Source organism: Amphiura filiformis, chromosome 13, assembly GCF_039555335.1.
Source record: "Amphiura filiformis chromosome 13, Afil_fr2py, whole genome shotgun sequence".
NCBI lineage: Eukaryota > Metazoa > Echinodermata > Ophiuroidea > Amphilepidida > Amphiuridae > Amphiura > Amphiura filiformis.
In genome coordinates, this window is record NC_092640.1 from 59,134,688 (window position 1) to 59,206,776 (window position 72,089).

Consider the following 72,089-nt stretch of genomic DNA (forward strand, 5'->3'; position numbering starts at 1 on the left):
CAATGATTGCAGACATACACAGGTGATGAGTGCAACCTGCTTGTAATGCAGGGCGATATATTCAAAATTGTACTCATCTACTGCTATGGCAATTGATTCTGTTACATCATCACTTCTACGGCGAATAGCGTCACCCTACTTAATGAGTATCATATTTTCCTTATTCTTTTGTACTTTTCAAACATATTCTTAAACATTTCAGACATAAATCTTGAATTAACCTGAACATCATGAATATTCCAATAGTGATCAATAGGGCGGAGATGGATACGCAGCTGAGAATATTAGTCAACATGTCAAGAATTTTGTAATCGTTGTGTGATATCTGAAAAAAAGACACAAAAAAATCCATAAAGTATAAAGTAGAAAGAAAGTACACTAAGCCAAAAAAGACACTTGTAATTTTTCACAAGGGCATATCTTAAAATCCTGTCTATCAAAATTAACCAAAATTACACACAGGATTGCCTTAATACTCTACTCTAAACACATGTCACTAACTATGCAGTTGTCCAACTGACACAACAACAAAATGCACTGACGTGCACCACCTTCCTCGACCACATTCACAGCGCAACAGATTTCTTTGGCTGGGATCCAATTATTCGCCTGTGAATGTGACCCCGGAAGCTGTTCTGTGTCAGTAACCAAGCAGTTGTCCAACTGACACAACAGTAAAATGCACTGACACAGAACAGCTTCCGGGGTCACATTCACAGGCGAATAATTGGAACCCAGCCAAAGAAATCTGTTGCGCTGTGAATGTGGTCCAGGAGGGTGTTGCATGTCAGTGCATTTTGCTGTTATGTCAGTTGGACAACTGTTTGGTTACTGACCAGTGTTTAGAGTAGAGTATTGAAGTAATCCTGTGTGCAATTTTTGTTCATTTTTATGGAGAGGATTTTAAGATATGACCTTGTGACAAATTATAAGTTTCTTTTTTGGCTTAGTGTATGTAACAACCATCAGAACTTGCCCTTGAGATGGGAAGTACAGTTTTTTATCTATAATACTTTCAAATGTAATTCTATGAGCATAGCTGTGAGAATAAGGAATTGTGCCCCAGCAGAATAAGATATTTAAAATCAAGAACATAGTTGAAATAATCTTCCAGCTTACCTGTGTCGGGAGCTCGGTTACTTGTAGAAGGATAGCAAAACTTGTTGTGTGTTCTGAATGGCATGAGATGGAGCTATCATCCTCCTTCACCTTTGATAAACCACTTGTGGAAAATGTTCTAAGAAGAGATCAAACATTACAATGCTAACTAAATTGAATTTGTATGTTTAATGGGGTTTTTTCAGTTGGATCAAAAACCAAGACTTGTTACCTGTCATGTTACCTAAAACACTTATGCGCTGATGCCATAATGAGACTAAGCGTGAGGATTATTGCCATTAATGGAATAGATTTCATTTCACTGTTTTTGTTCAGCCAAAGCGATTAAACTGATTTAGTCTAACAATGCTTGTAACATATCATATGCAGTGTCAGTGAGACTGTCAATATTTGACATTAGACACTATCTGCACGAACTTTATCGCATACAAGTCATTGACCATTCATTTGCCCTTGCTATATGAAACGTATCTATGTGATCACTTTAAACTTTAGGGAATAAATGGGTTTTCAGATGGCGTTTGAAGATTTGGACGGACGCCGTCTCTCTGATGCCAACAGGAAGCTGGTTCCAAAGATATGGGCCAACCACGTGAATGCTTTGTCACCAACCGTACGCCTCGAGCGTAGAACAACAAGCCTGGTAAAATCAGAGGAAGAACGGAGTCGACGCCTATAGCCATCTGATCTGAAACATTGTACTAAACAAGATCATTGGTAAGATAGCTAGGAGCTAGATCATGAAGACATTTATAGATATATAACAGAATCTTGTACTTAATTCTGTCCGTAACCGGAAGCCAATGAAGAGTACACAGAAGCTGTGACGAACTTTGGTCCTGTCCACAAGCAAATACCAACCGCGCAGCCTTATTCTGCAGGCGCTGAATACGCTTAAGGTCGACTTCCTTGGCGCTGAAAAGTAACGAATAGGCATAGTCTATTCGACAGGACCAAAGATCGTACAGCGTGATGACAGGCTTCTTGTGTAATAAACCTTCCTATTATCCATAAATTACGAATATGAAAATTAACGCTCCTACACACCACTGATCTGGTCAGACTTTACTGACTCGAGGAAGGTATGTGGACTATAACACGTGCATACTTACGATGTTTTCTCATCCCAGAAAGAGCAATATGTTTCTTTCATCACAGTCGATGACATTGAAGTGTTCGATTTCTACAAGAAATATATTGACAATAATACTATCATTAAATTACAAAATACTATAAAGAATAGGATGACTAAATTTAATAACGAACACTTTAATGAAGGCAATCAAAGTTTGCAGTCTGATGTCTTGGACAAAAGTGAATTACACTTGCTAAAAAGAAAATATTTAACAAAACGTTCAAGTACTCTCAAATACCTTAGTTTTCAGTTGAAAGTCAAGCGGAACAGGGTAAGTCGATTCGTTGACCTTTATCCGAATGCTGATAATTCCACTTATTATTTCGGTAAGCACTTTAGCATCTGAACCATATTCCCTTCAACACAAAAATCCACATAAAGTTAGGTAAACTTTACATACACTGAACACATTGCTGGTGCTAAACATAAAGAAATCAGAAACAAATCTCAAATGGATCCAAAATACTGCTAACGACGTAAAAAACAGGCATGTAGGTCATAAAAAGTTCAATTCTAAGTAGGAGCCAAACGACCTTGAGTTAATACCGTTGATTGTGTGTTGGTCATCACTGGAGGAAATGTAACGTTTACATACCTGAATTCAATGACAACTTCGGTTTTATCCCAGTTACTAAAGTAGGTGACAGTTAATGTTTTACGGCCTGTATAAAATATAACAATGAAAAGGCTTTTAACCACTTATATAATCTATGCTTATATTAAGCAGGGCGTGATCTGGACAGTCTGTTGAGCTGTATTACGTTATAAACCTCTAACATAAAATGTGAAACATTGCGTTGATAAGCCTATTACAGAAAATGCGACAATTTAGTCACTGTTGCCAAATGGACATAAAGGACATCATGCAGTTATTGTTAACTACATGTATGCACACAACACAGGGGCACTCACAATAGGCAATTAAACCCTACTGGTAGCGCTGTATCGTAGCTATTGGCGGATGAACTAGTTAGTATCATATATCAAAAAGTATAAAAGCTATGATTTTAGTACTTTCTCTCTGTTTCAATTACTTATTCTTTTCCAAATATCTGAATCTTCAACCCGGTACAAGCTTTAATAACGGGGAACATACATTTTATTAAAAAGAAATCCTATCATCTATCCAAACTCGCCGTGTTATTCCAATGCACATTTTACTTCACCGGGCAGCCATTTTTTTGATCGTATTTTGAAGATTGGCGTCATAAAACCGTCATAGGTACAAATTTAGTACTTTCTGTCAATCAATTATGGCTTATTCTCTACATGTCAATCTTTAAATAATTGGCATAGTCCTTATAATAACGGTACTCCGCCTTGATGAGTAAATGACAGCAAACAGCTGCAAACCAGTGAAAAATATCCCAAAACTCGGTCAGTGGGGCTGCGTTCGTACATGTCAATAGAGTCATTATCGATTGGATTACTCGTCCGTAGCGGACAATTCGGTCGCTCATTGGATCAATATTATCAGGTGGTAATAAATTTGCATTGGACAATAGATTACTATATAATGGTTTAGTACTGCATATATCGGTTTAATCTTCAATAAGCGTGTATATGGCTGGAAAGGTCACGGTGAATTCGCCGTGGACGTAAGTGCACTATGATTATACTACGATTAAAGAATAATGCCCTGTTTAAGGTCCAAACCAAACAATAACAATAACCCTAAACCTAAAGAAAAAGACGGTCGTAGAACTTCGGAATCCCGGAGCGCCACTTTCTGTGGGGAAGGGGTACACAGTCTTTATATCTGATCACATCTTGCTGGGCTTTTCCTGTTCTATTTACACACAAAAGAAAACGTAATATAACAAGGGTTTTCGTAAGTGGGTCTGTATAAACGACCAATACATCCGTTAAATAAAAATCATTGGTTTTACTGTATGTTAGTTACCTGCTGGCAATCCGCGTAATGCATTTGGCGAGATAGCTACAGAAGCTTTCAATGCTCTGGTTTTGTCCATATCCTCATTTGAAGACTCCAAATCACTTCGTTATTGAGTGTGTCGTCGCTAATACTTATGGCAGCAATATCTGTATAAACAAAAAAGTAACAATAATAAAGAGGAGAACACGTGTATTTACTGTCTCCCAAGGTCATATCAATATCCCAAAACAAATAATCCTATACTAGCCTATGCTGTGGACTAGTCTACCGTTTACAGAATAATATGAAAATGTTATTACTTTCTGTTAATTTACGTCTTTGGCTCAAATGTAAGCATTTGTGGTCAATATTAGTAAAGGATTATTTTGATAAACTATAACCAGCTACCTTCCACTATATTTATAAATACGCAAGTGACACATGGGCACGACATATCACGACCAGCAAGCGTGGCCGAATCCTCATGCCATTGATCATGTTGATAACATAATTATTACAAATTCGGAATTTCTCTATGTGTGATAATTTTGCTTTTCAATAATACTTAAATTTGATGGTATAAAAGAGTTCCTATACTTTTCTGTATAGTGGTTAATTGGTCACGCTTGCTGGTCTTGGTATGTAGTGCCCATGGGTCATGTGCGTATTTATGAATACATATTTATAAATTATAGTCGAATGTTGCTGCTGAAAACACAACGTTTGTTGCAGCGAATAAAACGTCGGACTATCTACTAGCCATAAATAATAAGATTATTATATCATAGATCGCAGAATTAATAAATACACACTTTAAATGTGTAACAAACTTATCAAACAATAATTAGATTTACATTATCGTGTGCCGTACCGAAGTTCGTTTGTGATATATTTATCTTCTCTCCTTCAGGTAACAAACTTGCCAAAGCGTCGCCAATGTTTGAAGCGTCTTCTACTATGTTAATTGTCGTCTGCAAATATAGTCAGGTGTATTATGGGTACAATGAATATTGAGGGTAAATCAGCAAGAGAGCAGCAACAATAATAATAACAAGGATATTAATAATATTAATATTTTATAATTTTGCTAATAACATTACCATTTTGTGGGTTAACATTTTTAAACGATTATAAAATTGAAAATTAATTTCTGAATTTTAACTAGATATTTGAAGAGCTTTGTTTCAAAACCCCTTACATCCACTTTTGACTTTTTGAGAAAAACAGCTTTTTTTAATTGTGCAAGTATTACTTGTTCGATTTGATTCAATTTGGGTTCGGATAAAGTGTTGATGAATAGAAATTAAACTAGAAGGCTATATATTTGTACACAAATACGGCTATACCCGCATGTTGTCGGTGTACACAAACTTACAGTCCTTATTTGCTGAGGACTTAGGTTGCTGTTGTCAGTCTCTCTAATTCACAGTGAAGCTATGCAATTTGATGGATTGAAATTCACAATACTCAATTTGATTAGGGGAAAGCTATTCCAGAGAGAGTATGTTAATTAATTGGAACAGCCATTTCAGAGGGAGTATGTAAATTAAATGGAATAGCTATTTTGGGACCATTTCAGAGAGAGTATGTAAATTAAATGGACCAGCCAAAGGTATGTAATTTAAATGGAAGTCTTAACGCTTCACACATAGTATTTCCAATCATCATCTATACGCTATTGAAATGCACAATATGCAATTTGATTAGGGGAAAGCTATTCCAGAGGGAGTATGTAAATTAAATGGAACAGCCATTTCAGAGGGAGTATGTAAATTAAATGGAACAGCCTATTTTGTGGCCATTCCAGAGGGAGTATGTAAATTAAATAGAACAGCCAATGGGTATGTAATTTAACTGGAACAGCCTTAACGTTAATGTTATCTATATTATAATTACGCTATTGTCTGTGAATCTGTTTAATCCTACGTGTATGGGGTGGGATGGGATGGGTGTTATTAACAATATAATTCTCAGGTGTAATCTGTGTACAAACTCTGAGCCTTGAAGCTGCTTTATTTGATGATAAACGGACGGTCCTTTTTTTTAACATTTGGGGCCCTGGGGCCCATAATTTTGACTTATGAGGCTCATGTACATATGTTGAAGTATAATTCTAAAGTGCTATCAGTAGACTCAAGCTGGGCACTGTAGCTGCTTTATTTACTGAGTAACGGCTGGCCCTATGTTTTAGCATTTTGGGCCGTGGGGCCAATGGTGTGACATATGGGGCTCATATGTCCATGTAACAATATAATTCTCAGGTGCAATCTGTGTCGAGACTCTGAGCTCTAAAGTTGCTTTATTTGATGAAAAACGGCCGGGCCTTTGCTTTAACATTTGGGGCCCCGGGGCCCATAATATTTGACTTATGGGGCTCATGTGCATATGTTGAAATATAATTCTCAAGTGCTATCAGCAGACTCAAGCTGGATACTGTAGCTGCTTTCTTTACGGAGTAACGGCCGGCCCTATGTTTTAGCGTTTGGGGCCCATATTATGTGACACATGGGGTTCATATAATACATATAACAATATAATGCTGAAGACCTATAAGTGTACCAAATCTAAACCCTGTAGCTCCTTTATTTGCTGAGAAACGACCGGCCCTTTGTTTTAACATTTGGGCCTCTGGGGCCTCTAGCCTTAAACATCTGGGGCCAAAATGGGCAAAAGGCAATTTACAACTCAGGGCCCATACATGTGCCACATATGAGCTCTAGTGCCCTTGTAGTTTTATAGCTAGCCTTGTCAATCTGTTGCCCTTATTTTAACATTTGGGGCCCTGGGGCCCATAATATATGACATGTGGGGCTCATGTATACTTGTATATATAGAGTACCCCTGGATCTATCAGTGTACCAACTCAGGGCCCTGAGGCTGCTTCATTTAATGAGAAACAGCATGCTTTGTATTTTTACATTTGGGCCCCTGGGGCCCGTGACCTTTTATCTCTGGGGCCAAGATGTGCAAAGGATAAATCTACGGGGTTGGGCCCATAAGTGTATCACATATGGGCCCTGGGGCCCTTGTAGTTTTAGCGCTAACCCTGTCAATCTGTTGCCCCTTATTTTAACATTTGGGGCCCTGGGGCCCATAATATGTGACATATGGGGCTCATGTATACTTGTATATATAGAGTACCCCTAGGGCTATCAGTATACAAACTCAGGGCCTGAGGCTGCTTCATTTGATGAGAAACAGCATGCTTTGTATTTTTACATTTGGGCCCCTGGGGCCCGTGACCTTTGACCTTTGGGGACAAGATGGGCAAAGGATAAATTTACGGGGTAGGGCCCATAAGTGTACCACATATGGGCCCTGTGGCCCTTGTAGTTTTAGCGCTAGCCTTGACAGAATGTTGTGTTTGATGGAGGAGGAAGAGGAGGAGGAGGAGAAGGAGAAGAAACCATAGAATGGCAATATACCCGTTCATGCTTCGCATGCGGGTATAAAGAATAGTTTTGGTACAATTTTCAAGCCTTCCTATTTATTTTATCATTTCTTTAATATCGCGCTTTTTGTGGATGTAAGGGCTTTTGCAACAAAATTAATTTACCCCTTTTCTAGAAACCACCTTTGCAATCAAATTTGAGCCCATTTGTTTGCACTATTTTATGTAACTTGACTAATGCTTTCAAAATCAAAAAGAAAATTGAATTATCTCATTTACTTTTTTAAATATGAATTTTAATTAAATCCGGGAAAATTATGTTTTTGAGCATTTCCGAAGCTACAGCTTTCGTTAATTACAATGATTTTTTTTTCAACATAGTGACCCCAAAATAGTTCCTTTTGGTTTTAATAGTTAAAGAACATTCAAGGCTATTATTATACATCAAGAAATTATTTTCCTAAATTTCTATATTCATTTTATGTTCAGATTTCCGGAATGCCCTAAGATCTCCGGAAGGGGAAGTGGTATGAAGGTCAAACAACCACCAAAATGTGTATTTTCACCCACACTATAATGTCATGCCAATAACTCAATTTCACCCAAAAGTGGATGTAAGGGCTTTTGCAACAGAGCTCGTCATTTGTGGAAAACCAACCTTTCCACCGTCGTATGTGTCATCGTTGGTGCTATTAGGGCGTAGAGGAGCTATGGCATTATTCATGTCAAGAAGAACTTGCTGTAAGTAAAAAGATAACATGGTGAGTAATGGCAGCTTATACTACACTGAAAAGTATTCTGTTGCACTTGTAAGGACATTCAGGTATTATTTCTTTTCAGACCATTTCAAACGTTTTCCAAATACTGCACTGAATTGGAACTTACAAAAGCCAGATCAGGCAATGTGATATCAAAATATGATCATTTCTACTTCCAAGTGAAGCTTAACAGAGGCTAAATCTCATGTATATCGGAGTCGTCATATAGTTGAAATTCAGATTGTCGATATGATTTTCTTTGAGAGAGCGCAGGCGTACAAGACGGTCACCGTTGCGTATATGTAACTGTAAGAGAAAAAATAGACTAATGTTGGCCTAGTGTTGTCTTACACTTACGTGTCCAAGAACCTCAAGAAGTTCAACCTGTTCTTCATTTGTCGAGTTGATTGGAAGTTGGAATGCATTCACTGATGCCAATGCAGAATCAAAAACTTGGTCAACTTCATTAGCATAGAAATCTACCAATTAAAGAGTAAAACATAAAATAAGCAAGAGACGTTTTATGAAACGTTGATGCAGAATAAACGAATAGAGAGAGAGAGAATGTGTTGGTAAGGTTACGCTCCTCTCGAGAACGACGGGTTGTGGTATTGGCTCCGGTATTGGTTTAGGGAAAAATCATACCATACTTCCGCTCTTTTCCTTCGAGTAGAAGTTAAGCCTTCTGTCCCGTGTAAAGAGTGCCATATAATGTACATGAAGCTCGCAGTCAGCCTCGTAAATGTGAGGTGTTAACAATGTGCGTCACCCTACTACGATAATGGCCTAAGTCATTTATTGTAAGTTTGAGAACAAAGTACAAAACATGGTTCAAGCATGCACCAGTTACGTATCACCATAATTATTTCTGATATAATTGGTCTTATTATCATTCGTTCTTGTGCAAAGATTGGTGATTAAGCATGTTAAGGGCAATTATCGTAGTAGGTCACGCATAGCTGTCGCAATCCAATGATTTTGTTACGTGTATGTGTCATGAAGAAACGTTAAATACCCGCTTTTTAGGGGAATGCCAGACTTTAAGAACGTGTTTGGCTACAGTTGATTTTACTTTTGGCTTTAAAGTCAATCAGATGTACTATAAAAATGATCTTGTGTTATACTATGTTAAATACTTCGCCACAAAAACTAATAATATTATTATGAAATGTTACAACTGGTTAATTAGCAATGATCCGCAAGATCATGCTATTTCTATCAAATATTTGCATGTTTATGGAGAAGAGTTGATAGCGCACCCTCGGTGCCTAGGGGCTGTGTATTGTGTTCCAAGTACCTACATTTGCATAATCCTTGTAGAGTTGATGTCATTATTGTCATATAAAATACACCGGTTTGTTTATGTATCTTCAGATAATGCATACTTCGTGGAATTTTAGTCTTGGCTTCAGAGAACATGTATGTCTTAATTATTTGCATTTGAATGGATAAGTCGGGCGTTAGCATTTATTCAATGAACGCACGCGGCTTGGGGATCAAAATAAGCGCAACCAGGTGTTTGCCTGGCTCAGAAACAGGGATGCTGATATTTTTCTTATTCAGGAAACTCATTCAACATCAGACATTGAACAAAAATGGATTGATGATTGGGGTAACAATAATGTTTATTTTTCGCATGGGACATCCAACAGTAGAGGTGTTTGCATTTTATTTAAAAATTCGTGCAATTTCCAAATTAATAAAAATTTTAATGACGATGAGGGCCGTGTCATTATTTTGGATCTTATTTTAAATGATAATAAAGTTACTCTTATTAATGTCTATGGGCCAAATAAGGATGACCCAAGTTTTTTGAGAATATTCATAGAAAATTGTCTGATTTTGACTGTGAATCAATTATCTGGGGAGGAGATTTCAATTGTGTCCTGGATGTTGTGTGGGACAAAAGAGGTGGTCGTGCTCATACCCATTTCAATTCTCAAAACAGAATTCAGGATGTTATGAAAGATTACGATCTAATTGATATCTGGAGAAAGAGGAATCCTAATGTTTTCAGATATACTTGGCACTCCAACTCAAAGCCTCCTGTTCAATGTCGTTTGGACTTTTTTCTTGTTTCCTTCAATTTATTTTCTCAGATTGAAGACTGTCAAATTAACCCTGGGTTTAAAACAGATCACTCCTCCATCAGCCTTAATGTTGTAACAACAAGCGAGGCTAGAGGGCGCGGATTTTGGAAATTTAACACATCCTTGTTGCATGATAATGAATATGTTAATGTTGTGAAACAATGTATTAATGATATTGTTAATGATGATAGTAATAAGGAGTTGAATCCTAATATTTTATGGGATTTTGTGAAATGTCAAATAAGATCGAAGACAATAGAATATTCAGCCAAAATTTCCAGGAAACGCAAGATTCAGGAGGGCAATTTAGTTACAAATCTAAATAATCTTGAAAAAAATATAGTGATGAGCCTTCTGATGGTATTTTGAATGAGATTAAAGAATGTAAATCCCAACTTGATTCTTTTTATAAGATCAAAACAGAAGGCTGTATTGTTAGGTCCAGAGCCAATTGGGTTGAGCATGGTGAACGAAACTCCAAATATTTTATCAATTTGGAAAAAAGAAATCAAAAGCAGAAGGTCATCACTAAATTGGAATCAGATAACGGCCAAATCCACACTAAAGGTGCCGATATTCTTAATGAGGAAAAACAGTTTTATCAAAATTTGTATACCTCTTGTAATGCTCCGAATTTTGAACTCAATGATATTTTGGCAACGGATACTAATTTTTCAAAATTAGATGAGGATTCCCAAAAAGTGTGTGAGGACTGGTCACTGTAAATGAATGTAAGGAAGCTTTAGTGTTAATGCCTAATAATAAGACTCCTGGCACAGACGGTTTCCCTACTGAATTTTATAAGTTTTTTTTCAACGATATTGTTCACTTTCTTATCAACAGTTATAATTATTCTTTTGACAATGGAAGCCTTTCAATTGATCAACGTAGGGGAATAATTAACCTGATCCCGAAAAAAGATAAAGATCCGATCTACCTGAAAAATTGGAGGCCTATTTCATTACTCAATACTGATTATAAAATTATTACAAAATGTATTGCCCTCCGTTTAAAAAAGGTTTTGCCTAATATTATTCATAATGACCAGACAGGTTTCCTGAAAGGACGTTACATTGGTGAAAACATCAGGCTTGCCCTTGATGTTATTAATTATGTAAATGAAAATAATCTTGTTGGTATTATGTTTTTAATTGATTTTGAAAAGGCATTCGACAAACTTGAATGGTCCTTTGTGTTTAAGGCATTAAAATTGTTTAATTTTGGTGATGATTTGATTAATTGGGTGAAAGTTTTCTATACAGATATTACCTCGTGTGTTATGAACAATGGACATGCTTCTGATTTTTTTGAATTGTTTTGTGGACTTCGTCAAGGTTGTCCACTTAGTCCGCTGCTTTATATAATTAGTAGTGAGATTTTGAATTTGGCCATCAGAAATGATAATAGTGTTAAAGGTATCATGGTTGAGAATACTGAAATTATTATTAGTGCTTATGCGGATGATACCACTATTTACTTAAAGGATGTTGGCTCCCTTCACAGAGTTGTTCACATTCTTGAGACTTTCCAAATTTACTCTGGCTTGAAAATTAACTTGGATAAATCTGAGTTACTCCCTTTAGGTTTGTTTAAGGATAATCCTCCTGATTTAAACAATGATGATTTACATTTTACTGCCAATCCTGTTCGTCTTTTGGGTGTAGTTTTTAGTTCTGATCTGAGCAATATTTTTGAATTAAATTTCGTTCCAAAACTTAAAAAACTCAAGGAAATCTTGCGAATTTGGTCGATGAGAGATTTAAGTCCAATTGGTAAAATTACAATTGTTAAATCCTTGGGTCTTTCTCAATTAATTTTTCTGTTTTCTGTTTTACCTAAACCACCTGATAATTTTTTGAAGGAGGTTGACTCGATAATATTTAAATTTATTTGGTCAGGAAAACCAGATAAGCTCAGCAGAAAGTCCATCATTGGCGACTATGAGAAAGGGGGGCCTCAAAATGGTTCATATTCCCTCAGTTATTAATGGACTTAAAGTGGCTTGGGTTAAACGTCTCTTGGATGTGAACAACAATGGTAAATGGAAATGTTTTATATGTTTTATATGAAACAGATTGGTGGTAATCTTTTTGGGAATGTAACACTAAACCAGAGGAGAAATGTATTAAGCTTATTAAGAATGTGTTTATTGGTGAAATTCTCAACGCTTGGTGTACAATTACTTATGATTCTCCTTCAAGTCATTTTAGACATCAAATATTATGGAATAATTCATCTATTGTTATCGCCCAAAACACTGTTTACAAAAAAGTCTGGTATGAGAAAGGTATTAAATTTATTTCTGATATTTTAAATGAAGATGATAGTTTTCTTCCCCTTGATATCTTGAAGACCAAGTATAATTTACAATGTAACTTTTTGGAATATTTTGCTCTAATCTATGCCATTCCAAATGTATGGATCAGAAGTGTCGAGAGGGGGAAGACTTGGGAACTGTTCAGAATGATCATGATGATATGCTTGCTCTTATCTGTTCCTCTAAGAAGGTCTGCAAATTGGTTCACAAAATTTGCGTTGACAAGTTGTTTAAGACGCCCAAAGCCGAGGCCAAATGGGCTGTCTTTTTTTGATGATATGAATTTAAATTGGAACGATATTTACAGGATTCCCCTGTCTTCCTCCCTATCAACCAAACTTAGGTATTTTCAATTCAAAATTCTGCATAGAATTATAGGTATAAATGAAAATCTATTTAAATATGGTTATGTTGATTCAAATCTTTGTACTTTTTGTAATCAGGAGTTAGAAAATATCCCACATTTATTTTGGCAATGTGGTACTTCTGCTCAATTTTGGAAGAAGGTTCAAGATAATATCTTTAAAAAAAGAGTTACTCTTACCATGAAGGATGTTCTAATGGGCATATTAGATGTTGATTATTGTCATTATAATTTTGTTGTTCTTCAGAGGAAAAAGTTTATTTATAATGCAAGATGTAATAAAAATAAGCTGGACATACAAGGTTTTAAAGGTATGCTTAATAATGTCGCCGAGACTGAAAAACACATTGCAAACAATAAAGGTAAAATGTATGAATGGAATAAAAGATGGAACTCTATAAATATGTAATAACAGTTACTTTCATCAATGTAATATTATTGTAATTTTTCTGTATAATTGTGGCTTTTATAACTATGTATAACTGAGATCATGTTTGATAAATAAATACACAGGGCACCTTGTGTGCTCTGTGGAAAGATAAAAAAAAATAATTATTTCTGATATAATTGGTCTTATTATCATTCGTTCTTGTGCAAAGATTGGTGATTAAGCATGTTAAGGGCAATTATCGTAGTAGGTCACGCATAGCTGTCGCAATCCGTCCTGATGCTGATGATATTGTGGCCTAATTATTAGGTTACTCGCCTGTTGGTTTATGAAGTCCCGGGTTCAATTACCGGCTGTGGCAATTGGCAACATATGTAGATTAATTTCAGACATATAGACAATAATAATTATGTTCATATGATGTTACCTCACTCGTGTCTACAGTCCAGTTTCTAACCTAGGTTTACATTGCAGTTTTAAATACCGAGAGATTTAAACTAAAATATTGATGATTAGGGATAATAAAGTACTTTACCTTCTTTGGTCGTGAAATGTATTTCACCAAGCAATAAGTTCTCGTCATTGGCAGTGTTAGCTTCAACTTTTACAGAGTAAGTGGTTCCGGGTAACAGGTCGCTGATTATTAGTTTAGATGCAGAACCGTCAAGATAAACTATTTCATCGTTGTTAGTTTGAAGAAGGTCAGTTACGTCGTACGAAGCCTTTAAATTAGTAAATGATATGAACAGAAATGAAGCTGCTGAACTAAAAAATGACGGATACTATCTAAGTAGGAAGTACAGACAATATCATATACTAGTACTTACCGTATTGTAGCTAGTAGCTGTATCCGGCCCCAAAACAGAATTGCTTATAGTTGTATCTGGACCCGAGACAGAATTGTTCCTGTCTAATGAATGAAAAAGAACAGCACTATCAAGTAGGGTGACTCTAAGTTGGAAATTTAAGACATTGTTTTGTATTGTATCTAATGAAGATAAGTACATAAAAGTATAATTTCAGAAAAGAAATGATGCAAGGAATCCAACATCCAATTTCTGGCAAAACTTTGACCAGTATTTGAGAAAAGCGTCAAATTTGTTTGTTGTGATTCGACTAGTCCAATAAAATATCCACTTACTTGCAGACGTTTCGAAAACTATCAGTTTTCTTTTCGATGCTATTGTTGTAATTCTGTGTACAGCTGATGTGGACTGCTGCTCTTTATTGGACTATTCGTATGAAATCACAACAAACAATTATTCTATGAACAGTCCTGATGAATTTATTCAAGACGCGTCAAATTTTATTTTCCATGCCAATATTTTGTTCGTCCACCATAATAACTTATCCTAAATGTCCAAATCGATAAAAACTGCATTTTTTGGTTTTAAAGACAAAAAACTAGTTTTCTCAAAAATTGTTGAATATTTTATCCTTTTAAACACACGGGTGAAAAAGAATCAACATTTGATTTTTTGTAAAGTTTGACCAAGAGTTTGGATAATTTTAGGTATAAAAATAGAATAGATCCTAATTTAAAAAAATATGTTATAAGGTGGTACATCGTTTTCAGGCCTCTTGGCCTTGTGATGTGCCTGCCTTCATCAATACTTGTTAATGTGCAATAATTTAATTTACCTCTGTTGTTACATTGTATGCTTTATGAGATTGATGAAAATAAAAGATTGATTGATTGATTGATATGAGAAAACGGTTACTAGTTTTGTGTCTTTAGAACTTAAATGTGTAGTTTTCATCGATTTGGAAATTTAAGGTAAGTTGTTACATGGGGAACGAAACATATTGGCATGGAAAATTTGGCGCTTTCCTCAAAGCCCGTGTTCTTTGACAAATATCTGCTGTGCTAGTTAGATTCCTTGCATCATATCCTTACTCATGTATTCTTTTATTTACTTATCATCATTATTTTTAAAGATACAATACAAAACGATGTCAAAAATTCCTTTAACTCAACCATAATACTCGAACATAGTATTTGTATTATATTCGGATATTATCTGTCTACATTTTCCTACCTTTCACAAGTTTGAATCCTAGGTATTGGGTACATGCCTCCAGTCCTGTTGTGTCTACGGGTATGGCTTCGGTGGGATAGTTTAAATCCTTTGGCACCAGGTAGAAACCACTATGCTTTTCCATAATCATTAGTTGTTTCTTATTTATTACCGCAGTCCATGTAGTCGTTGTATCATGCTCATGAAAAACAAATGCATCTAACTGTTTGGTTCCTAAATCAAATCTCGCAACTCGTCCGGCGCCATATCTAGACAGCCCAGATGCAAATATTTTCCTTCCTGTAATTCGTAGTAAACACTTTTAAGTGTTAAAACACTTTTAAGTGTTAAAACACGCTATACTATCTTTTATTATACAGGATGTAACCAAAAAAAATATACAACTTGGAAAATTGTCTTGGGCAAACATGTCACTTATTGATTGTATTGGTGTTTACTTTTTCGTCAAGGTAATTTCTTAATCTAATAAATAGCTTTGTTTCAATAAAATAATATTGGTAATCTACAAATCGTGCAAAGTAGTCCTAAAACAGATTGGGCCACTTTGCCATGCTCGTTTCGTTCTGAGATCTTTGACAATATGAGAGTTAATTTTACAAATTTGATATTATTATAATGTGTGAACATGGCAAAAAGTGGCCCAAATTGGGCGATTAAGTAAATCTGATTAAGTAAATAGCGTTTGAACCTGAACCAGGAAAGAATTAGGTAATGTTTTTATTGTGTTAGCCAAGAAATTTACGCCAGTGTTTTCTGAAAAGCAAATATGCAATTGCATAACCATGAAAGTCAATTTTACGTAGCGCAAACTTGTTATGCGCGAATATGTCAAAAGTGGCCTAACACGTTTTCTGGACAAAAAAAAATGGCCCAAACTAAAGAAACCAAGTAAAGTTTTTCTGTTAGTCAAGATATTACTGATCTGCGTATAACATTGTTGCCATGACCTCTTTAATTTTTTTTCTGCAAAGCATAATTGCAATTGTATAATTTATTTTGTTACATTCTGTATTATACTATAATATATTCGCTCACTCTCTAATCATGCTTATACCTATCAGACTGTTTCACCTACTGCCCTCTTCCTAGCATATTACACCTGCTTCTTCTCGTATTCCTTGCGACATGCTGTTGCACTGTTATAGGTTGTGATGTAATATCTCCTACAATTTTTTTTCTGTCACACTTTTTAATTTTTTAATTTTATTTTTACCAACAAAAATTGAGCATTTTTTGGCCATGTTGAAACAAACATGCGTTCCATCCTTGATCTTCATATCAGGTTTTTGAAAATTGATCAGATTGTTTTTGTGTATATCAAAATCAAATTCTGGTATGTAGCCTCTACTTTTACATACATTTTAGCAGCTAGGAGGCCCAACGTTTCCATAAATGAGTGGTTAACACCAAACGTTAAGGAGGTCTAACTTAAGGGATCTAGAATGAGCGTTTATTGCGTTTCGACAGTATTTTTTGTGGGACATAGAGCACCTCAGACCTATCAATTGCATTCTGAATACGAAGCATGTCTTTCTGATTTCAAATAATTTTAATTTTTTGAAAATCACAATATAATACAAATTTTATGACAAATTATAAAAAAATTGATATTTTTCAAATTTTTGATATATAACAGTCCTTGAAGTAAATTATATAAATCTAATGATATATTCTTAAAGTGTATGTAGCTGGGAGGAAAAGCCCACGGTCAATTGAAAATTTTGATTTATATTCAATATATTCAATACGAAAGGTCAAAATTTTCAATTGATCGTCGGCTTTTCATCCCACCTACATACACTTTAAGTATAAATCATCAGATTTATAAAGTTTACTTCGAGTACTGTTAAATATCAAAAATATCAATTTTAATGATTTGCCATAAATTGTGTATTAAATTGCGAATTTCAAAAATCTAAATTATTTGATATCAGAAGGACATTCTTCGTATTCAGAATGCAATTCGATATGTCTGATGTGCTCTAATGTCCCAAAATAAATACTGTCCAAACGTTCATACCCCTTCCCTTAACACAGAAGGTTGCAAGTTAATTATAAAGAAATTACTTTGAACGTAATCTTCACATCTTGCCTTTGGCTCATAATAAATATTACTTTTTCGGCTTCCTCCTTTCCTGTTCACTTCCTTTCATGGTTAGGTCGTTCTTTTACCTTCCCTTTTCTTTTACTGTTTTTGTTTTTCCTTTGTTTTCTCCCTTTTGATCTTTTTTTGTTTTATTTTTCTTCTCTTGTTGTTTCATTCCTTTCCTTTGTGTCATACCTAAAAAAACATTTTATAAAGAGGTTAACGTTTTAAAATATCTGAAAAACATGCTGGCATAGCCTACCTTCATAGTCAAATGTGACATGTGTAGCCGTTTGAAGTTGTGGTAAAAATATTTCATCGCCATCGGTAACGTCCAAATTGGCACTGTACCAACGGGGTCTTTCATTCCAGTAAAGTCGACTGAAATAGATAAATTGAAATACAGGGTGTAACTGAAAAAACTGTTTGACCTGCTACCACGAAATGAGCGCAAAGTCAAGGGGGTGACTAAATTCACGGTTGTTCTATTAGCAACGCAAATCCTATGAAACATGTCGCTGGTTTACTAGCTAGAAATGAGGCCAGTTATCGATCCGTTATGAATAATTCATATTCGACCCTTGATCATGTTAATTGAGATTGGCAAATAACAACGTTTTTAGTTTTGCGAACTTTGCCTGCTCAATGAGAGCATAGCGCGCCCTCAATCAGACTTGTAGTATTGGGACCCGTCATGAGTACGGGTACGGGTACGGGTCCCAAGCCATGAGTACGGGTACGGGTACGGGTCACAGGCCATGGGTACGGGTACGGGTACGGGTCCCAGGCCATGAGTACGGGTACAGGTCCGAACCCCAAATAGGGTGCGAGTACGGGTACGGGTGCGGGTACGGAGCCATGGGTACGGGTACGGTACGATTGGGACTCGAGTACGGGTACGGGTACGGGTCCCAGTATGGGTACGGTACGGGCCATGGGCAGGGTAGCGCTAGCAGGTTAAACAAGGGGTCATGGATGACCCCTTAACTGACTTAAAATAAAAAACTTAGGGGTCAAATAATTTTTTAAGGGGTCAAGTGAACAATTCTCATGACGTGACTATGCTTATGCTCCCCCAAACCATTGGACCCCCACAAGGTATTTATATTGGGCTTTTTCATATTTTTTTAATTGGTTTTTGATTTTATCTATTTCATTAAAAAATGTATTTGTTTTTGTTCTTTGTTTTACTATTATTTATATTACTTGTGCATTTTCTTATTTTATTAATTTATTTCATTTCATGATTTGGATTTTTCATACTGTTTACTTGGTTTTTGATTTTTCTAGTTAATAAAGTTTAACACAGTGCAACAAGTTAAACTCAATTTACCCTTGCTAAGAAATGGGCCAATCCATGTTATTGTTTACCGGGTCAGATGTCAATCATTGTCATGCAGATAAATTTGTATTGTTTGGCTCGACCCGGGAACCAATGGGATTTGCCGCCTTCGCGGGTTTCGGGCGTGATTAGGTAGTGATTTATTCACTGTTTGGTTTTGTATTGGACACGACAACAACAAAAATCTTTGGCTACCGATTCTTAGAAATCAACAGCAACTTCATAAGACATAAATAACTGACTGATTGATGATAAAAAATCAAGCTTCGGGAAGCTTAAAATGTGCACGTTTACTGCATCAATAACAAGGACACGCTGATTTTTCTACCTTGTTTCTGCTTACTGCACAACAATATAATCATGATTCAGGTTCCGAATTTAATGCTGCGCTATGTATAATTGGTGGCGAGTTCGGCGCTGGCATGCAGTGCTAAAACTTGGATGTTAAAAATATTTATACATGTAGTAATATCAACATTTTGTGCACGTTTTGTGAGCTAGCCGAAGTCAGTATTCTATACAATCGTCGTGGAAAATTACGGTAGACGAATCCCACTGAACAGCACAACATGCACGCAAAGCAGTCATCTTCAAGACTTCATGAAATTTGTGGTTGAGTAATTTCTGATTAGACGGAGAAATATCCGGGTGAGAATAAATTTATTTAATTTATGTATAATGCGGGAGTCGAAATTGTATTTAAATGCATCTAAATAATATTTAATGGTGTTTTCTTGCACACGAAAAGTGCTCCAAAACTTTGCAATTCCTGTGGCTTTACGCATTTAATATTAATGTTTGTTTACCAAGTGTGGTTCTATGAATAATTCATGAGGTGTAATTGTTATGGCCAACACGGGGCAGGGTTTTACAATGCACATGTAGCCATTATCCAAATAAGGCAAGGCGTAATAAAAGGCGCGCTCATTATGACGTCAGGGTCCTTGAGAATTTGACATGGGCGAATCAATCGATATCCCGATTGGCAAACAATGACTTCCCATTGCAAATCAATGGCGATTTTTTCCGGTGTCATCGTATACATTTGAGCCATAGTTTTTACCCGGCGAATTTGGACAAATATTACCAAAGTTACAGCAATTGTCGAATCAGTTTGGCAGCTCGGAATTCGGGATGACAAAATTTAAGCAAATTAAACTATCGTTTTTGATTGCGTCGGTTCATTTAAGTAGGTTTTTTTTTTTTTTAGCATCGGGTATGTTTTTAGGGTAAAGTTGACAGTCGTATTTTAATTTGGTGCCGAATTCGGTTCAAGCAGTGCCAAGAAATATTGTCAGTTTTCTTGAAATTAATGTGGTTATCATTCAAGGGATCCCTTTTATAGTTAAATCTCAAAAAATGTTGGGATCATTTGGCTTACGAATTTACGTATTAAAAGCTGGAAAGTCATAAGTAGAGAATATACAGATGGTCAATTTTATGTTCCTACTTGTAAATAACAAAATGAATAAAAATAGAATAACAAAAGGGAAGATGTAAGACGATGATAATGTCGGTCAACGATTACGTGATTGGGTTGGGAAATCCCTAATAATGATAATAGTTTTAAGTAGCAAAAGATACGGTGTGCAGATGATAATATTTAACGCCACGTGTAGCAAAATAGTTCACAAAGGCAATTTATTTTAGCCATAAAAAATCTGGAAAAATCCGTGTGCAATTTCCCGTCTCCCTCGTTCGTCAAAATGGGGTAAAGACAGCCCGTCACCCCCCTGGCGAATTTAGCGTATTGGGCGTTTGTGGTAAAATTTTAGACAATTTCTAGGTGTGATTTCACCTTTTTATGTTAATGCAAGCATATTTTGGGTGATAGTTGTTAGTATAACATTAGCAGGCCAGGTTTTTGTGGCTTATTGAAAGGAAGGGTATCATGAGTATATTTACCCTTGGATATTTACCTTCATAATGGACGATTATGTCTAAGCTTACTCTGCATAAAACGTATATAATTTACATGACAGAGTCGGTAATGCATTAGTTTTGTTTGTTTGGTTGAATTTGGTTTGATTGTGGCATAATGCCTTATTTATAAGGTACCTAGTTTCATTCATAAAGTGGTCATATAGTGTAGGTCTAATTTTAGTCACGGGTTGTAGACAAAATGTATCGATAAACAAGGATAGCCCCGATATGTCCCTAGACGAGAATGGTTATTGAATACTTGGATTTTGGATTTGGATTGGAAATTTGCTTGGACTGGAATTGTAATGTTCTTTTCTTTGGATTTGGAGTGAAGTTGGATTTAAAAATTGGATGTGAATTGAAAATTGAAAAAAAAAAAAATAATAAATAAATAAATAAAAAAAAAAAAAAAATAAAAAAAAAAAAAAAAAAATATGCAAGGCTCTTGTCTTAGGATTGAATTTGGATTTAAAATTGGTTTTTGGATTTGGATTGGAAATTTGATTGGACTGGAATTGTAATGTTCTTTTCTTTGGATTGGATTGAATTTGGATTTAAAATTGGATGGGGATTGAAAATTGGAAGAAAAAAAAAATAAAAAATAAAAATAAATAAATAAATAACATTGCAATGCTTTTTTGTTTGCATTGAATTTGGATTGAATTTTGGATTGGAAATTTGATTGGACTGGAATTGCAATATTCTTTTCTTTGGATTTGGATTGAATTTGGATTTAAAATTGGATGTGGATTGAAAATGGAGAAAAAATAAATAAATAATTGCAAGGCTCTTTTCTTTGGATTGAATTTGGATTTGGATTGAAAATTGGATGTGGATTGAAAATGGAGAAAAAAAATAAATAAATAAATAAATAATTGCAATGCTCTTTTCTTTGGATTGGATTTGGATTGAAAATTGGATTTGGATTGAAAATGAAAAAAAAAAAAAATAATAATAATGAAAGACCAGGGTTTATCATGTGTGTTTACGGTCTGTGTGAGGGATTTTGATCATAGTTGCATACCTTTTTTAAGTATTGGGAGAAATTGATATGAACGCATCCCTTGTTAGGCTTTGATCACAGGCTCAACGGGAATGTGGACGAGCTCTTCGAGTCTTTATAGAACTTGATGGTATTAGTAATTTGAAGTTCAACGGAAGATTTAGATCATAAAACTTGGTGAAGAAGGATCTTGGATACAAATGTAGTTTAATAATCTTGTGGTAATTCTCAGGTCATCAAATATTTGGATGGTGATTTAAGGAGGAGTAGTTATGAGTGCCGCAAATACATTGGCAATCTCCCTGTTGGCCACAAGGGGTCAATTAAAAGTAAAGTAAAAAATAAATTGGATGGTCATGAAACCAATATAAAGATATCTGATTAGGAAAAATCGTTAAGCAGGGTCAAAGAACTAATTAATGTAGCGAAGGATTTCATGAAAAACGGGGATAAACAATTCCTGAGGTCAAGAAAGTAAAAGCCGGATTGTGTAAAAATTGGGAAAATGTGTTCCCTCATCCCTTGCATTTGTGATACAATGACAAGTGTATATTGTGTCAAAGCATTTTTATTGTGGATTAAGGGTAATTAAGGCAAAGATTGCTTCAGTTTCTGGAATTAGTAATTAGTAAATGTCATATTTTGAAAGGGTTAAATTTGTATGAGAATAGATCGCACAAATAATTTGTCATGCTTATCCACATAACACGATGGTTCATAAAAATGGTCAGGGAAAGAAATTAATACAAATTAAATATTCATCTGTCTCCTGATTACTTGTGTTGGATCACAAACAAAATCTCAAGTTACACAGGGTAATTGGTATAGATGTGCTGGCAGGTTGTTTCCCATTTCTTTTTTCTTTCTTTTATTTATATTACAGGCGATACCAATGACACTTTGATGCTGGTGGTAAGAAACAAGCCTGACCTGTATGTACATGTACACCTGGACACCCATATAATTGCTAGTGACTACTAGACTTTGTGTGAGGCGACAGTAGACTTTGACATGCACAGCGAAGCATATTGAAAATTTTGTGTCATCTGCGAAACTGAACTTACGCACGAGCAATACAAGGGAGAACATGCATCTTTTACACATATTGTACTGTCAGAAGTCTATTGAACCAAATAAGTTCTGAAGTTCGGAGTCCAGCTAACGAAAAAGTTAATACTTTAGGGCTTCTCTGGTGTATATAATAGCATCGTTTGATCAACCACAGTTGAACTTTGCATGGGAAATATTAATTTGAGCATTCCTTCGATGTCGAGTAGTGGAAATTTGGAAGATAGGTTGTGCATGATTTAGCCATGACCGGCGCTTTGGTAAGGCAACTCAGGAACAAAGGTCGCATGAACATCGAGAGTGCTGAAATAGAATAAAATAAAGCAAGACATCAGGCAGAATGCTGTTAGCCACATTGGTCCAATATTTCTGACGCAAAATGGAACTAAACAACCCAATCACTGGGTTCCGTATGTGCGGTTGTGCGTAAGTGTACTGGCCAGTGCAATGGGTGCCCTACTCGGATCACAAGGTCTATTTTCACTACACAACAGAATAACCCGATTTCTGCCCGAGATAGACGAAAAGATTTTTCAATTGGTAACTAAAAGTATGAAAGAAAGTTAACCATTGCGATGTTGAACATCAAAAAGCTCCAATCAACATCTTCATTACCGATTCTTAGAAATCAACAGATTTTCAATTGGTAACTAAAAGTATGAAAGAAAGTTAACCATTGCGATGTTGATCATCAGAAAGCTCAAATCAACATCTTCATATATTTGAAGAAAGAGTCGTAAATTCATCCAACTTCGCATTGGTAGTGGACAACATATACAAAAATTTTATACAATTTTGCAGAGTTGGACGAAAACTTTAGGGGACAACATGGGAATTTTCCATTGGACAAATGAATCTCATGGGACTTGGAATATCACTAATATCTGGATTTCTAAAAATTGAATTGCATTGTAAGTAAAATTGTACAAGAAACAATTTATACAGTGGTGAGCCCTCTGATATTATATTGATGTGCTTTGCGTTACGTAATAGTATGACTATACGAGGGTAGAAGTGGTGAGTACATCACGTCAGGTGCGGTTTATATCTCAACAACACATATCGTCGGCTGTATTCCATAGTGGCGTATAGTGATTTTTGGTCATTTTTTTGAAAATTGGCACATATGTTTTTAATGATGTTCTCTTTCATTTTGTCTAAGTCTCATCAGTCATAATTAGCTAATTAATTAGTAATTAATTAATTAAATGTGGCGTATAGTTACAAAGTGACATTTTTGTATTCCATAGTGGCGTATCGACCATACGCCACTTTTATACACATTGTATAATTATGAAATATCGGCAACAATGAAAAACATCGTATGTCATAGTGGCGTACGCGTATCGGACCTATACGCCACTATGGAATACGACGACGAAAAGTAGCGCCATAGGGATTACACGGCGACCGAGGTGGCGTACGGTTAACGTAAGGTTAGGGTATTGCGTTTTGTTCGTTTTCCATAGTGACGTATAGTTTTATTGTCAGTTTGCCAGCAATAGTATGTATTTATTTCTTTTGAAAAATATATAACAATAAAATCTATTTAGTTTACTACAGAAATTTCACATCATTTACAAAATATAATGAATGTCTGATTTACACAACTCGATTTTAAATTGGCATTTCTTCAAACCCGATTTTCTCGAAAAGTTGTTTATTCGCGGCGCCCCACTATACGCCACTATGGAATACGGACGACGATATATTCTGTTGCACATTTGAAATTAATAACATTTAGTCAATCGTGCTGGTATTTGTTTGATTAAGTCTGTGTTAAAGGGAAGTAGGAATCAACTCCAGGTTGGCATGGGGTAGCTAGACTCTGGGGCCAAGTACTATGCCCTCATTTTTTCTAGTTTTTTTGTGAGGTTGCGCAGCCGGCTAGTTATCGCGTTGATTTCTTTCAATATCCTATTGTGACTATACAATGTATCTCGCAGCATATAGAGCCAGCATAATTAGTAGTGTTATTGTGGAGAATTATATGGATTACAGTCAATATCCAGCAAAGAAATTATAGTGCTGTTTTATGCTAATCAGCAATTAGTGGCACAGAGCCAAACTGTGATTTATATTTCAATGTGCCAACAATAAAATCCTTCATTGAGGTTCCATTTAGTTATCAGTAGCATTATCAACATAGGCAGATATATCACCATGTAGTTTCTGGTTTTCAAACAGACGCTCTCAAATGCGCTAGTCAACTTTTAAATATGTGCCTCATTCCATTGTGTATCATCCAGGAGCGTTAGAGGAGGTTTAGGTAATGATATCCGTGCAGCAAAGTGAACAAACAAGTTTAAGGGGGGAGGGGGGGGGGGGGATTAACCAAGTTCCTTATAAAATAAGTCCCTTGTGTGGGTTTTGAATTATCTTTTCTGTATTTATTTATTATGATATATGTATATGTCATAGAATGCTAACATTAAGACTTGATCCTTTGTAACTTCAGGTAGACCACCTGTTGAAGAGTCTCAGGAATTCCACTTGGGAGCGTGGGATCTGTATGCACCAGTACCGTAATTTATTGTTGAGTTTCCAGCCATGATATTTGATGAATGTTCCACGGGTTCGGGGTCAAACGCTCAGAATTTAGCCTCGGGTGGCGGCCACCCGAGTGCAAGTTTGGATCACATTTGGTTTAGCCATGATATTTGATTTAATGATCCACGGGTTCGGGGTCAAACGCTCAGAATTTAGCCTCGGGTGGCGGCCACCAGAGTGCAAGTTTGGATCACATTTGATTTTGCTAAAACAAGATTTTCTGCGCCTTTGGTCGTTGTTTCGCTAGAGTCTTGGGTTGGGTAATTCGCTCGATTAGAGAATCTCCTATTATATATTTGGCTATAATACGGCTGAGAATTTGTTTGTTTGTTTGTTTGTTTATTTGTTGTAGGTACTGGTGCGGGTCTTAAACAAAAGTCAATAAATGGTTGTCGTGTCTGATTGCCAACATGCATGCAAATTTTGCGTCCGAGTGTTTTTCAATTTCTCTGTCTTAGGGTAATAAAGTTTAACACAGTGCAACAAGTTAAACTCAATTTACCTGCTAAGAAATGGGCCAATCCATGTTATTGTTTACCGGGTCAGATGTCAATCATTGTCATGCAGATAAATTTGTATTGTTTGGCTCGACCCGGGAACCAATGGGATTTGCCGCCTTCGCGGGTTTCGGGCGTGATTAGGTAGTGATTTATTCACTGTTGGTTTTGTATTGGACACGACAACAACAAAAATCTTCCCACCCACCGCGCCCTGTGTGGACATGTGAGAAGGAAGTAAAATATAATTATGTGTGACAGTAATGAGATAATGACCTGTATAAATACAGATATATTTTATCTACTACATGGTAGTGTGTTAAATAATAGCTAATTAAAGCATTTAACTGTCTGTAAGTTTAAAAGAAAAATCAAGAATTATGGTCCCTGTAGATAAGGAGGGAGGAATAAAGAGTTGACGCCGATCATTAAAATTACATGTGACTTGCAATTAATTTCCCTTTCTCAGATCTTCAAAGATACAATGTACACTGTTTAATTAGATCATGTGTTCAATATGTTGCCACATAAAATTTATATAATTGTTCTGTATCAACCTTTTTTAGAATGATATAGTTCAAGAGGGAAAGTAAGTCGTCAAAACTATATATATGTACAGGAATTGACAATCGTATTGTTACATACAGGCACAGGTGTCATCAAAAACAGTAAAGTAGTCTTTTATAAGGTCAAAGACTTCACACAGTAAGCAAAAGAAAATAATGCTGGGTTTTGAATTATCTTTTCTGTATTTATTTATTATGATATATGTATATGTCATAGAATGCTAACATTAAGACTTGATCCTTTGTAACTTCAGGTAGACCACCTGTTGAAGAGTCTCAGGAATTCCACTTGGGAGCGTGGGATCTGTATGCACCAGTACCGTAATTTATTGTTGAGTTTCCAGCCATGATATTTGATGAATGTTCCACGGGTTCGGGGTCAAACGCTCAGAATTTAGCCTCGGGTGGCGGCCACCCGAGTGCAAGTTGGGATCACATTTGGTTTAGCCATGATATTTGATTTAATGATCCACGGGTTCGGGGTCAAACGCTCAGAATTTAGCCTCGGGTGGCGGCCACCAGAGTGCAAGTTTGGATCACATTTGATTTTGCTAAAACAAGATTTTCTGCGCCTTTGGTCGTTGTTTCGCTAGAGTCTTGGGTTGGGTAATTCGCTCGATTAGAGAATCTCCTATTATATATTTGGCTATAATACGGCTGAGAATTTGTTTGTTTGTTTGTTTGTTTATTTGTTGTAGGTACTGGTGCGGGTCTTAAACAAAAGTCAATAAATGGTTGTCGTGTCTGATTGCCAACATGCATGCAAATTTTGTGTCCGAGTGTTTTTCAATTTCTCTGTCTTAGGGTAATTAAAATGTATTTGTTTTATTCTTTGTTTTACTCTTATTTAGTAATTTTGGATTTTCTTATTTTATTTTATTTGGATCTTTCATAATTTCTTTTTTATTTCATTTTTGATTTTATCTATTTCATTAAAATTTATTTGATTTATATGTTTGTTTTACTGTTATTTATATTAATTTTGCATTTTTTAATTTTATTTATTAAATTGGGTTTTTATTTTCATTATTTATCTATTGTCTTTTTAAAGACATTTCTTGTTTTATTTATTTACTACTCCTGGTAGAATTATGAATATTCATTAGCTGTTAGCATTTAATGAACCAATCACTGCCGTTATTGAGCAAGGCATACAGGCTTGATATAGCAAGTACGAAAATTTCTCCACTCAGTCCAATTTTTTCTGTGGGTTCGCTATGTCGATGACACATTCCATGATGCAGTCATGTCTACAGTAGAATTCAACTCGACCTTTGCAGGACTTAAACCCCATTAAAAGCTATTAAACCAAGATAACACTCATTGAAAACAGCTCAACTGATTAAATCATATCTTCTCTGGTTAAATACACACAACATATGTGTCTGCTTTACACGTACAATGGAGCAATGAGCTGGGATTGTACTTTCAGTTGGGTGAACGATTATAAAGCGAGCGCTAGAGAACAATTGTGTGTGGTCTTTGTTTACGAAATGAGACAATACGAGCTTATTGTTAACCAGCGTTCTTGAAAATGAGAAACATGGTGGTTTGCAGACTTAACACGGTTTGGAAATAATTTCTTCATATTTTTGGTGTTATCTGTCGTTTACATATCCTTCCTAAAACACCAAAGTACGCATATTTCCAAACATCTAAATTAGCTAAAAATTTAGGACATGTTACAAAACTATATTGTCTAGAATTTTAGAAGAGTACTTTTAATATTGGCCGGTTATTTTTCACACAGCGACGTTAACTAGGCAATGTACTATTACCTATAACATTAACTAAAACACCAAAGTACGCATATTTCCAAACATCTAAATTAGCTAAAAATTTAGGACATGTTACAAAACTATATTTTCTAGAACTTTAGAAGAGTACTTTTAATATTGATCGGTTATTTTTCACACAGCGACGTTAACTAGGCATATCCCCATACTTTTAACGTAGGCTATTTGTAGAGGTCACGCGTCAATGGGAAAGAGCACTAGAAGTCCTAGAAGCCATTCACATCAGGAAAAAAGGACCGAACTTGAACAGAGACACTGGACTGGACTTAGATCCAGTTTGGGACAACCTACTCATACACAAGACCACCAGGGGGACGAGGACAACACCTTTGACGTCATCTTCTAGTGTGACGTCATCCAAGGTCGTCAACAAGCCATAAATTATCAGAGCCATAACATCCGGCTGAGGACGCAGTTGGTACTGTGAAAGCGCTCCCGGTAAGCGATCAAATTTTAAGTAGTGTTGAAGTCAAAAAATTCTTCTAATTTTATATTATAGCTGATTTTTTCTTCAATCATGCCAGTTATTTAGTTATGTTAATTTGTGGCGATAAAATACCTAAGTTTCGACGATACAGTACTTTCAGAGTTCCTGAGTTCCAGGGCAATTAAGTTGACTTGCCCTTATCGACCGACCCAAAAATCTATCAAAAAACAGGGTCGCCTTTTTTTCTTTTTTCTTTTTTTTAATTGTCCGATTCTGATAATTATTTTGGTAAATAATTTCAAAATATTTGTTTTATTTATGTTTAACTGCGGTATAAACAAACTCCGACTCTATTTCTGCGTTTGTGTTTCATATAAACCCTGTGACTACGTTGAAAACATGCTCTATTTTATTTTTTGAAAAGATATTAGTAATCACAACAAATTGCTGCAAATGATGATCTGAGTATCTAAGGCATTGAATGAAAAATAACACCACCACGACGTTATCATGTTATAAAGAAAGTCTCCTAGTATAGAAAAACGGACAATAAGTTGCAATATTACGCATCATGCATTTTTGCAGAAATTTAAAAAAAAGCTTAAATCGACCGACCGACCCATGTGTTGGGCAAGTCTAAGCCTTATGTTCGTATCTGTGTACGTACGTGTAAAGGCAAAGATGCTTACCCAGCAAACACAAAACGTTTTCGACATCATTCGCAAAAGGTTATAAAAGGTTGTCAGAAAACGTTTAAATGTCGGGTTATATAAAGGGTATATTAAGAGCATAAAACGTTTTCATAACCTTAAAAACATTTTTGATAATCTACTGCTCAGCAAACAAAAATGTTTTACAGAAAACGTTTAAATGTCGGTTATATAAAGGGTATAAAAACGTTTTAATAACATTCCAAAAACATTCTTGAAAACTTGATACAAAACATTCTAAACAGAATTTTATTTTGGGGTTGAAAAAATATTTTGCGAAAAATGTTTGCCCAAAATATTTGCAATAAACGTTCTCAAGACCCTTATATAACCCGACCTTTACATGTTATTAAAAGGTTTTGAAAGAAAAAACATTTTAAGAACATTTCTGTGTTTGCTGGGTTCAAATATTTTAACATACTGTAATTTAAGTATTGACACAATATTTGACAAAAATGTTTGCAAAAATAGTTTACAATAACATTTTTTGAAAACATTAAAAAATATTGTTGTAGTGTGTTTTCATACAAAACGTTTTAAAACGTTATCATGACCTTTATATAACCCGACATTTTCATGTTATTAAAACGTTTTACCTAAACCAAAAGCCAAAATATAACTTATTTAAAACGGCCCAGCAAACAAAAAAACGTTATAAATAAGTTATATTTTGGCTTTTGGTTTAGGTAAAAACATTTTAATAACATTAAAATGTCGGGTTATATAAAGGTCATGATAATGTTTGGAGGGCCATAAATGTATAAAGGGAACCCATACAACTTTTACAGATATGTATCCTGGGGTATTTATTTGTGTAGAATTCAAATCTGCCATCAGCAACTTGTAAGTCATTCACTTAAAAGATATAGGGCCCTCAAAATGCAACTGAATATATGAATACAAAAGCCACCTAAGTCCATACTTCGGCCAAATTGAGTTAAGCATGGGAAATTGTTGCTATACATAGGCCTGTCATATGTATGAAAGAACAACTCAAATTCATTCTCTGTGTCTATTAAGCATGTGAAAAATAGCATGTATGAAAGAATCACCCAATTCCATGATTTGAGTCTTGTAACACATTGATTGAAATCCAGTATGTATAAAAGTCCACTTGTAACACATTCATTGCTAGAGAGTGACTTTTGAACAAAAAATGGGTTTAATAAAGGAAAGTGTGTGTTTATATTACATGGCAGAATGCTTATCAACATTATACTGACCTGTGTGCTTTATTTTGTATTATCTTACTAGTGGTAATCTCATTCTAACATTGTTGTCTTTGTATATGATTCAAAAAACCACCTAAGTCCAAAATTTAAAATGAACCCCACGAAGTCCCTGAAATGCTAATCGTCATACCTAATACAGGTTAATCCACTCATTTGCACGTAAAACTTACCATATTGACCAGGTAAATCTAACTGAAGGAATTAAAATGATACACAGATTTTTCTCTCAAAATCACTTCCTATGGACTTTTGTATTCATGTATAATATGCTCGAAGTGCGCAAAATTGTGCAATTTTGGTCCAAAACATGCTGTTGACGGGCTAAGAAGAACAGGCAATTTTGGGGGCCCTCTGGTCCAATGGTAAATCCGGCCCTACTAAAATGGCCCCGCGCTGTTTCTTGTCCATGGCCCCCGAAGCTCTTGCTACGCCCCTGGGGCTACTATGCCCAATTTTTCGTTTGCCAAAAAGTAGTTGTGTTTTATATAATATTTGATAAATTTTATGATGATACCTTGCCAATACATGCGTGTCATGTGTTTGCAAGTGTCATTACTATTAACATGCGCTGAGCGGGGCTACTTTGCCCAATTTTTCATTTAGTACCAAAATAACTTAGATTTTTGTTGGCCTTTCATGTTAAATTGTATTAACACATTTTTTCTATTGATTTTCATCTTTTACTGCAGATGAGGGTGCTAGCTGTGCAGTTTTACAGAGGTAGTGGTAGGAGTAGGAAGCTAGAGTATAGGATAGGGATGTGACTGAATCCTGTATGTTATAGTCTGGAGTTACGTAAATAAAATATTGTTGAGGATAACTTAAGAGAACTACTACGTGATGAATATTGCTAAATACGCGGAAATGAAATTTAGGGTATGAAATTTGATGTTAGGAATGAAATCCCTGTTTAGGGTGTCGTTTTAGCCAAGGGTTAAATCCTTGTTTAGGGTGCTTTTCAAAAGTTGATTATCGCGGATGGTGTACAGGCCACAATGGGAGTGACCCCAGGCAGTCACGTTCATATCCTTTACCGTTCTTCTTCGTTGATTGCCAATCCGGATGGCTTACGATCCCCCACTACGAAAGTGTCAAGATTCGATCCATCCAGATTAGCTTTAAACACTTCAGTGGAATCCGACTGTAACCAATACATCTTGTCTTCAAATATTTCAATCTGCGAGGCCCCTAAAATAAGCAGAAAATAACAATGTTTGTAAACGTTTTTATATATTAGGAAAGCGTATATCATACCACGGAAGACTCATCAAAATTTGATAGATTCGATTTAGTGTCTTTAATTTTAATGAAGTAATCAATAGATGGGTAAGTTTGTTCAACGTATTTTCATACCTCATTCGATATTCGACTTGAATTTTCCAAATTATACCAATTTGAATAAAAAAGAGAGCGTTTTAAAAGTAATAACATTTACATAGACCATTCTCTCAGAACACGCTCATTCTGAACATGTCGAGTGAGTGTTGATCTGTCACACTATAATGATCCCGTCAGAATAGCTTGTAGGAAAAAACCTGAAGGAGCAAATACTTAGCCCAAATTGGTCACTTTTAAGACTCTATTTTCATTCGGTATAACTTTGTGAAATAAAGACACGTCGTGTTAAGGGATATAGAATGAGCGTTTATGGCGTTTCGACAGTATTTTTGTGGGACATGAGAGCACCTCAGACGTATCGAATTGCATTCTGAATACGAAGCATGTCTTTCTGATATCAAATAATTTTCATTTTTGAAATTCACGATATAATACAAATTTTATGACAAATTATAAAAAATTGATATTTTTCAAATTTTTGATATATAACAGTCCTCGAAATCAATTTTATAAATCTAATGACATATTCTTAAAGTGTATGTAGCTGGGAGGAAAAGCCGACGATCAATTGAAAATTTTGACCTTTTATATTGAAGATATGGATTTTTTTCCCAAAAAGACCTATTTTTTTGGTGTTTTGGGAAAAAATCCATATCTTCAATACGAAAGGTCAAAATTTTCAATTGATCGTCGGCTTTTCATCCCACCTACATACACTTTAAGTATAAATCATCATATTTATAAAGTTTACTTCAAGTACTGTTAAATATCAAAAATATCAATTTTTAATGATTTGCCATAAAATGTGTATTACATTGCGAATTTCAAAAAATCCAAATTATTTGATATCAGAAGGACATTCTTCGTATTCAGAATGCAATTCGATATGTCTGATGTGCTCAAATGTCCCACAATAAATACTGTCCAAACGTTCATACCCCTTCCCTTAAATGAGATATCAAATTCCACATAACAAAATTACCCATCCAATGATTACTTTATAAGGTACATTAGGTTTAGACGATTAAAATCGTCTTCAAGATATTGCTTTTGTTTAAAGTACCCAAATATTTTTGTATTGTGTATGAAACCCTATTTGTCAATTTCATAATATTTGAGTTGATTTATCAAACCTTTATAGGATCCCTGCCTTTATTCAGTGGCTACTCAGTTTAACTCCCTGGGTAAATTAATGTTCAATTTACTCGTATTTAAATTCCTCATCTTTCTTTTATACCTGCCGTTGACTAATACTTCATTCATATTTATTTCCATAAAAATCAAAGACATTACATAAAAAATATATATAAACACGGTACATATGGAGGAAAAGGCTGGAAGACCAAAAAGGTCTGAAAGTTAGCCTTTCCCTGAAATCAAATGAAATTAACAAAATAAATCAACATCACATAACATAACCAAAAGACAAGGGAAGGGGGGGTGCTCACGAAAAAGATTAATTATATTTAGAGATCAGTTTTGTTTTGAATTGATTACGGAAATGTTTAACAGATTTTGAAGCTTTCATATTTTTATCTAAAGAATTCCAAAGAATGGGACCTCTTGTACGTATTGCATGATCAGAATAGACTTTCTTATTTTTGGTTAGATTTAGGTCATTTACATATCGTGTCTTGTAGTTATGTATGTCAGAACGTTTGGTAAAATAATTATCAAATGAACAGGGCAGCTCATTTATAGAGTGCCTGTACATGAATGTACCTATTTCCAGTGTGTACATATATCTTCAACTTTTAATATGTTATAATTAGCAAACAATGGCGCTGTGTGGTCTCTGTAGTGACCGTTTGCCACCATTCTAATAGCCCATTTTTGAATGCTTACAATTTTATTTAAGTAAGTTTTACATGTATTTCCCCATAAAAGTACTCCATAATTCAAATAAGGCAATATTAACGTACAATAAAGTGTATATAAAATACGATTTGGAACAAAATGTTTCAATTTATTCATGACACTAACATTTCTTGAAATTGTTCTAGATACGCAATCTATGTGACATTTCCAAGTGAGACGTTCGTCTATTAGTACACCAAGGAACTTAGTTTGATGCACTCTTTCTAAAGCCGAGTAATCTAGTGTGATTTGCAGGACTTGATTCATCGATGTCATTTTGGGTGTGCCAAGTATCATGTAATTTGTTTTGGTAGCATTAATTGACAATTTATTAGCTTTAAACCAATTGCTTACTTCCTTCGAATTCGAGTACTTTAGATGCATTGGTTATATCATTGACATAGAGTATAAATAGAAGTGGTCCCAGGATTGATCCTTGTGGAACACCACATATAATATCGTGTGATTCTGATTCATAAGAATTATAATAGACATACTGTTTTCTGTTACTTTAAATTAAGCATGTTTGCAGGATTGGATACATTTAGCTATTTACCTGTCAATCCATCTAATACCACCTGCTTGTTGGTACCGTTTAAACTGCATTTCAATATTTGATTTGGGCGGTCAGAGATTTGATGGACAAAATAAAGTTCATCGGTTAGCTGACTATAAGTAACGTCTGTATACGTTGAACCGTCTGTTTCAAATATCTTGTGGAAATGAAGTTGGTTTGCGTTTCGCCCATTCACATTAGCGTAGTACATCCCTGATCTAGTACTCATGTCCCGGGTCATATGCATTCCTCGAATGCAGGTTACAAACACTGAAAACAGAAAGGCAGAAAGAAGAAAGCCATAACAGACCAAGATTTAGCTGAAAAGTACATATAGCTCATTGACCATACTATGGCTACAAAATACTTCTAGCATGACACCTATAATTAATTCCATGAACAAATTGCCTCAGGCGAAGGGCACTTCCTGGAAAGCTGGAATGCACAATGTCGTTATACATGTTATAACTGAATTATAATTATGACAATGAGAGTAGACATAGTAAATATGTTGCGTTAATTTCTATTAAAATCATTAAATCATTACTTATTTACATTTTATTATTTTATTTAAACAAAATAACAATAGGTTAAAACATGGAAGAACTTCCCTGCCTGCTTAACAACCTTTTACATCCATCATGCATATTTTGGCCGTACCGCAAAATGTATTTTTGTGAAAATTCGTCTCCTTAAAATTCGAACGTATTGAGTTAACTATTATATTATATTGTATTATAATAGTATAGTAAACTTACCCTGATCAGTGGATACATTTGCACCAAAAACAAAGCTTAAATGTGTTAATTTTATATATATTCCAACGGCAATCCAAAACAGCAGGTTATCCATTGCGTCTATGATGTGTTATAAAACATCAAAATACAATGTGCTAAACTAAGAGTTCCGCGCTTGTTTGTGTGTGCACTTTTTATTGATTGTTTGTTTCACTATGACGACTAATGGGCAAAACTCAACCTACCAAAACAATGAGCATAATGAACCCTCTCCATACGGACTGCAGGTGACAAGTTAAAAATATTCTTTAAACATTTCAAATTTGTACATTTGCATGACCATATTTGGAATCAACATGAATTTAATTGAGTACAAAAAGCCTAGCATTGGGCCAGTGCCTCTTGAGAAAGCTCTTGATATTTACTCAAACTGGATATTTTATGTCGAAGCCTACTGCCTGCACACAAATCATTAAATGGGCTATTCCAGTTAAAATCCACACTCCCCTTGTGGAAGATTTTGGAAATATCTTCCGCATGGGGAGTATGATTTTCAAAGGGAATGAACACATTAGTAGCTCCATTTGAAACTCACCCTCCCTCAGTGGAAGATTCAGGGTGAATGAAATTGAAATGGAGCTGCCTAATGTGTTCATTCCATTTGAATTCATACTCCCCTGTGGAAGATATTTCCAAAATCTTCCACAGGGGAGTGTGGATTTTAAATGAATAATAATGACGATAAAGATATCTACTGCACTTAAAATAATTAAAAAAGTGTGTAAAAGAATAATAATAGTGGAAGGTGCGAATTATTGAGATCATTATTTTCGATGAATGTATTTTATAGTAATTAAAAAGAACATTAAGCGAGCTTATATATTTTTAATTATCTTTTGTGTATGCATGAGAGTAAACAATAAAATGTTTGATACTGACGACAAAGGAGTGTTCATAAACGTAGAGACTCCACATAATATCATATTATTAAAGTTTTTATCACAATAAAGTTTTGAATTAATTAAAATATGGAATAGCATATAAATGGGGGAATGTTGATTTAAATTATAGGTCCAATCATAAAATTTGCACTGGTATGGTTATACTTTTATAAGGTATAAAATGAGATATATTGCCACTTTCCTTGAATGCTTTGTTGTATGGGGGTATTATAGCCCTATCTGTATAACATTGTAAACATATCAAAAAAAGTAACTAACCCCCCTTATAAAATGATGACCATTATTCAAAAAGGGGCTATTGTATTACAAATCTGTAAAATGCGTTGAAAGCAGAATTTATTTCTGCGCATTTTGACACCTCATTTGATACGATAGCCCAGAAAACAATAAAACACCGGTCATTTTAGTGTAGTGAGGTCCAGATTTGAATGTTGCACTTACATGCAATTTTTTACAATACAAAAACACTCAGATTTCATTACACAGATTTTCTTCCATTATACTGAATACAACATCAATACAATTTACTGCAACTTTCAAATCTTGGGTTACATTGATTTAAATGTACCCTGTGACGTCAATATTTAGTCAATTGCTGCAAATAAGGTGTCAAAATGTGCAGAAATAAATTCTAATTCCAACGCATTTTACAGATTTGTAATACAATCGCCCGTTTTTTGAATAATGGTCATTATTTAATGGGGGTTAGTTACTTTTTTTGATATGTTTATAATGTATAAGGCCTCAATAATGTCCTCACAAACACGGAGATATATCTGGTCATCATAAAACGTTATATGTAGGTCCGATTTCTCGAAGCTTGGCTAGTGGTCAGTCTTTCTAAGCCAGTATGCTAGCCCTACCAATGTGGACCCATTTAAAAAAAAATAAAGTAAATAATTCAAGAGGTTAGTTCAACATTGTTGGAGCAAGCATATGGCACATTTTAAGAATGCGGCTTTTGGTATACAACATTGAATTAGGAGAGTGGGGACTGGGGAGGGTCATTGAACTATAGAAATATCCCAGCATATTTGCATTTTGCACTTGATTGTAGCTATATTATTGAGCACATCAGGATGGCGGTTGAAACTTTTAAAAATTAAAACAATGTGACAAGTGGTTGATACGTTGATTAGCATTTCTCATTAATCATCCAAGTCTTTGCTGAATTTGGAAAACCAAGTGATGATATAAAATTGGATCGATTGAACCCATATTTATCGGTCGAGCTATGAGTTTTAAAATATTGGACGAGACGTAGCAAAACTAATAAATATTGTGCGTAAAGCATCTAATTTTATCATTTTTATGTTTTGGATCCAATATTTTTACACACTTGGATCCATCAAAGCATAATAATGGTCCTATATTGGTGCCGCAGGCCTGTGAATAGGGATTATACCGGGTGTCCCATAAAAAGGTTACATGTAGATTTTTGAAAATAATCAAAAAGTAATGTTAACAAATATAAATATCCTTTTCATTGCAATATCTATGTACCCTCCACTAGTATCCCTGTGAATGTCAAGTTCACAACCTACGTACTTAGCCCGCATTCCGGGCATTCCTGAACAAGCTCTTTACGTGAAATAATGCAACACGAAGTTCATTATACCACCGTCACAGCCACCGTGCATTTGGTGGGGCACTTGAGTAGGGCCAGCCACAGCATGACAGATGCAGTATTTTATTCTGATAAACAAATAATAAAACTCGGTCGGTTTTATTTCAAGAGTCAGAAAGGTAAAAACAAACAGCAGCGATTTCAAGTCAACAAAATCCAAGCAAGGCCTACATGCAAAAGACTGTTATTCATTTCACTATGTTGATGACAGGCGATATAGCGTGCAGAACATCTTTAACCAAAAACGTGTTCTTGACGCTTGGTGGCAACAATATTAAAGGAAGATGGTCATTAGAGATGCTCTAACACTGATTTATTCAGTGTACAATATTTAATTTTTCAATATGTTTCTTTTGTGCAATGAGTGCAAAATCTAAAAACAAAGGTGTGCTTGGGCAACTTTCGACGTGCGATATTTTGATGGTTAGCCACTCTTGACACCCCTGTCATCTTGCGCACATAAGTTCAGTTACCTTTAAGATACAGAGTTGAAACTTAGCAGACAATTAGAAGAAGGAGAAATAAATAATATCTGAAAACATGACATTGTTTGTTTGTGCCATCACAAAATGCGATTCATTTTCTACATATAACCTTTTTATGGGACACCTTGTACTTACCAACCGAATTGCAGGTAAACTTTCCAGCACTCCCAGATCTTGTGATCGTAACTGCCTGTTCATGAGTCACACCTGCACGCGGTTGTTTATTAGTAGAGTAGCTTGGTGATGCAAACTCAAGTCTAGTCTTGTCAGATTCATTAACTGTGACGTAAATATTTAATTCATTAAATTAATTTAATACCAAGCAACAAACAACCATCAACATTATAATAACTTGCTTTGCTATATTCGCTGCCGTAGACATGACGTCACATTGGTGACCCCGGAGCATTACCATAGCGAGTGGAGCACGCTTTCATGAGACCACAATAGCGGTATCAATGTATGGAATTTATAGATCAAATTTTTAAATTACCAGGCATATTTAAGACCTGCCACTTTCAGAAGAAGGAAAACATCTTGCAAAAGCTTACTGGGCAGTGAAACCCATAAGAAATGGCTAAAACTTGATTTTCATACAGCAGAACATCGACGTGTACAGCGTAGATACGGGGGGGGGGGGTCACTCCCATTGTGGCCTGTACACCATTCGCGATAATCAACTTTTGAAAAGCACCCTAAACAAGGATTTAAACCCTTGGCTAAAGCAATACCCTAAACAGGTGTCCTCACACCCCAAACAGGCATTTCATTCCTTGCATCAAATTTCATACCCTAAATTTCATTTCCAATATTTCATGTTTTTGACACCCTAAACGCGTTACGCGCGTACCTTTTTACGCGTTTTCATTATCGCGGATGGTGTACAGGCCACAATGGGAGTGACCCCCCGGGCGTAGATAGCGTCGTCATGCAACCGCTTGATCCCAGAGGATGATTTAAGGAAGCCCCATCATGCACTGTAAAAGTGTTATCACTAGAGTTTCAACTGCCACTTTACTTTTCAAATCCCATTGAACTCTGTGCAAAAGATGTTGCAAAAGAATTGCCCGTGTGTCATTATTTCTCGGTCGATTTCAGATCTAAAGTGATGTATGCACGAAGGATAATTCACACCTTCTGTAGATAACATAAAATGTGAAATCGACCAACTTTTTGAAGGTGATTTTATTGTAAATATATCTGTCCAAATATTCAAATTTAACCATGCACGTGTGTATGCAGTGGGCGGGCAGTGGTGTCATGTTCACTCACACAGCTGTGCTAACCGCAAGACTTGCTGGGAAGTGCTTAAATCATCCTCTGGCTTGATCCATTACTACGGAAGGAGTTGTGACCTCGGCAGGAAGTGACGTCGGTCTACGACATAGTCTCCACGGCAGCCAGTTTGGTTCCGCTCCCTCCACACAAACAGTCTGCCAATGGCCACTTATAACGCCGTTTCTGATTGGCTACACGCATGTAGCTGTAGAGCTGTACATACGGGAACTTGATTGACCTCAGTCAGTGTGGCGAGATGGCGGGTCAAAATTGCTCATGAATAATTAAGTAGCCGTCTAGCCGATCGACGAATTGAAAGCTTTGTTTGACGCCAAGCCGGATGACGTCGTCAGAAAACCGTTAGCCAATCAAAAAGGACCAGTTCGTCATCATTGGCAGACTGTTTGTGTGGAGGGAGCGTAACCAAACTGGCTGCGAAGGAGACTATCTACGACAGCGAATACTTCATGTGGTTTAACACAAATTATACAATGAAATTAATTACAATTGAATTTGATATCGATATAGTGTACAGCTTGTAAAAAATATTCAATTTAGAAAATAGTATCAGCCAAACATGTCACTTATTGATTGTATTCAGTTTTACATGGTCGTCAAGGTAGTTTCTTCAGTTACTACCTAAGAGTTGTTTCAATAAAATCGGTTGTCTGCAAGCGAAGATATAGCCAATTGTGTGAATCACTCTCAAAACAGCTTGGGTCACTTTTGTGTCTTTGTGTAGCAAAGGTGACTGAATTATACGATGTTACTGATTCCACTGCATATAACATTGTTGCCATGATCCCTTCTATTTTTTTCTAAAAAGCAAAATTGCAATTGTATAATGTTTTATTGTTAGCCCTTACAGTCTGTATGAATAATAAATAAGCCTAGCGTTAAGATAACAGCATTTCCAAGTAGTAAAACGGTTATTGTGTAGTGATAACTATTTTCATAATTCACCAGTTTAGTATTACGTGTTACCTGTTTATCACTATTTTAACTGGATCACACGTTTGCATTCTGAACCACGATCAAAATTAATGATCGCCACACAAAGTCTACCGTTTGTGCAAAAGTTACCGGTTAGGTAAACACTTCGGTGACGAATTTCGAATTTGCTTCCTTGTAACGTAGAAATCCAGCCATCTATTAACACCCCGTGTTGCACGATGATACTTTCGGAGCCTAACTGTTACATGAATTGCGGATCAACTGATGAAGAACAAATTTAGGAACTGAATGAAAAGAGAAGATGATCAAGATTAACTTAAAAGAAAACTCACTTGCTTTGCCATGGACGACAACTTCACATATTTTCAACTGCGTAGCTGGAGTATCTCTAATAATGTTGACGCATTGGCCAAATGTATTGGATGGGCATTCTCTAAACACCGGTTCATCTCCTTCCCCGTTTGTGACATCCGTACCACATCTTACATGATCGGTTACTGGAATCGGATCTCCGCAGGAACCCACGAATACAGCAGCTCCTTCTATACGTGCAAAAAGTTTATCAAAGTAATAAAATAGTACCATCAATCATGAGCGGCCAATGTATGTTCCATGATCATCCGGGATGATAATGGAGTATTTCATTTTGATTATAATAATTTCCCTGCACAGCGACAACGCCTGGTAAATAATTATATTGTACAGGCAGGGGAAGTAAATCAATACACCTGTACCTGCTATGCACGCCGATACACGTGTATTGATTTTCAGACTATAGATCTTTGGATACCGGGTAGAAAATGACGAATATCTCCCGTCATTTTTTGTTTCTAAAGAAACCAATTGTAAGGCTTGCACTTATGTGTTGACAGAACATGATAGTCGTAAGCGTGCGTATTGACAAACAACCGTGCGTTTTGAAATTAAAAAAATCTGACAAAAATTCGGATTTTATATGTCCAGAACAAAAAAATGACTGCTGCCCTCATTCGTCAACCCTGCAGGGTTACAGAACATAACACGGTACTAGCGCAGTGTAGACCACTGCTAGAGGTAATCTGAAGCAGATGACGTAACAGGCTCACTGACATCTACAAAGGTCAGTGACCAGGCTATTGTCAAAAGCCTTAGTTCCTCGGCGCAATTTTCCCAAAACTATTAAACAGGTCGGAACAAAATGGCCATGCGTGGCTGTTGAAGAATTAGTGGATTGAGACTACCATCATGTCGATTTCTGCCATGAAGATACTGTGCCCTGCATGCACACGTAACTAAATAAAACTAATAATTAAATGTACCTGTCGTTGCATTTAGACTAAGATAGGTATGTGTAAACATGTAACAAATTTCAGTTTATCATAAAATGGTCTTACCATTTACTTCACTATAAAAAGTGACCCCTACCACATGTTTCTCCTCACCAAGATCAATTTGAATATACGGACTGGTGGTAGCGCCTGAAGAAGATGATAAAAACGTATTTTAAATAATTAGTTTAACTTAAGACCAATAAACTAATCGATCAAGGCATATTATTAAAATGGTTTCACGAGCCGTGCAACAAATCTAATAATCCATTATGTATAGCGATAATGTTTATCTTTTCACGTCATGTCTACACTTATCCATACCAGGGATATTTGATTTGATTCGTACTTTAAGATTGATTGTTTATAATGTCATTGAAATAGTGGCTAAAAAAACTAAACCGGATTCAGTACTTCGCCATTGCGTTCAGGCGTCACTTAGCAGCAAAGGATCATCTTGTTGAACCTGGTCATGGTATGCCCAAGCGTTTCTGTCCTCAATAGTAAAAATACAGTATCTACCAATATGTATCAAAACATATTCAGAATATTTTTGAGGCATATATTTTTGAACCGGGCTGCTCACAGTTTATGGAACTCACCTCACAACCAGAAATCCAATCCCTTTCAAATTTACTATGTGCATATTCAAAAGTCCGTTATTTCAAAATAATCCCTATGTTAGCTATGCCCTTTCATTATGGAAGGGCATAATTCTTACCCGTAATAATCGTAGTATACCCGTAGTAATCGTATAACACGTGGTTGGATCACCATCTGTGACTGAGTAGATGTTGCATGTTGGTGTGCACGTTGTCCCTTCCACTGTTCTATCAGTTGCCAGAGATTGCCAATCTGTAATATAAATAAATAATATAAATAAATAAATATATATAAACGGTAATAATGCAAAAGTTAAATTATTTTGCTACAGGCAGTTTCAACCATCCATGATGGAATCATCAGGCAAACTGAACTTTAAACTACAGTACAAGCAACACATACACATAATACAATGGTTATACACTCCACATAAACTACTTGACCTTAAGGGAGGGGTAATGGGCAGGAACCTGGTTTGGATTCCAGAGGGAGTGTGCCTGCAAGAGACACAGCCATCAGAAAAGGAATAGCTCAGATCGCGCGCCAAATAAGTTAGCAGTTCAGAAATTGATATTTTTCCAGCCTTGAAAAAAATTAGCCAGAGCGTGGAATCGAACCCGGGACCTCGCGGTTCTGAAACTCAATGCATTACCACTACGCCAACTAGCTATTTACTGTGAGAAGTTTGATAGTAGTCCTTGATATTGCTGAATAGAATAAATCAATACTGATATTTATCTAATGTACGATGTTATTCAAATGTCAGTAAATAAACAAATAAATAAATAGACATAGGACCCAAAAATAAATAAATAAATACATAATGCAGAATGCAGTTAGTATTTTAGTTACTAAATTCCAACATTCTATTATTTATTATTTTCTGCTATACACGCAAAGGAGCTGTGCATTTAATATCCGCGCCTAATCAATAATGGGTATTTCACTACATAGTCAAACTGGTGTGTGCCCTGACGGATTATCAATTGACCAGCTGCTAAATCAATAAGTCTTTTATCTGTATGCTTTATAACCATGATAACAGATTAAGAGTCTGTAACAAGCTCGGTCATTGGCGGCTTGCTAATCGGTTCTGGCAATTACAAATAGCAGCACCAATCACAGCACATGTTTGATAATGGGCAACCAACGTATCCATAATAGTATAGTTTAGGCGCTGACGCAAGCTTTCATGCGGGAAATATGAACACGTTCTCGCTAGTCGTACACTTTTTCGAGATATTGATACGGCGCATAAGGCTACGGCTTTTCCAGACACAGCGAAGAACCCTATAAACAGAGGTAAGTTATCATCTTGTTACAAGGAATTCAAAGTAATTTTATCATCAATAGATCCACATAGCTGTTGCCTGCAAAAGCCGACGATCAAAGTAAAATTATAAAAGGAGCAAGACCAGATATCAACGTTAAATCACGGTAAGCCTAAAATCGCATCGAAAACGCCAACATGCAGTCACAAAATTTATAATATTACTAAATCACCACAACGAATTGTAACGTAGGTATGCAGAAAAGAGTTATATTAGCAATAACAAAGTATGTGCAAAAGGATTTGTCTTTAGCATGTCGCTTTTTTGAAATATCGCCAAAAATATGAAATTTTGGAAAAACGACCCAAAATTTAAAACAAACACGAACCTTCCAAAATAAATATATATTAGCACTCGGCGGCCCAGTCACTACCTGTCGCTGTGATTTGAGGTAACTCGTGGCTTCCCTTCTCCAGATACCTGTACTTCAAGGTCGCTCATACCCCAGCCCTTAAGCTACAATAGTCCATCATAAAAAGAGTTAGTTGAAGTGGCGAAAGCCATCAAACTTTTGAATCTTTTTTTCGCTTTGAAAATATACCTTTAAATTGACAAAAAAAAAAGTCAAATTTTGATCCTTTTTGACCCATATTTTTAAAACGAAGGAAAAATTCTAGATTTGTGTCTTTAGAAAACAAATATGATATTTTCATCAATTTTAATATTTAGGGTAAGCTGTTATGGCGGACCGAAAAAAATTGTCATGGAAAATCAATTTTGACGCTTTTCGCAAACACTGCTCATTTTTACAGAAATCTGACGTGCTAGTTGATTCCTTGCATCATTTTCTTTCTGAAAATGTGTACTTTTATATACTTATCTACATCACTTTTGTAAAATTATCCAGGTCAAAATCACCTGCTTCAGGTTTACGCAACACCAAACACACAAACACACTGTTTATTACATAAAACAACTTATGATTATTTATTAATTCTTATTCAATGGGTGCGTCTTGTAAAGGATTCACGTAATTTGATTGGTTTTCTGGTGTATAATATCTCACAATAGTTGATAGTGATATTAGTCAGGGCGCGCGCCGCCACGCAACGGCGGCACGCTTGTTGCTCCTCAATGATCGCGCGATAATGCGTTCGCGTAATACACGTGCGAGATCTATGAACGCGATTCGGCGGCTTATATGGTTTCGTTCATTTAAAACAACGGGGATGTCCACACAAAAGTAACTTTTTTTCTGAAAAAAGGCAGTTTTTCTCGCAAAAATTACATTAAAACTGAATAAGAATGAGAATAAAAGATAGGATTTTGTCTTTTGCTTATCCAATATCGTGTCATAATGGATGGGCTGGTCAATATTTTGAGTAGTGGATGCCGGCGCATATTCTCTAAGTGTAGTATAGCCATTAGTGCAGTATGTTCCCATTGCCATCTTGTAATATTGTCATGGCCCAGTTTTGTCAGGGGATAGCACTCTGTTGGTTTGTAGTCTTGAAATATTGCAACTAAAAATCGTTTCTTTCAAATATGGGACATAAAAACCCTAAATTCTAGTAGAAACAATCGTTACAGTTATAAAGCTATACCAATGTTGGTAATTTACCATGATAGAGTCTTGAAAATTCTTTATTATACCATGTGGCGGAAAAACAGCGTACAGAATGGAGTCATGGGACACGCAAACTTTCTACAATTATCACCAACCCTTTGGTTTTATATATCCTGTCACTATATGCGTCCGTCATGCAAATCCTCATTGACTCGTCACAGTGGATGTGTACATCCTTTTGTTTATTGAAATTTAATTACCCGGTTACATTCAAGTTGTTCTCAATGACAATGACCTTTTACTTTAATTGATTTTTGTTTAAAACTGCCTTTATTTTTTTGTTACTCTGATTGTTCAATTTTATATACGATTCTTACCATCAGTGCAAAATCTCCAGTACGAGACGAGATCGTTTACTCCGCTTGCGTCTCCGCAGTGCGACTGCACTCCAACATAACGAATATTCTTAGGATCAAATATGGAGGTATTCAGAGACAAGAATGGCACCTGTCCCTCATATGCTACGTGAACGCCGTCTGTTGTTGTTGTCAAGCAAAACGTGACAAATCCTGTTTCACTAACATTACCATTGTCGCCAGAGTCTGCTTCTAAGAGGGTGCCGTCAAAGCAGGAACCGCCAGCCTCGAGATCAGTTGCGGTGCACATACCCAAGTAAGACCGAGAATCCGTCGTCGTGCCTGAAGCTGTAAAAGAAATAGGTAATATTTCTAAGCTATCTGTTGCTCTCACAGCTATTTCTCACAGTTACGGGTGAACTAGTCTTTATAAACAACAGTTCCTTGGTTAAAACAACTTTTAAGTTTCAGAGATAAAATGGATACAACATTGGAATGCCGGAGCTCAAACTAACGTTCATCAGGCGTCAATGACGTAGCCAGGATTTTGGAACCGAGGGGGCACAACTTGTAAATGTACCGACGGAAATATTTTTTCCAACGGAAGTTGTGATTTGTTGACACAATTTTTTTTGCATGGTTTGAAAAAGTGAAGAGCAAAAAAAAAAAGAAAAAAAAGGATATTAGGCGCTAACAACATATCCCCTTTTTCTGTCACCCTGGGTATAAAATAGCCTATTGTTAACCCTATTTTTTTTCACCAACGCCTTCAGTCTACCGACGGCCTTACATGTACCGACGGCCACGACGAGCGGGGGCACCCTGCCCACCCCCCCCCACTGGCTACGCCACTGTCAGGCGTGCGTGATGCCCTTACCTGTTTTGCCATGATTCCAACAAAGATTAATGACAAAATATGGTGTTCCCGGTGCGGTGTCTGATGCTAGCAGTATCCTAGCAACACCATCTCCATTTGCGGTGCCCATTTTGACAGAAAATGTAAGCTTTGGTATACATGGTGGGAGCCACGTTACAGGCCAACTTGCAGTAGTAGCAGAATCTTGCCGAAGATCAATGCATCCTGTCATGAATGAAAACAAGTCATTATTGTTGTTTGCTGTTTTACTGTTTGTTCGTTCATGTACCAGCATAGGGGAGCTAGCACTGGTTGCGGAGACTCTGCGGTTTACTCGCACTTAGACAACGCTAATCATTCGTTTGACAACAAACACGTTAAACCAACAATAGTCATGTTAAGTTTATATAACGCATTTAAGCGAGACTAGTACCTTTATTAGATCGTGAAAGCAGATGGTTTGAGACAGGAGTCATAAGAAGCGATTTATGTAAAACGAGAGGAGCCTTCACTTAACAAGGGAGATGGTCTACGACAAAGAGCTTTTAATAGAGATAGAGTCGCAATAAACTTATATAATGCTTTGCTCGTTTGATGCCGATTAGAAGTTCCGACAGGCTATTCATAAAAGTGGTACCGCCATTAAATTGGTTACTGATCCGCCATCATATTAACGCTCTACACAACAGGCGAGTATCAATAAGTGATCACAATACAGCCATGTGCAAGGGCAGTCATCTGTAAAGTGGTACCATTGTTCCCACGTATCCCAAATGTGTGCTTGTGTGGGTCTGAAGTCTATAAAGGAGGCTTTAGCTGTCGATGCAATCATCTTTACCACCCACCTGACTTTAGGCGCTTCATTTAAATAAATTGAATGCTCTTGCTGATCGATTACACATTAGAATGTATGAAGGCTGCCATTTCCACATATCTATATTACACTATAATGGTAATCGCCATACGTATACATGTGTGCATAAGTATAGGTCTATAAAGGTTGTTTTTAAGAAATTTCAATTTAATTTTATTTTAAGAAGGAGATTGGTATAGAAATAGTGGCGTACCCAATGAGGGGAGAGGGTTGGGAAGGAGCAGATTCACCCCTGTGAGGAGTTTTGGGAGGGGAGGAGGGAGGAAGAGGGGAGGAGAGGATATGGAGAATGAGAGAGCGCTGGAGGAAGGGAGAAATGAAAATATATAACAACAAGTAGATAAATAGAAATATAAGGAAAACGATGGGAATGAGAGAGAGGCGGTGAAAGTGAACAAGGAGAGCGAGGGAGTGATAAAGTGTAGGCCTAGGAAAGAATAAGTACAGAGAAGGGAAAAGAAAGGATTGATGAATACATTTAATAGACGCTTATTGTTGGTCGAAGCCTATCGATTTTCATTATCTAGATCAAATATTATAAAAGCACCTGATGTTTTGCAAAAGCCAAATCTTATACTTTGAAACTGATGTCAATGCCGTTTTATTCAGCCCTTACGTAATTCAAAACGCAGCACGTATAAAAGTATATCTGTATATTTTAATTCTTCTACCTGCTATGAATTGAGCAAACACCAAATCACCCCATTCGTATTTCTACCAAATCACAACAGAAAATAATTAATAACCTGGATGTTGGCCTAATGTAACACACATAACATGAATATTGATTGTCAATGCCTTTATTCGTTATAATTACCAATATGTCACCGCTCAAATCGGTAACAATAGAACAAAAGACCCTGCAGAGCGTTGGTTTACGACACAACTTGGCAGGGGCCTATTGTTCGGCGATCAAGAAGATCCCTCGGATGTTTGGCTCATCTTCGACCTCTGACACAACCACTCATAAAAACGGAAGTCCAGTAGATCTGATTATAAGCTCAATGTATCCGCGGGTATACTCATGCTTGTCGGCAAACTTTGAAAATGCCCCCTTTCGCGTCTCATTTTGCGAATTTTATAAAGAAAAAAAACACCCCTTTTTATGAATTTTACTAATTTTTTGACCATCAACAATGCCATTTTTTGGTTATCACCCAAACGATATTTCAAAGATACCCTTTTCCCCCACCGCTTGGAGAGGGTGCAAAATCGATCTAGGAATCGCTGAACGTGCTAAAAACTTTCTGATCCCCCCATACCCACAGCCACACCCAAAACTTTTACCCCCCCCCCCCCTATTCAGAACTCCAAATTTATAACCCTCTACATTTCCAGCCTCCACCAAGGTATTTCTGAACACTCCCTAAATACGCTTAATACAACTTTCAACATGGCCTATGTTGAAAAGGCACCTTACCTGTCATTGGTGACGCTATGTCGTTAGCGAAATCAGTTATTCCCGCGGAGAAAGACCATGCTCGCAACATTTGCCCTGAGGTAGTTATTATCGTATCACCAACATTTAGGGTTGTTGGATCTATACCCACTACCCACGAAACAGTTTCAGCATCATCACCCACATCATCATATTCGATCATTGGACCCAAATTGCCGGTTCCAACTGATATTGCTAGTAAATCTCCAGATGTGACCTGAAAACGGTCACAAGGCGCCACTGGTATTGTGATAGACGTGTTCGTGCCGCCCGCGTCCGTGATGTCTTGAGCGGTGATGTCATTGATTCCAACAATAGTAAAGCTCGTGCTGATCGGGTCCGTACCTCTAACGAACATGGCTCTGAAGGGATTTGCAGCGTTAGGGTAAAAACGCCATTCTGTGACAAGTCCATCTGTGGTTACTAATTTTGTTTCATAAACTTCGGTGACAACGTCAGCGATTGGGACTGGGGCAGTACGAGGTATTATGTCAAAACCCACAATTTCGGCAACTAGTGAAGAAAACATCATATAATTAATACATTATCATGCTCAGACTTAAACACGAAAAAGCGTATCATGTTTTACATTTTACTAGTAGATTTTTTAAAATATTCATAATATAGTCTCCTCGGGGCATAATTCACATCAAAGACAACCAACCATCTCTCAAAAACGACGGGCCGGTTCAAATGTTCAGGATTCTACGGGTTTGTTATCAGGTCAAAGGTCAAAAAGATAATGACCTGATACAGTCACTCACTCGCTGATGAAAGATGGAGTACCATCTGAAAATTCCGAGGTAGGAATTAATTCCTTGTGTTTAGATCAAAAGTTTAAATCAAAATCACTGATGATTTATACTAACACAGATGAACTTTCATGAACATTGTTTATTTATTTATATTTTATTACTTTATTTAAACAAAACTAAAACAAAACAATAGGTTAAACTATGGAAGCACTTCCCTGCCTGCTTAACCCTTTTACACCCATTATGCATATTTTTGCCGTACCGCAAAATGTGCTTTTGCGAACATTTGTCTCCTTAAAATTTGAACGTATTCAGTTAAGTGTTCTATTAGTATCAAAAACTTACCCTGATCAGAGGATACATTTGCGCCAAAAACAAAGTTTAAATGTGTTAATTTTATATATATTCCAACGGTAATCCAAAACAGCAGGTTATCCATTGAGTCTATGATGTGTTATAAAACATCAAAATACAATGTAATGTTAAACTATGAGCTGTGTACTTTTTATCGATTGTTTGTTTGTTTTACTATGACTACTAATGGGTAAAACTCAACCTACCAAAATGAGCATAATCTGTTAATGAACCCTCTCCATACGGACTGCAGACTACAAGTGTCAAATACAGTATTCTCTTAAAATTACAGAATTGTACATTTGCATGATGTCCATATTTGGAATCAACATGAAAATGCATTAAAATGAGTACAAACAATCCTAGTATTGGGTCAACTGTCAGTGCCTCTTGAGAAAGCTCTTGACATTATCTCTAAACTGATATTTTATGTTGAAGCCTATAGCCAGCATGCAAACCATTAAATAACGATAAAGATATCAAAATGCACTTAAAATAATTAAGAAGGTGTATACAAGAATTACATGCATAAAAAACCGACACATAAAGCAATTATTGAGATCATTATTCCTAATGAATGTATTTTATAGTAATTAAAGAGAACATTAAGAAAGCTTATATATTTTAATTATCTTTTCTATATGCATGGAGAGTAAACATTTTTTAATAAAATGTTAAACAATTGTCTATACTGACTACTCACTTGTGTTTATAATAGACTAAACATAATATCATATTATTTAAGTTTTAGTCACAATGCAGTTTTGAATTGATTAAAATACTGAATAGCATCCAAATGGGAAAATGTTGATTTAAATTAGTTTGCTATTTTTTCTGTATATTGTACATGTTGTGTGTCCTAATTAAGACACGAAACAGAATTATTGGAAGCACCACCGCGTCTATTAATACCGGATCCCGCGTACAACCTAGTGAGCAAGATCAACATTCTGCGGAAAGCGCCGACAGTTCCGAAGCAAACAGCCGTTACATCAAGACTGTAAGAACTCTCGCTCCTCTGGTATCAGCAATGGATTTAGTATTTTGCCATATTGTCTGTATATTTTAGCTGGGACCTTTTGCTCGGAATACACCAACATTACAGCATTGTATGTGGTTTTGACTATTCGCCGATTCAGTGGTCATCTCAAAACGAGTTTCTACCCGCAAAGTGCGTACTGTGTGTGCGTACGCCTGTCAAACGTATGTTTTAATTACCGCGTACGCTTAGCGAAAGCCTTCTGGTGCGTTCCTTGAAAAACGCGAGAAACAAAAATGAACATTTTGCGCTGGGTTTGCAGGGAGAACATCGTTTTGGTAGCAAGATGGCGAATCAGTGTAAAGGGCGAATTCTCCAGATGAAACCTCTTCTTTGATCCGATATTTTATTCAGCCACTCAAAGAGATATAAGAGATTTCTTTAGAAATGAATGGACAAAGTTGTGTGGATGGTGTTAATAAACAAACAGTGTTGATTCACTCTGTTAAGTGAGCTACTTAAAACAGCTTTCTGAATGTTGAAAACATCAATTTTTGCAATAAAGGTATAGACAATTAGTGGGGTAGGAAGGGTGACTTCCCATGCACCTGAATGGTGTTTTTTTTTAAACCTATTTCTTCGTAATCCGCAGTACACAAATGCTGTTGTTCCCAAAACAAAATATTGTCCCATGGGTGGGGGAAAGGTCGTTACACTTAACATTGTGTCAAACAAAATTAAATTACTCTTATCTACAATCCTACTGATGCATATGTTTACGAAAACTATTTTATGTTTTAAAATTGTAAATTCATACGTAGTGGTATAATTTAAATTAGAAGAATTGTTTGACTTCAACACTACTTAAAATTTGATCGCTTACCGGGAGCGCTTTCACAGTACCAACTGCGTCCTCAGCCGGATGTTATGGCTCTGATGGTTTATGGCTTGTTGACAACCTTCGATGACGTCACACTAGAAGAAGATGACGTCAAAGGTGTTGTCCTCTTCCCCCTGGTGGTCTTGGGTATGAGTAGGTTGTCCCAAACTGGATCTAAATCCAGTCCAGTGTCTCTGTTCAAGTTAGGTCATTTTTTCCTGATGTGAATGGCCTCTAGGACCCTTCTGGAAAATTCTTTGGGTTCTTTTTCCAGCACATTTACGTTTTCCCAGTCTATTTGATGGGAAAGCGCTCCCGGTAAGTGATCAAATTTTAAGTAGTGTTGAAGTCAAAAAAAATTCTTCTAATTTATTTTGTGTTTGTTAGGATTTGATCCAAGTAGAATAGTACTTCATTTTTAAAAAGGAACAAATATGTTGAACATATTGAATTATGTCGAGTGCCCTTGTGGTATAAATAAACTAGTCATAATTATGCTGACAGTGCGTTTTTTCCAGTTTGTCAGTCTCTTTCATTTATCGTGTTTGTGTGAATTCATTACTTTAAACTTAATAAAATGAGCAGGGCTGGATTTACCATTGGGCTAGATGGGCCCGGGTCCAGTAACCCCAATAACAGCATGTTTTTTTGACCAAAATAGGGCAAAATTGTAAAATTTTCCGCGCTTTGCGCGCATTCAAATAGTAAAGCACAATTCATGTTGATCTGTGGTTAAAATAGTCCGAAATTTTTGTGTGTGCTTTGCGCGCAAATGTCCTAGTAACATCGGAACAAAATATGTTAGCCCCCCTCTTAAATACGTAAACCAAAACTTGACCACTGACTTAGAGTGGACATGCACGTGAGTTCGGGGCCTCCAAATTTTGGCCTGGGCCAGGTATAAGGTAAATGCCGCCCTGGTTAAAAGGGCCCGTACTGCTCCTTGTCCATGGCCCCTGAAGCTCTTGCTACGCCCCTGGAAACCAATTACATGCCTTGCTACAGCGACTTGTACAAGCCTCACATCATTAGATTAAGAATTCTTCCGCTGAGAAACTCTTTCATAAATACTGATAATATCTAGATTGTTTTCTTGCCTGTGATTAAAACAAACGCAAGGAAGCGATAGTGACGAGCGCGGAAACGTCAATAGTAAAGATTTGCTTTTGATGCATATCTAATTTTAGAAAAGCCCCGCAGGGCTAGTAAGGCTAAATTACTTACAAAATCTTAAACCTTTGGATGAGAACCTCATTGTTATTATTATTATGAAAAAATTTTGAATATCCATATTGTCCGCCTTAATTGAATAATGCATCAGATGCCTCCGCCTCCGTTTTTCCTACGAATATACCACCATAGACAGGGCCGGATTTACCATAGGGCCAGATGGGCCCGGGCCCAGGGCCCCCAAATTTTGGGGGCCCCCAAAATTGCCCTGTGTAGTGTGCATATCTTTCATTTAAGCCGAAAAACACCAGTTATGGGCAAAAATATTATGCAAGAAGTGCAAAATTTTGCGCGCTTCACGCACACTGGCTTACTAAATAGCAAAATTCAACTTCAATTTGGACTAAAACAGTCTAAAATTGACATTTTTCGCGCGCTTCGCGTGCAAATGTTCTAGTAAAATCTAACAACTTTGCCACTTAAGTGCAGATGCCTTCCTCATGGTGCGTTTTGGGCCTCCAAATTTTGGCCTGGCCCAGGGCCCCCAAAAAGGTAAATCCGGCCCTGACCATAGATCTGCGAAATGTACTCGTACGCATCTGTACGTGGTGCTCGGTGCTACACATACATTCTTACAGTCAAACACTATGAGATACGCAGATTCATTGTATCAACCGGAAGGCTGATGCAAATAATATTTTATATTTAATACCGATAGTCCTTTGCAATTGTTGCTAAATTGTCCTCTTGCTCAGAGTTTATTATGAGATGCATTAAATTTTATTGTTCATATTAATCAATTCCGACGCAAGAAGTAGGATCACCTCCTCCCACGTGACCTGTGAAACAAAACAAAACAACGAATGTTATCAATAACAATTATTTATTATTATTTTATTATTATTATTTTATTATTATTTTGTTTTTTATTTCTTGTATTTTTTATAATCGACTACAATACAAAAGTTCAATTGCATGTTATCTTGTATTTGCCATTGTTACCCCAACATTCAAAGCATTCAACCTTCTATCGTTGTAGCAATTTATTCGCGCTATCCGTTCATTGGTGCGTCTTTTTGCTGCTTGCAATATCGATGGCGTAAAGTTAATCGCGCAAAGAATGCAAGGCAGTTTTTCGAAACGCTTCTGGGGCAACCTCGAAAAATCATTGTCGTCTCTACCAAACTTGATGTGAACCAAGACATCATATTTGCTTTTGAAAAATGCAACATCTTGTTCAAAAAAATAGGAAAACTTAATATATTACCATGTTCATCAATCAAATCATTGCAAATATATTTCCATTGTGAAGTCGCGGTAAGTGAAGCAAATGCAGGGTTCCACCAGTCAACCAGCCGGCTATCTTTACGGGTCATCACAGAGAAACCGGCTTTCACGCATGTTAGAAAATCATCTGACACTATTTGAAACTCCATATTTCGAAGGTATATTCTTTTGGCGTCAAATATGGCATCAACCTGCATAAATAGAAACAGAACAAAAAAATGTAATTACTTTAAACAAAGTGTGGACGTTAAAGGAAATAACATCTTGGGGTATGGGTTCCAAAAAGTTTGTACGGGAATGTGTTCTTGGAGTGTCCTTTCGGTGAGAGCAAAATATAAAAAATATGGGGTCATTGGGTAAAAGCATAATTTTTGGCATTCTTTGAAAAATGTACAAAATATGGGGTTATTGGGTGAGAGACGGACCGTTTCAGTCTAATTTAGGGGGGCATTTGGTGAGATTATGACGTTTTTAAAAAGGGGGTCTTTGGGTGATTGCAAAAAGGAATTTAAATTCTAGTTCTAAATGGTTTAAAATGGCTTTATTATTTCAAAAGAAGTAACAAAATCAGTGTAGATGACTCGTTACTGTTCAAATGGAAAAGTAAGGGTCTAATTTGGATGACAGATCGAAAGGAAAATAAGGGGTCCTTGGGTCACTGAGCATGTGCTCATAACAAAATATGACATCATTGAGCCATGCAGAAAAGTCCCAGGCAGGCTTCAGACCGGGAAGATCAACAACAGAAAAATGTTCACCCTCAGACAGATAGCAGAGAAACACCTTGAGAAGAAGAAAAGCCTATTCTGTTGTTACATCGACTTTGAAAAGGCATTCGATACAGTGTGGCAGGAAGGTCTTTGGAAAGCGATGCAGTTCTTTGGATACTCAAACAAGCACATAAAACTTCTTCAAGCACTGTATAATCAGTCTACAAGTGCAGTCAGAGTGAACGGCGAACTGACAGAGTGGTTTAGAACAACGATGGGTGTACGTCAGGGCTGTGTACTGTCCCCGCAACTCTTCAACATCCTTCTGGAAATCGTAATGCTATAAGCAACTCATGACACTACAATTGGCGTCAACATACAACATGTACAAGGACACCTGATAAATAATCTTCGCTTTGCAGATGATATTGTACTGATAGCCGAAAATGAAAGAGATCTGCAAACACTGACCAACAAAGTGAACCTAAACAGCTCAAATTTTGGCTTGAAGATTAACATCGCCAAGACAGAGGTACAAGTTATCAGCAAGCAACCACAGGACCTAAACATCAACATCAATGGGTGAAACTTCTTCAGGTAGACAAGTTCATATACCTTGGAGGTGCCATTACTCAGAGGGGAACATGCTCAGAAGACATCAGGCACAGAATTGGAAAGGCGCTTGGGCGATTCAAAGTCTCAACAAAATCTGGCATGCTAAAGACATCACTTGCTCAACAAAAATCGAACTTTACAAAGTACTTATCCTGTCCATCCTTATGTATGACTCAGAAACATGGACACTGAAAAAGATAGATGAAAATAGGCTGCTGACTTTTGAGATGATCTGCCTCAGGAAAATCATGGGTGTCACCAGACTAGACAAAATCAGGAACACTGTCATCAGAGAAAGCCTAGGTCTGAAGGAGACGATAATTGACAGAGTGACCACAAAAAGGCTGAAATACTTTGGCCATGTCAATCGGATGCAACCATCAAGATACTAAAACATACTCCTGACCTCCAATATCCATGGTGACATACCACGTGGAAGACCAGCCAAGAAATGGACAGATTGTGTAAAGGCAGACTGTGCTACTAGAAACCTGGCTGAAGCTACCAGTCAATCACGTGATCGGAGGATCTGGCAAGCCATCCTGAAACAGAAGTCATCACGACGGCTTAGGTCAGGTAGGTCAAGAACAAATGAGGTGTCATAATGCGCAAAATAAATTCTGCTTTGAATGCATTTCCGAATTCGGCATACGATAAACCGTTTTGGAATAATGGTCATCCAGTTTACAGTTTCAGATTATTTCCATTAAACAGGAGGCCCCGCTTGGCCAGTTCGTCACAGAAGAACTAACTTAACACCTGTTACTTTGATGACAGACAGAACAGAATTCACATAGATCAATTTTCACCTTGACCAATTCCCTAAGGAACTTGAACCAAACGCGCCGCTTCCATTTTAAGGGACGGAGTTTTTTTATGTTTATTTAAAAGGGCACTGCTGTTCCGAATTCTGATACCCGGATGCAACCCAATCCATTCATACTGAATACCCCTCAATTCAAAAACAGATAAGACAAGCGGTACGAGATACACACAAAAAATGCATCAATATATCATTGTATCCATGCCAGCGCCAAAGCTTCATACAATTGTGTTCCCATGATGCCCAGGGGCCACGATAGGGTGTACGAACAGCCAGGCGTTAGTTACCCTGATCAGAACTGACTGCGAGGTCTTTGTCACCACTGCATCTTCCCCAAAAACCAGTATTGGAGAGAGCGCATAATGAATTTTGCCTCCACTTGGGAACGAACCAGCGACCTCTCCCACTAGAGTTAAAGACCTTAACAACTAGACCACGCCCATTTCTTAAAATATATTCATGACGAGTATCATCAATATTCATGACGTTTATTATTACCTCATTGTCTCTCAGACCTTGTTGAGCCGCAGGACGGGTGGGATAATGGACGATTTGGCTTGAAGATAGTTTGTTTCCCTGCAAAATTAAAGAACAAAGAGAAAAACGGTTAACAGAAATATCGGATCAAACTTCGCTGCTTAAAAGATATCAGTTCGATCTCAAAAGAGCAACCAGTCAAGCGAGCTTCACACTTAAACAGGGACAAGCACCGAAACCTAACAACATAACTACGTCTTCTGAAAAACGTCACACGAGTGTGGCGAAGGCAATTAAACAGTCACTCACTACTGCCTTACGATGCTAACCGGTTGCCACCGAAAATACTCATCAGTTTTGATGTTTATTGAACATGCTTCTGACCAGAATGTATTATAAATTAGAGCGATCATGGTGAATATGGTGCATTTTGGTATGTTTGATGTGGCAGTCTTGTCCATAATCACTGGAAACTGATGGCTACCAATAATATTGACCAAGCTTGTACGTGTGCAATCGTGCACTAAATGGGTAGGCCACTCCAAGAAACATGGAAAGACCATAAACAACACATCGACCTACCAAAATATCCTTGTTGTGTTTATCCTTACCGTGACAAAGTCAGTCCTGGCTAGACAATGCTCATCATAGACAAAGCCATCAATGAAACCGATTTTTGACCCTGTCAAATCTCGCCAGGTAAAGTTTCCCGGATTTCCCTGTAAAGTAAGCAGTACTCCTGATGGAAGGTTGTCTACGTAGGGATCGCTGAATCGGAAGGTGCGTGATCTATCGTAAGAATGCACCCAACCTAAAGAAAACAAAATGGAGATTTTGGCATCTGACAAAAGCTTGTATTTTTCTCGCAATCCAAGTAAATTTTCAAGCCTGAGATATGTTTTCTTTAGATCGTTTTACAAAAAACGTTTAAATATCTGGTTACATAAAGGGTAAACACATTTTAATAACATTCAGAAAATATTTTTTTAAACGTGATGCAAAATATTTTAACAAATTATATTTAACTGATGTCATGTAAAACTATAGTAAGTTTTAAGTAACTGATGGCGCTATCTTAAGAAACGATTTTTTAAGAAACGATTCCTTAAGAAACGATTTTAAGAAACGATTTTATTATTATATTTTAAGAAACGATTCTTAAGAAACGATTTTATTCTGAATCTATTGCTAATAATGTTCATAACTCAAAGAAATTATGGTCTACTCTTAAGAAACTTCTTCCTAACAAATCTTGTCCAACAACCTCAAGTGTTAAAACTGAGAATGGCTTTACATCATCACCTAAAGAAACCGCAAATGTTTTTTAATGAGTACCTACACATCCATCATAGTATCCACCAAATAAGCCTTCTCCTCCCTGGGCTCTGGCACCCGGCGTAGTAGAGTCCTCTCTGCGCTGAATCATGGATTATTTGGCAACTCTTGTGGGCAATTTGACACACTAAGATTGAGATTAAAAACGCAATGATCAATATTTTTGTACATACAAAATAAGTATGCAGATAAATTTAATAATATTAATGATCTAAATAATAATTGTTCACCAAATGTATCTAAACCAAAGAGTAATTTTAACTTCAGTTCACATTACTCCTGATTTTGTCTATGATCATATATGTAAATTGCCTAATAATAAGTCACCTGGTCTGGACACAGCGTTCAGCTGCTCAAATTAAGCTCCGTACATATGTATCTCTCTGATATATATTTGTAATTTGTCTCTTTGTACATCCATATTCCCAGCAGATTGGAAAACGGCTAAAGTTACCCCTATTTTCAAAGCTGGTGATAAATCTGATGTAGGAAACTACAGACCAATTTCTGTTCTTCAATTGTTTCTAAAATTGTTGAAAGAGCTGTTCACAATCAACTTTATTCTTATTTAACCAATAATGGTCTTCTCTCAGTTAATCAGTCTGGCTTACGTGCCAATCACTCTACCACTACTACTTTACTTGATGTTGAAGATTATATTTTGAACAACATGAATGAAGGTCGTGCAACAGGGGCAATTTTCCTTGATTTAAGTAAAGCCTTCGACTGCATGAATCATGCCATTCTGGAGATATTAACTTGATAAACTTTGTGATTATGGTATTACTGGATGTTCGTTAGAGTGGTTTAAATCATATCTTGTTAGTGAAGATCACAGGTTGTAAATATTAATTCTTGTATTTCTGATTTTAGTAATATAAATATTGGTATTCCTCAAGGCTCAATACTTGGGCCACTTCTTTTCATCATTTTTGTAAACAGTCTTCCTAATAATGTTACCTGTAAATGTACTATGTACGCAGATGACACAACACTTCTTTTCCGTACTTCTGATAATCCAACTATTCTTGAATCTGAGCTTCAATCAAACTTACTTAAAATAGCTAGCTGGTTTCAAACTAACAATCTTACTTTAAATGTAAAAAAAACTAAATTCATGGTGTTTGGTACACGTCATGTCTTGATAAATTTAATGATATCACTTTGTATTACAACAATGATTATATTGAGCGTCAACATCTTATGCGGTAATAGAGATCAGGAAGGTGGCATTTTCGCTTTTAATAACCGTTAATCAATTCAAATACCTTGGTGTTGTTTTTTGATTCTTTTTATTAATATCAGGTCTACTAAGAACTACAGTAAAGACATTTTCTTGTCCAAATGTCTTGGTCAGAACATGTTAAGTAAATTGTCAGAACAGATGATCTCTTCAAAATTCGATGTGGTGTTATAAAATCGTGTTAAATATTATATTCCTAATAATATCCTAATTATGCTTGGCAAATGCTATTGTTATTGCCCTTGTTTTGAACTTTGACTACTGTAGTCCAGTCTGGTCATTGTTCAAATGAGCTCTCAAGTTTTACACTTCAAGTTCTTCACAACAGATTAGCACGTATAATCCTGTCTGCTGACCCAAGATGTCCAATTAATGAGATGATGAATTTTTTGAAATGGGTTAAACTAAATGACAGATGGAATAATCACATGTTAACTCTAATCTTTAATTGTCTTAAAGGTACTGCTCCATCTTACCTTTCATCTCAGTTTACCTTCATGCACTCTGTTCATTCAAAAGGTACCAGAAGTCAAACTTTTAATTTATTACATGAACCATCTTGGAATAATAATGGCAATTCATAGCCCCAAGCGCACTTTCCAAATGAGAGCAGTTAAACTTTGGAATAATCTTCCTGTTAGTATTTGTAATAACTTTGATAACATGAGTATTTTCCAACTTAAGAATGCTGCATTTGTAAAACCTGCCTTGAAATAATATTTTTACTTATCAGTAAAATGTTGGTTATCACTGTACATGGTGATGTCATGTAAATTAGTTTTAATTTATATTATCATTGTACAAATCTGCATCTCACATTTTGCTGTATTGTATTAATTATGTTATGTTTTACTATGTTGTTTTTTAATAACTTTCTAACTATCTGAGTGTTTATGTACTTATAATACAGGGCCTCCTTGTTGAAATCAGTGCTTTGTCATTGAAGGGGCTACCCTGCCTAAAGAAAGTTTAAATAAATAAATAAATAAATATCTATCTTAAATCTTCTATTCATCTTTACCAGTGGTAGACACTGGTATAATATCATTAAAAAATCAGAAAAAGTGTAACAAATAGCAAGGAAATTTCAGCTTTTTATCATGACATGTAAAAGAAAACTTAATTCATGGCAAGAAAACATACTATAACAGCGCCCTAATCTCCATTGGCAGAGTATTATTTGGTTATGCAGAACCCAGAAATCATGTAAGTCCGATTTCTCTAAGCTTGGCTAGTGGTAGGGTTTCCTATTAAGCCAGCAGGCTAGCCCTATAAATATGGATCCATGATTTATCTTTCTATGTGATGTACGATATGAAATTGTAAGCACTGGTATATATGACTAACTGGGCGTAAACATGATGGCTTAGACAGCCTGATCACTAGCCATGGTTCGAGAAACTGCCCAGTAAAGGCATAAGGCGTGTCGGTATAGTCATGAAGATTTGAATGGGTACGGAATGCAAAAAATGCACTTTCAAAATAATTGCTTAAATTTCGGCAAATATATCAGTTGTGCCATTTTGTAGTGGTCAGTTTGCTCGGTCGGGATATTTATATTGGGACTTTCTTAATCTTACCTACACATCCATCGTAGTATCCACCAAATAAGCCGTCTCCTCCCTGGGCTCTGGCACCCGGCGTAGTAGAGTCCCAACATCTCTGCGCTGAATCATGGAAGCTGACAGAAACAGGTCTGTAGTTCTTTATAGATGTCCTTGTCCAGTGATTGCTTTTCAACAATTCATGAGTTATTTGGCAACTCTTGTGGACAATTCCACTGACACACTAAGAATGAGATTAAAAAAAAGCAATGATCAATATTTTTACGTAAAATAACAGGGCTGTCCTTAAGCACTCCTGCTGCGACTGTGTCTCGTCTCAAGTTGGGAGTAACGCCATGTTTTACAGATTTCACAGTGGCAGATTCGAGTCACGCGCGATGCATAGAGGGCCAATTTTCCGCACGCTGACGACGCAACTGCTTAAACGCACTAAGTAGAATCTGCACATGGCGTTACTTCACTCAGACGAGGCAGACTAAACTGCTAAAGGGAAAATGAAGTATATCTCTGTCAAGTTTAGTGTACTCTGAGGTCTAATAGGACCAGACTTTGGTGGATTAATCTTTATTTGATTTCCAAGAAGGCGGAATAGTTCGTTGGTAAAATAACAGGGCTATCCTTCAAGCACTCCTGTTACATCACTCTGTGACTGTGTCTCTTCTCAAGTTGAGGGTAACGCCATGTTTCACAGATATCACAATGGCAGATTCGCGTGCGATGACCGAATCCCGCGCGGTGTATACAAATGCGTAGAAGGGTGATTTGTCCGCACGCTGGCGACGCAACCGCGTAAACGCACCGAGTAGAATCTGCCACTGCTAAATCCAACATGGCATTACTCTCAAGTTGAGACGAGGCTGGCTAAAGGGAAAAGGTGTCGCTAGACATAGGACCAGACATTGGTAGATTAATCTTTATTTAATTTCCAAGGTGATCCTACCACTGTACTTCGTAGGCATAATAACAATCGAAAAACTGAATGAAGACCTGACACTCGTTACTTACTTACAATATGTTGAAATTGAATCTTTGTTACGATTCTCTGGGACTTAAGTCAGTCAGTAGCCATAACAAAGCAAAGCTATTCTGCTTTCATTAGTACAAATTGATTGTACAAAATACACATAAATTAATCTGCATATTCAAGTCTGACCGACATAGTGCCTTATTCACTTACCAAAAACCTTGATTAAATAAACTCATTTTACTTTACCTGCATTTGCCATATCAACGTTAAAACCTCTAAGCTCACCAGTAGCGTCATCTCTGTAGAGGTAAAGAATTGAAATGTATCGTCAACCAGTTCAATTAATAACTAATTTCTACGATAGAATAGATATGTAGTTCTAATATCTATTGAGTGATGATCATCGTGACATGTCTGTTTTAGAAGTGGAATGATTTGCAATCTTCCTCATATATTTGAACAAGTTCATTTGGAATATTAGAATCAACTGTTAACATATTTTAGCGACTTTTTACCACTACACTAGTGGTTTATTCAAACTGGTAACCCATCACATCTGACTGTTTCCTTTGATAAGCGACATGAACCGCCGTTGTGGGCGTGATGAGTTAGTCAAATTGAATAGGTCCCTATTGAGTGAACAGAATAAGACCACTAGATATCTGAAAGAAGCCATCTGGATATGCCGAAAAGGAACAGACACTCTGAATAAGGACGAGGGACCTATTCACTCAATGGTATCTTTGATCAACTCATCACGCCCTCAACGGAGGTTCCTGTCGCCTATAAAAGGAAACAGACATATGTGATGGTTTGCCAATGAAACCACTAATGCAGTGGTGAAACGCCACTAAAAATGTGAGTAAAGAACTATATGGGTCAAAATCAATCAATCCGCAGTACTTGGAATTAAAAGTATCTCTAAACTACTCCTTTTTATTCATAAATCAAAGGCAGGCCTTCTGAAGTTTCATTCTGGAAAATATGACGATCAAATCTTGTGAATTTTTATTTTTACATCAATCTCAATAATATCCGTGTGTTTTTATGGGTAACTTACGTTACTAAGCGAAATATATAGGTTGCCATTATATTGAAAGGAGTTCTGCAGGCTCTTTTGTTGACAATGCAAAAACTAATTGTTTTGGCATAAAACAATGCAATGTCGCCTTTTAGTTCAAAAAGAAACCTTTGTTAAAGCGGAATTGATTGCCTCAAAAAAGAGTTGAAAAAGAATTGAAAATTTAGATGCAATTTACAATTAGGATACTTTTCGTTGAGCCTATTTTCTGTAATTTTCTTACCTAAGTACTTATAGTGCATACTGAAGTTGCACGCTTTTTACAGATTGCCAAAGTTGCACGCATGTTACAGATTGCCAAAGTTGCACGCATGTTACAGATTGCCAAAGGTGTACGCTTTTCTCAGATTGCCGAAGTTGCACGATTTTCACGGATTGCCGAAGTTGCACGCTTTTCACGGATTGCCGAAGTTGCACACTTTTCACAGATTGCCGAAGTTGCACGCTTTTCACAGATTGCCGAAGTTGCAAGCTTTTCACAGATTGTAAAAATTGCACGCTTTTCACGCGGATTGCCGAAGTTTCACGCTTTTCACAGATTGCCGAAATTGCACGCTTTTCACAGATTGCGAAAATTGCACGCTTTTCACGCGGATTGCCGAAGTTGCACGCTTTTCACAGATTGCCGAAGTTGCACGCTTTTCTCAGATTGCCGAAGTTGCACGCTTTTCACGGATTGCCGAAGTTGCACGCTTTTCACGGCTTGCCGAAGTTGCACACTTTTCACAGATTGCCGAAGTTGCACGCTTTTGCACAGATTGCCGAAGTTGCAAGCTTTTCACAGATTGCGGAAATTGCACGCTTTTCACGCGGATTGCCGAAGCTCCACGCTTTTCACAGATTGCCGAAATTGCACGCTTTTCACAGATTGCCGAAGTTGCACGCTTCTCACAGATTACATGCTTTTTAAGATTACCGACGCATTTTACCGATTGCCAAAGTTACACGCTTTTCACAGATTACCGAAGTCGCACGCTTTTCGCAGAATGCCGATGTTGCACGCTTTTGACAGATTGTCAAAGTTACATGCTTTTTGTCACAGATTACCGAAGTCGCACGCATTTTACAGATTGCCAAAGTTGCACGCTTTCATAGATTGATGAAGTTCCACGCTTGCCAAAGATCTATGATTTAATTTTAATTAATTAATATTCATGATTAATTCATTAATTCATTATTGAAAATTAATTACGTATGCACTATTTACCTCATTATCTCTCAGACCTTGTCATGCTTACGTGTGCGAAATGTCACAGATTCAGATTCACAGATAATCGAAGTTGCACGGCTTTTTGAAGCGTGCAACTTGTGTGTGACCTGTTGCCCTTGTGTAATTATGTACCAATTCTTATTTATCAAGCCTAACTTTAAAAATGGATATATGTAGATAAAAAGGTGCACATAAGATACTTGACTTCTATCTAAGTTGATAAAAAGTATTAAAAAAAAAAAAAAAAGATAGCAATGTCTACTCACATGTATCCAAAATTGAATCCTGTCTCATCAAAAGCCAACAGCCATATTTTATCGTCATCGTTGCCAACATTGCCTAAAACAACGTTAAAAGTTTGCGTCGTGATAATAAATGAATGATGTTTTGATATATAAGTTGATTTATTATTATATTATATTTGTTTACAATACTCCGGTAACTATGCGCTATAATTGATTAATGACCAACCCATAAACAAAAAAAATTATGTGATTGTATAATTTATGTATAAATTATAGTTCCCAACATTTAAAACTTTCAGCGTATACAATACATGATATTAAAAACCTAACCATTTCAATAAGCAATATTCAATAAGATATTCAATAACGTTCTCTTTTAAAAACACTTGAGAACGTTCCTGCAATCTTATTGGTTCTTACCCAGCTTTACCCGTTGGATATGACACGATATCACACGGGTCAGCGCGTGTGCGTCGACGCGATACGCGTACTCGCTATTTGGACCAATCGGAGGCGCACAGCAACAACGGGACTGATCGATTTTAAGCCCTAGGTAATTCCTTGCAAAATGTAGGATTTAATTTGATTAAAACTTGTATAATATTTTTATTTGAATTGAAGTGTTTAAGAATGAGAATAAAGGTATTGTTTTTAGCCGCTGTCGTGCATCTATCGTCTCATATAACACGGGCGACATCATTATTTTTGGCGTAAAACAACTCGGCTTCGCCTCGTTGTTTTACTTAAAATAATGATGTCGCCCGTGTTATATGAGACTCAGGGCTAAAAACAATACCTTTATTCTCTAATTACATGGAGGTTGTCGATTATTACCTGGGCTATACATGTATAATGAATTAATAACAGTAGCCCAAGAAAGCAAATTACAGTCGAAAACTTCATGTAAATATTGCCTATATTGTGTCAGGTTCCACCAAAGTAAACGTAATATACTGTACATGCCGAAGTGAGGTTCTAACCTGCAACATACCTGTCCTAGGCGACTGTCCAGACAACGGCAGCGATAAGCTGATATTGGCGGTACCCGACTGACTTACAGCAACTGCTGACAATATTAGGGCAATTACTGATGTAATTAAGGCAATAACTACAGCACAAACAAGTACTATACTGTTTTGTCCTATGTTGTATGCCATTATTTGTAGTATTCACGTCGAATATGTATCTAAAAATAAAATTAACAAAACGTTACTTTCTGAAATCTTTAATTAAGTGGTAATGTATTATTCAAATGCATGCCAAAGGATCATATAAATATAGAATAACATGTGTAAAATAGTTAAATATATAAATTTAAACCTTACCAATTTAGTGTAAGTCTGCCAAAAACACCTTCACCTTCAAACATGGCGTGATGGACTCATAGAATACACCGTATACATCTGCACTGATGCAAAACATGAAGGTCACATCTTGAGGTTTGGTAATTTGCAAAATGTTCAGTTTCAAGGAATTGATAACTGAATATTAAACTGTCGTGTTTCTAATGACAAGACGGCGAAACCCAGCTTTGTCGTACATAGACGTATTTATACTGGTATCTATGTATCGCTGCTAACACCGTTGTAGCAGCGTTATATGACGCAACAACGTTAAGATATATGACTTTGTATGACTTTTAGGCTGTTTTGTATGCAGCTCAGTACAACCTGCGAGAAGGTTTGGTGTCAATTGGAAATAAATGCACACTGGGAAGTGTAAAAACAGTTTAAATACTTTTCTAAAAACCTAATTGCACCACGTTTACTCTAAACAGTCTAAATGCTATACATTTTAAAGTATTTGAGGGCTTGAAGTTATAAATGAAAACACACAAAATCTTGAGAAAAATGAACAATTCTGTACTTAACAGAATTAAAGTAAAAATTAATTAAAAAAACCTAAATGAGTGTTATTTAAAACAGAGTAAACCTTGACAATTCTGTGTTGTAAATAAGTCACTTAACCATGGTACTAACGTATCGTAACCTTGCCTATTCAGTTTATTCATAACCTGAGAAGTTAATAGAAATCAACTACAATGACGGTCACGATATATAAAGGTCAAAATATCAAAGATAAATACAAAGTTTATGCAGCTCAACATAATAATTATTATCAAAATGGTAAGAGTAAAACAAACAAAGTCGCAAAGTTTCTAGTAGAGTGTAACATGATAGTTAATCCAGTTGTCCAGAATTAATTAAATTTTGAAACTATAAATATTTTATCAAACGCAGTAATCATTTGTAACAAGATCGATCCTCCATCACTGGTGGACCCTCAAACCGGGGTGGGTGCATAAATTCAGAAAAGCGCTGTTGAACATGTTTTATGGCTGTATCGAATTCTGAAAATTTAGGTAGTTTTAACTAACAAAAATTAAGTCTGTAATATAACTTGAAGGGTTGGACATAATATTTTGCTAGTACATAATGTTTCTGAACGAAGCGAAAACTTGACGACGAGAAAATACAATGCGTAGCCTATGTTTCGTGACTTCGATTTCGAATGTTCTTAAAATTAACGACTTCATACCTATTTTAAGTAACTTCAAAGTGAAGTTCAAAAGCCTAATCTCTCTCTCTCTCTCTCTCTGTCAGGTGGCGCTGTGTAGCGCTGCTGTGGTCTTCACAAGAGTACGCCATCTCACGCCAAGTGTGTTGCACCTTGCATTCCTTGGTTAGAAACCAGCTTCACGTCATTAGTCCAAGATGTTGGTGGACGTCCTCTTCCTCGTTTGCCTTCCATAGCCCCTTGCAAAATCTGTTTTTCTACACCTCCATGTTTCCTGACAATATGGCCAAAGTACTTCAGCTTTCTCTCCATTATGCTGCTTCTGATGGTTAGACTTGTACCAATCTTGTCGAGGATCCAGGAATTGTTCTCCTGTCTTTCCATGTCACTCGTAAAAGCCCCCTGTAACATCACATCTCAAAAGCATCTACTCTTTTCCTATCATTCTTGGTCATAGCCCAAGACTCGCATCCATAAGTGCCCCAGCAAACACAAAGACGTTTTAAAAACGTTTTAAATAAGTTATATTTTGGCGTTTGGTTTAGGTAAAAACGTTTTAATAACATTAAAATGTCGGGTTATATAAAGGTCATGATAACGTTTTAAAACGTTTTGTATGAAAACACACTACAACAATATTTTTAAATGTTTTCAAAAATGTTATTGTAAACTATTTTTGCAAACATTTTGCCAAATATTGTGTCAATACTTAAATAACATTATGTTAAAATATTTGAACCCAGCAGACACAGAAATGTTCTTAAAATGTTTTTTTCAAAACCTTTTAATAACATTTAAATGTCGGGTTATATAAAGGCCATGAAAACGTTTTTAAAACGTTATTGAAAATATTTTGGGCAAACATTTTTCGCAAAATATTTTTTCAACCCCAAAATAACATTCTGTTTAGAATGTTTTGTATCAAGTTTTCAAGAATATTTTTGGAATGTTATTAAAACGTTTTTATACCCTTTATATAACCCGACATTTAAACGTTTTCTGTAAAACATTTTTGTTTGCTGAGCAGAAGATTATAAAAAAATGTTTTTTAAGGTTATGAAAACGTTTTATACTCTTAATATACCCTTTATATAACCCGACATTTAAACGTTTTCTGACAACCTTTTATAACCTTTTGCGAATGATGTCGAAAACGTTTTGTGTTTGCTGGGTGGCAATGGAAAACACAGTTGCACGAAGTAGGCGTACCTTGAGGTCAATGGATAGGCCTCTGCTTTTCCATATGCTTGACATGCCCTGCACAGTTGTCCTTGCAATAGCCAGTCTTCTCCTAATGGCTATAATATAATCACTCGATCCAATGAGGGCGTGGTTTCACCATTAAACCAGACTTTCTGACATAATAGTGGCGTAGATTTATTTTTGACATGGGGAGATGTGGTTCGAAAATAAATAAAAGCAGCTTTTGGCGACAGAATAAGTTATTGGTAAAATTTTTGCCATATTGAAGCTAAACTGGTGAAATATGTTGCAAAAGTGGAATAAATGCGCGAGAAACGCACAAAGATTGGCACTTTGAGGGCAAAAATTGCCAAATATGAGGTTAATTTGGTCAGAAACCCATAATTATACATGTATACAGGCGTCAACATGGGGGTGGGATGATTGTATGGACCATCCCCCTAGCAAAATATTTATCCCCCCATCCCCGGGAATCTACACCTATGTATTCTGCGGGCCCGGGGCACATTATACATTTATGGTTGGTATGTTCTATCTTTTGTAGCTATGAAAAGTCGAAATCAAAGGTCTTTCTTGGTTTTCTGGTTGAACATTGCCTACAAAAACACAAATGTGTAGAATGAACAATTTAGGGGTCTTTTAGAGATGAATTATCAAAATCAAGGGTCTTTCGGAGTTTTATTTGGGTCAAATTTACGGGGTCTTACCGTACTGCGAAATCAAAAGGGGTCTTTCCGGGAGAACATACCCGTATGGTCATTGTGTTAAGTGCCCCCCGGTTTGAGGATCCACCAGTAATGTTACATCCACCAAAAAAACGTTGACAACGTAAAGAAAGCAGCAAGTTTAAAAAGCCCCCACCTCGGCTCACTTTTTGAAACTTGGTCCCATTTCTAAAAGATACTGATTTAACTTTGTCATAATTATCAACTTAAAACATTTCCAGAAGTGTTATGTATCTTTAATGTGCCGATGCGATATTAAGTTGTTAGCATTCTGGAACGATCAGAAAGGTTATATGTTGTTCTTGGCCAATATCCTATATATGTTTTGTTTTATAATAATCATTAAGTTCATGATCAATGATTGAATTAAACGAATAACAAGTAGGCATGTTAATGGCAATGATGCTATTGTTTAAACGTTAAAAACAAAATGGGACCAAGTTTCAAAAAGTGAGCCGAGGTGGGGCTTTTTAAACTTGCTGCTTTCTTTACGTTGTCAACGTGTTTTTGGTGGATTTTATTTCTTTTTATGAATGTAGCCAAGCAGCTCTAAGTTGGGAAAAGTCATCGGGTTACGAAGTATTCCATAAAACGAATACAACAAAACATAGATGTTTGAAATTATATGTTATCCTTGATTTATGACAGTAAATAATTTAATAAAACTTTATCAGCCGTTTATTTTTAAAACTTGCTGGTCACAGCTACCGCGTGACTGTAATGTTAATAGGGATACATATACATTTTAATATACTTCAATTATTCAAGGCAACTAAGAAAATGTAAATATGAACAACACATACCCAATGTTGACGATGCCAGCGAGACACAGAGTCAGTCCGATTTACTTCAAATTGAAGCTGAGAAATGCGTGTATATGTAGCAAGGCTTATACTACGGAAGCGTCTAAGTGCCACGACTTAGCAAGATAATTATGTTTTAATGATTGTGGTTTTTGTAGCCCTGCGAGGCAATCTAGTTGGATATCCAAATTTCGCGGTTGATAGTTCTTTGTAGCCCTGCGGGGCAATCTAGTTGGATTTCCCTATTAAGCGGCGGTTGTTGGCGGTCTTTCGCGGTTTGTAGTTTTAATTTCCCTCATTCTTCATGCCAACCATGATTGTGGTTTTGTAGCCCAGCAGGGTAATCTAGTTGGATATCCAAATTTCGCGGTTGATAGTTCTTTGTAGCCCTGCGGGCCAATCTAGTTGGATTTCCCTATTAAGCGGCGGTTGATAGAGGCCAGGGCCTGAAAAATTAGATAAATGAAAACTATTTGTAGGAATGTCTAGGGTGTGCGAAGGCTATTTGTGGAATGTCTAGGGTGTGCGCTCTTGAAGCAGCAAAGTCCCTGAATTGCTGTTTAATGGTTTATGGAATGATGTGAGGCCGTAGTGGTCAGCGACAACCTGTTAAGTGTGCTGAGGCTTGTGGATCAACGTCTAGGCGTTGTGCCTGTGCGTAGCGCACTATAAATCACTGCGCTTTTTTTTTCTTTTTTTTTTTAACTGGTTGGATATCCATATTTCGCGGTTTGTGGTTCTTTGTAGCCCTGCGGGGCAATCTAGTTTTACATGCCTATTGAGCGGCGGTTGTTGGCGGTCTTTCGCGATTTGTGGTTTTTAATTTCCCTCATTCTTCAAGCCCTGATCTCTAGGGGAGTGGGTAATTTATAGCTTAAGCTTGTTGGATAACCATACTTCTTTGTAGCCCCGAGGAGCAATTTAGGTGGATATCCAAAATTCGCGGTTTGTGGTTCTTTGTAACCATGTAGGGCAATCTAAATTGACATCCCTCGGCGGTTGTTGGCGGTCTTTCGCGGTTTGTGGTTTTATTTCCTCATTCTTCAAGCCCTGCTCTCTATCGGGGGTTCCGTGTGTCTGTGGTGGGGACAGTCCCTCCTTTTAATAGGCATTTCGGTATTTTTGCCGCTTTGCTAATTTGTCTTTACGTAACTATGACTTTAATGGCCTTCCATATTTGGTTCTATCTTTTTGGATACGTTTTTGTCCGTGCTGGCCTTCCATACTAGTGGAACAATAATTTTTCACACCTATAGAGTGTATGCAATAAACCAACCGGAACGGTATAACAATCGAAATGACAGTCATGTTGGAATACAATTCTACGATAGCTGAATATGACAAAGGTACAGGTCTCTAAATCGATTCAACAACCATTCATACATATCACATGTTTTATTGTCCTATTATCATGCGAATCGCCCCGTGGTAGGACAGAACTAAAAATGAGAAAAATATTGATAACCTGATCTAGTTTCTTGTGTTATTCAGATTTTAATTAATTAATTCATTTCTACAAAGATTTCTTTTATTATTTGTGCAGCTAGCGGCTGCATGCACCATACATAGGTTGTTTTAAATAGGCCCTTAATTGCAATAAATAATATCCCTGAGAATCAAACATCTTGCTTTGATAAAAAAAAATAATATCATAATAGCACTGGATGATTAAAATTGTGTTATCCTTGATTAATGACAATAAAATTATTGTTTAATAAAATTAGGTGGTCATGGGATTTCGAACTCGAGTCCCCGGATTAGGATTTCAATGCGATAACCATTACACCGGGACTCGGCTGTGAAATAGCGTGTCGATGTACAATATTTATTATATGAATTGATATGTCGTCCGAAAAGAACAAAAGAATTGTGAAAAACTTGATTTTTTTGTCGAATGGGGTTCGTAATTTGTATGTACGGTATTTCAGAAATTGCTAGGGTATAATTGGAAGTGAATCTGAAAAAGTAGCGTGAAGGTGATAACCAGGAGACCTGTAGCAGTGTCTAAAATTCTGGATCAGTATGATTTGCCACTAATTTTAGCTATGAAATACCGCGTGAAATGGAAGCAAAAATATTTGTTTATTACGAACAATGATTGACTGTAGGATTGGTGGCCCTTTTTGAATTAATGAGTTGTCAAGATATTACACCTGGGACTGTAATTAACATTTAGTATGGTTTTAGATACATTTTGTACCCAGCGAAAAATAACATCGAACAATAGAAGTCAAGTGTTTTAATGTTAGGTGTAAATATAGTCTCGCGGGAGCATCTGTTATTAGTCTTCTTTATCAGTCTTTTTTTTAACTTGCTGGTCACGGCTACCGCGTGACTCTAATATGATTACTGTGTGTAACACAAATAATTCAATTTAGTACTGGCAGAAAAAATATGACGAT

General features: G+C 36.4%; 2 protein-coding genes and 1 long non-coding RNA gene across 3 annotated transcripts in view; all 3 read right to left on the bottom strand.

Moving 5' to 3' along the window:
* LOC140167790 (adhesion G-protein coupled receptor D1-like) overlaps positions 1 to 8,754 on the bottom strand; it is a 12,812-nt gene extending 4,058 nt beyond the window's left edge. The window contains exons 1-9 of the mRNA XM_072191083.1: positions 8,637 to 8,754; positions 8,180 to 8,260; positions 5,002 to 5,101; positions 4,158 to 4,297; positions 2,850 to 2,916; positions 2,493 to 2,610; positions 2,232 to 2,302; positions 1,120 to 1,237; positions 222 to 325 (exon numbers count right to left, since the gene is read on the bottom strand). Coding sequence (XP_072047184.1) covers positions 222 to 325; positions 1,120 to 1,237; positions 2,232 to 2,302; positions 2,493 to 2,610; positions 2,850 to 2,916; positions 4,158 to 4,227 — 548 coding nt within the window. The 5' untranslated portion in view covers positions 4,228 to 4,297; positions 5,002 to 5,101; positions 8,180 to 8,260; positions 8,637 to 8,754. The remainder of the gene's footprint in view (positions 1 to 221; positions 326 to 1,119; positions 1,238 to 2,231; positions 2,303 to 2,492; positions 2,611 to 2,849; positions 2,917 to 4,157; positions 4,298 to 5,001; positions 5,102 to 8,179; positions 8,261 to 8,636) is intronic.
* Positions 8,755 to 38,427: 29,673 nt separating this feature from the next.
* On the bottom strand, positions 38,428 to 41,929 carry LOC140167343 (uncharacterized). The gene is made up of 3 exons (XR_011861042.1): positions 41,845 to 41,929; positions 40,804 to 41,013; positions 38,428 to 38,518 (listed from the first exon to the last, which is right to left on the bottom strand). It is a non-coding gene; the product is annotated as an uncharacterized lncRNA (long non-coding RNA).
* Positions 41,930 to 50,592: 8,663 nt separating this feature from the next.
* LOC140168588 (uncharacterized) lies at positions 50,593 to 65,829 on the bottom strand. The gene is made up of 9 exons (XM_072191987.1): positions 65,765 to 65,829; positions 65,431 to 65,625; positions 64,461 to 64,533; positions 62,150 to 62,202; positions 58,129 to 58,255; positions 57,405 to 57,604; positions 56,815 to 56,892; positions 54,149 to 54,359; positions 50,593 to 53,720 (listed from the first exon to the last, which is right to left on the bottom strand). The coding sequence occupies exons 5-9, from the start codon at positions 58,217 to 58,219 to the stop codon at positions 53,674 to 53,676; spliced, it is 627 nt and encodes a 208-aa protein (XP_072048088.1). The 5' UTR covers positions 58,220 to 58,255; positions 62,150 to 62,202; positions 64,461 to 64,533; positions 65,431 to 65,625; positions 65,765 to 65,829; the 3' UTR covers positions 50,593 to 53,673.
* Positions 65,830 to 72,089: the final 6,260 nt, after the last annotated feature.

Coding starts and splice junctions, on each gene's coding strand:
- LOC140168588 (XM_072191987.1), bottom strand. CDS start 58,219: ATGATTCAGCGCAGAGAGGACTCTACTACGCCGGGTGCCAGAGCCCAG. Junction 54,360..56,814: donor AAGGTCTGAGAGACAATGAG/GTAATAATAAAC, acceptor CTATTTATGCAG/GTTGATGCCATATTTGACGC. Junction 53,721..54,148: donor TGATTTGATTGATGAACATG/GTAATATATTAA, acceptor TTTGTTTCACAG/GTCACGTGGGAGGAGGTGAT.